Here is a 62,133-nt window from a genome sequence, read left to right on the forward strand (position 1 = left end):
CCTCTGAGCTCATGTCCGGGAAGGATAAATGTCGAGCCACTCGGAATGTGCGCCAGTTATGTCGAAAAACATCAAACCATCGACTGGACCACATTAATCAACATGAACGCGCTCCCAGTGTTGGGCGGCCAAACCCAGGGGTGCAAAGGAATCGCGGGCACGCTGCTGTGGTGCGTCTGGCCCTTTCCGCATTTCTGCGAAATGGTCGTGATGTCATCATCAGCATTTGGCCACCAAGCGTACAAACGAGCGAACGACTTCGTGCGAGTTTCAGCCATAGGCGTAGGAACGTTTCAAAAAATGAGGGGGGGGGCAAGCTCAGGGTGTACTTCAGGAACACTTTCTGGAAAGCGAGCCCGGTGACCAAGGGAGGGGGGGGAGGGCAGGGATGGAGGTTGTTATAACTCTTTATTCAAATGGCATGGCTGATACGCTAGATATGCATCTAGAGCTGTTTATCACTGGTGCACAATCTTGCCTGTTCGACTTATCTGTCACTTAGCGCATAAGGCTATCCAGCTTCCCTAGATTATTTGTCCATTTTAACATTGTCTTTCTTGGGGAGGCGAAACTCCACGAGCGGGTAGGCATCTTGAGTCATTAAGGAAGCATCTGCCTCCACAGTGTAGATGCCAAAATGCGGTCTGGATAGGCTGGTGAAAATTTTGAAAGTGGATCGATGGCTCACAGTGCGACAGATTTTTCATGCGTCTTCATTTCGCTGGCTGCTTTTCAAGGCATAAGACTTGTCGCAGCAATTTAGGCGGAAACAAATTCGGGAGCTTGAAACTGCTAAAACGATATGACAAAGCCATAAAACTGGAGATTCTTTTTAAGAATCAAGCCACATAATAACGCCCATCTGTCATATGTTCCTTATCTAGGCCCTGCTCCTGCCCGCCGTCGGTGGCCAGTGCCCTGGCGCGGATGTCTCCCGCATGACTGACTGCGAACTGATCCCATGGCTGCATTGTTGCATACTTTTGGACCAGCGTTACTGCTACATGGCGTATGAAACACGTGTTGGACACCTGCAACAGTACCTTTTTCCGAACTATCTTCCCTCACACCACACCATCGCAGAAAAATAGCCTCCGGGAAGCTGTCTGCCTTAGGTATGGATTGGCCCAAAGGACACTTCATTGCCCATCATGCAACGTATACTACTTGATCTGCTTTTGTGTGTAGGCGGGGGCGTAGCCAGAGCCTTGCCAAGGGAGAACACAAGGTTGACAAAAGCTTATCTTATGGTGATCGCACCAAAATCCCCGGATATAGCCCAATTGTTAACAAGTGATACAGTTTTTCTTCGCTTTATTGCTACTTTTTACCTTGTAACCAAAACAGAAACCAGGAGCTACCGTGAGCTCAATTCGCTTGTATTTTGGGGTAAAAAAACTGCAGAAATCAGGCGTTGAACGATTGCATGTAATAAATCACCGGCGCTCTTGCCTTGCCACCTCAAAGTCATGTGACTTAATTTTGAGCATGCGCACTCAAAAATTTTAGAAACACAAGCCTCTACCCCAGGCGCTGCAGTCTCCGCGGGCCGCGCGGCGTCGGCTTAGCAGCTGATATTAAGTTGTAGCTAACGGGTGGACGACGATGATTGCGCTTCGGAAAAGTATCCTTCGACGCTTCATGACATCAGATCTTACATTTAGAAGGCAGTCTGAGCGCATATTTCACGTGCGCAATTTTTAGACTGATGAAAAGAATGGATTGGCCCTTAAAGCACCCCGAAGTGGGACTGGAATCTGGTGGTTGAACTGGAAGAGTTAAGGTAAAACCTCTCCTGTTGTGAGACCCCCACTCCACTCAACAATAATCAGACCCCTTATTTCCTTCGGGGCAAGGGGCCTCTTGAGTAGAACACCAGGGGTACATTGCCATTCCCGGTCAAGGGCTGAAGGGCTATTTCGTCCCATCGCGAAGTGTTTTCTGGCTACCATTCTGGTGGCACGGGGCGGGATCTCCTGGTCCATCCGGAGGTCATTAGCAGGGTATATCACATCACATTGTTCCCATCCCTGACACGGGAGGCCTTCTGACCCGCGCAGTGAGCCCCAGATCAGTTCAGGGAACCTCATTGGCGCAACAACATCCCTGATCACCGCTGGTAGTCTGATAGTTGTCACATAGACTCCACTTCCGTGTTTTTCTGTGTTCTTCAGAGATATGAGTTCTCACCGACTGTAGATTGAAGATGAAATGGGGTTCCTTGTGTTAACATGGCTAACCCATGTTCGTCTTAAAATGCTCAAGATCCTGTCAAAGCTGATTACTAACAAGAAAACTATGTAATATGGTACTGAACATCCCTGCTCGCAAGTGGTAGCAATAACAGCCTCGACGCCAGGCGTTGCAGTTTCCAGGCCGTGCGGCGCGGGCCTTGTGGCGGTAACACCAAGCAATGGCCGGTGAGCAAAAGAAAAAGATGACGCATCTTGAGAGAGATGGCTGGTGAACTGTGTAAATCGGCGTGCATATTCAATTCAGTGCAGAAGTAAGCCAAATGCAACCTTAATCTGAAAAGTGGGGTTAATATTGCTGCTCCCTCCACCTTGAAAAGTGGGAGGGCAGGGCCCCCTGCCCCTCCCCGCCCCCCGTTCCTAAGCCCATGATTTCAGCAAAACGTCCGTCATGGAGCACCTTTTGATTTTATCCACTTCCTGATGTGGGACAACCATGCGAGGTCCCCACAGAACGCCGCCATCCTAGACACTCAGTTCATACTACCAATATTTGTACGGCCGGAAAGACGACAGTGCGTTGCTGGTTATCGGCCAGACATATCTGACATACAGCATCACAACCAACAGCACAGGATCGCAACAAGTCCATTGGTGAATCTGATATGCTGACACTGGAGAAGCATCCAGGAACTCCATCAGATGGACCGTCTCAGCAGGCACAGGGTTCAATAAACCGACCACTACTGGCAACGGAAGCTTGCTGGGTGCATCACAGTGCGCCCTGACCCCGGGAACGAACTCCAAGTGATAGTCTTTTGCGTCCAACATCAGGGCCCGCCAGGCCACACCGAAAACGGACGGCTGGCCAGATAGTAACTTAATTTTTTCTAAGGCTTAGTAGTGCTCGCAAGCACTGCTAAACCTTCTCTGTCGGTCTGAGTGTAGCGTTTCACGGTTTCATTCAGTGACTGCGAGCGAAAAGCTGCCGGCCGCCGCCGCCCTCCCCTCCGCCTCGCCTACCGACTGACGACACAGCTCAGCCCGGCTGGACAAGCGTCACAAGCAAAACTCGCTGCCAGCTTCGGGGTCAAAATGCGCTAGGACGAGATAATTTTTGGAAGACGCCGTGTCTCTCCAAAGAAGGCCCCTCCCTCCGTGGCCGTCCGCTTGCCACGGCCTGATTTGTCCGGAGCAAAATATATAACGGTGAGAGCGTGGTCACCAGCCTATGTAAAAATTTGCCATAATAGTTGATAAGCCCCAACCAACGACAAAGTTCGGAGACATCTCGCGGCTTTGGGGCACCCGTAATGGCCACAACCTTATCATACGTGATCTCCACAGTTCCCCACTAAATTTGTGACCCAAGCATGCCGCACTCTCCATTTCAAAGCAACATTTCCTTCTGTTTCCTCGAGACCTTTTCCTTTTTCTCGAGGCCTGCATCTATCAGCTGGCGCAGGACCTGACGCAACGCCACATATTGACTTTTCCACGTTGCTGTAACTGCTAATCTATCTGGAGAACCACCTCAAAGGTGCAAAAAAAATCGCCCAGTGTAGTCTTTGAACTGTACTAATAGATTTTGAGAAAAAAAATATTCAGAAACATAAGTAAACGATGGTCGTTTGCTGCGCGCTCGGCGCCCCGCTCTCCGACGTTACTTGCAATGGCCAACGCACTAGAATGCCCTTTCCACCGACCTGATCAGTTGGTTGTACGCTGTTAAAACGTATCGGGCTTAAGTCCCGATACGTCTTTTGACGCGAAGCCCGAAGTTGTCGTTCACAGTTGGCTGGTAGTCTGGTGGAATGGTGGTAAAAATCGCCCTTATTGCAAAAAGATCGTGCTGCAAGGTAACGGGCTCATCTTGGAATACATGACCAGTTACATCGGTTTTTAACCCAAGATTTGACTAGAGTACGTACTGAAATAATTTGAGATTCACTTGATGGGTATAAACGGCTTATATATACTCAAATTTTATTATTGAAAAACTCCCATCGTGCTGCCTTCAACACTTATATGCCCCGAGCATCCTCATGATGACGTCAGCGTGGGATTGTCAGATATGGTCAGACAACCGGACCGGTCCCTACCAGCTTCCCAGTCCGATCTCCCTTCCCCCCCCCCCCCCTCGCAATGTCGAGGCTCAGTGTGTCGGCGTTATGCAAGTAAAGGAATGGGGGGTAATAGGTTCCACTCTAGGTGTGGCGACTCGATAATATTGTCCAATGGAAGTAGGACCGCAGAAAGAAGTCAAGCTAGTCATGAATTCAATCACGGGCTTGTTTTTAGTCACTCACCCCTTCGCGATGAACAACTGTTCGAAGTCGTGATAGAAAGGAGGTAAGGGTCGCGATTGGCTGAGTGGAAGCATGATTGGGATGTTTTAATATTTTAGTAATGCTTCATATGTTTTGTGCCCGCATTTTGCTTAGTTTAATGACATGCATGTTCGTAGGCCGGACAGTTCAGTTCAGTTCATGGCAATTATACATGTGATGCTGGGCATGTCCAGCTTATCACTAAAATTGCTTCCACAGTTTCGGTCCATGTACACTGTAAATTTGATAACTTACTCATTAATTTGTTGCATAGTTAGAACCAAACTTGTAAGTTCCAGTCCTCTTGATAGAACCTGAGCACTGTAAACAAGCACTTAGAGAACCAATGTTTCAAGGCTTTGTGATATTTGAAAGGTGAGTTGATGGAGAACACCTAAAATTAGATGTGTCATTAAAAATGAGGTGAAATTTCAGTTGCAATTTGGCCAGGTTGAGTTTGGTACAGCAAATAGTGCTTTGCAGGGCTCAGGCCACTGATGCTACATTGGTGTCTTGTTTAACAGATGGTTTTTTGTAGACTGGTCCATAGTACTTTGGGGCCTGACAAAATTTGGTGACAGATCCATGTCTGCCCCCATGAAACCCTCTTGCATTCCATTATGTGTAGAAGGGAACATTTATGGAACAATGATAACATATTTGTCTTGAGGTATAATTTAGCATTTGTATGACCAGGGGCATATGCATGATTTGTGCCAGCAAAACTGATTTTTACATGTAAGGTCCAGTCCCATTGATAGAACCCAAGCACTGTGAACAAACTGATCAACCCCAACCATGATTAATAGGAACTACATGTGGTGGTAATAAGCTATCAATGTTGGTTTGCCCTGGTACCTCAAACAATTGTTTCTGCTATGTTTTGCACAAATTTTCTTGAATATGTGTAGCCCTGTCTAATGTAGCTATATATGGTGCTGCCTCTAGTAGTGTATAATATTTCAACAAGAATAGTGACCTGATAATCCAATCCAATGCCAAAATTATGTTTGTCATATGGTGAAACTTTGCTTGATTCTGACAGGGATGGCTGAAGATCTTAAGCCCCCCCCCCCCCCCAGCTGTGCCTTTCTTAGCAGCAGAGGGAACAAAGAAGATACAAATATACATCAGCCATTATTTTTGGATGCATGGGCTGCATGATGTACACATATCCTAAGATGCTGGCAATCTGCATATTTTTGGCCTAAAGTGGTTATAATGGTCTTGTCACTGTGTCACTGACTTACAAGTGTGTCACTGACTTACAAGATTTTTTGTATGATTTTGTTATACCCATTGTATGAATTGGTGATTAATAGTATGTTCTGCCAATTCATGCAAGCTCAGCCTATTTATGAGCGCAATATCCCACAGGTCAGCTCATGGAGTGGTGGCATACAGATTGGAGTGACTCCCTGCAACCCCTGCACGCTGGAGCTTCCTGCCAGTGCGAATGACCTCCGAAATGGCACTTGGGTTAGTATAGAATGTGATGAACATGTTTGCCCCATGTGGTGACTCAGGTACCAAGAGCAAGCTCACCCATGGCAGAGTCCATCCCAGCCCTGACTGGGATAGTCTGTGGATGGCGTCAGCTGCCTCACAAGAGGTCTGGTGATATGAGAGGACAGGACAACCTATGCCAAGCATTGTGGTATGTGTCAAACTTTCAACACGTAATTATTCAGTTGACCCAGCGGATCAGAGGAGTGAGGTGGAAGTCACAGCATACTCAACTAGTGCTGCTAAATGTGGGCTATATTAGAAGTTGTCTGCCATCAAACAGCTCAAACCAGTGCTTTAAAATGGTGTGATATTTTTAGGGATGGCATATCAAAGACTTCTAAGCAAGTTTTTGCTTTTGTTGTTTGCTTTGAACAGTGCTGTATCATGTAGGGAACAATTGTGGGGATTGTTCTCTGCTGGTGTGTTGCTTGAATACAATTTTCACCAGTTACTTACCCCCTGACCATCATCAGGTGTTGGAAGTTCTGAAGTTCTGATGTTGGAATGATGCTTGTTTATCAGCCATGTATTCATCACAGGTCATGTATAATGTAGAAGTGGCTTGCAAAGAAGCATGTCTTTTTAATACACATCATACGCAAGGTGCAATATGTATGCATTTCTTACACAAATGCTTACATATTTTCATGTGTTTTAGCAAGCACAGAACCACAGTCTCACTTCAGAAATCTACCTTGAAATCACACAGATGAATTGTCCTGGTCCGGAGCTGAAGGGCCCATTCATTGCAGCCCATGGGTAACCGGAAACTGCTATTCTGGCGATATTGGGACCGCGTTGCTGTGGTCGATCTGGAAGCCCTCAGTGGGATGCATCATGCATCGGTCCCATCACTGATGTGGTAGACCCTCTGACCTTGGCATCTGACACAGGATCGACGCAGGACACGTCACCGACGCAAACGAATCCCTTACCAGCACATGGAGTCCAGTGCGTAATTGGCACTGAGACACCAATTCGGCTTATCGGCCTCTGTCTCCTGGTTGAAGCGGCTCGGAGGACGCATCGTTCGGTCCCGCGACCTCTGACTGGCACAAGTCATTTTTTCATCGTGAATGCTAACCATTGCATCATCGTTTCTCATGTCTCCTGTCATTGTCAAGAGGGCCTTGGCCGACGCAAGAGGCCTTTTGACATCCGAGGCCACGCTCCTGGCCCTGTTCAGCAAACGTGCCCATGGCCGACTGTGTGCTTATTGCCGACCCGGGCCCCTTGTTGGGAGTTGTGAGCCCCTGATCAGCATAGTGGCCAGGCCAATGCACGCCCTTTCGGATTGATATTTGCAGTCCCTGACCTGCCCCTACTTGTTAGAGAGGATGGAGGGCCAAGGCTGGCGATGGACGGAGCGTTTGGTATTGCATACTGGATCACATCCCTCATCCCCCTGGCTTGTCCTTCGGGCCCTTCGATCAGACTCTGGATTGCCGTACCCTCGTCGTCCAAAGGGCTTCTCGGGTCCTCGGGACCTGAAGACCTAAGATAAGTTATATACCCCTGTCCCAGCGATAGCGGCGCCCTTGGTTCCTCGTGAAAGCAAAAAAGTGGGACAGTATTTGTGCCCTTTGGAGTGTGGCGCCGCTTAAGATTAGAGGGATTGGAGCTCTTCGATGTGCCTGCATAGATCAAAGCGAGTACCTCTTCAAAATACAGGTGGTGATCTCCGAGATGAGGCCATCGGGTATCTCTTGGGTGAGAGATCTGACCTAGGATTTAGTCCGGGTGGAAGGCACAGAAGTTGTGTAGCCCCTGATTTTGGTGTGCTTTGAAAATGAAGATGTTATGGTCGTTTATGTGACCTGTTTGAATAAAGTGCCTGCCAAAAAAAGGTTATGACGACCCAAGATAAAAGCTTTGGTAACCTATCGCCAAGTGAGCCGATCCAGGGTTCCCCTCATGGGGGAAGTGTGAGCATTGTGGTGCCTCTCAACTTTGATATCTCCTGAAAATACCAGTTTTAGGACCCAAGGCGGTCCCCCGGAAATAGGTGTCTGCTTAAATAATGTGTACGATGCTCCATAATGAAGGTTCTGGGGTGCCTCTGTGCGGAACGGGCCGATTTAGAATTTGGTCCGGACGAAAAGCAGAGTTCGTGGTGTCCCTTAAAATGAATGTTTCGGGACCTTTTCAATGGCTCAATTGGACTCAACTGTTGCAAAAAGCTGTACATCGTACCAGTTTCAACGGAAGTAAAGGGGTCGGTACTTTCCAATGGCTTGTATCGTTTGGTCTGATAGCTTATCATAATTTTATGATCATGCGTAGACCTTGTTGATATGGTGCTATTTATCGGTGTGCTTTTGGTTTTAGTCATTTTTTTTTAAATCAGCGCTTTTGCATAAAGCCTTCAAAATACAGGTGGTGATCTCCGACATGAAGGCATCGGATATCTGCGAGTTGGGGTTTTCAGTAGCCGGTGACTGCCAAAGTGCTGGATGTACGACTTTTTGATTTTACCAGCATGTGGCTGGGCACCAGTTGCACATGTTACCTTAGTTTCAATAAAATGGAAGGATTCTGCACCTATTGTTTACTTCGAATGTACTGATATCCGAATTTGATGCCAACTTTACTGACTTAGTTTTAGTTTTATCTGAGCGTTTTGAATGGCTAGATTTATGTGATCAGAGCTAACGTCAAGCAGTGCTTGTGTAGCTTGACCCCAACCACACGACGACGCAGTGCCAGGTCAACGGCCTAATTTGGTGGCGGATGTGCCGCTTATTTTTTGTTTGTTGGAAGTTCGCTGCAACGCTCGACAACGCAACGCATCCTGCCCCCTGACGTCAACCGACCTCTAGCGTGGCCGCTGCCACCGGCTCCAGGCCATACCTGTCAAGGCTATACCTGTCAAGTTTAGCAGGCGCCTAAAGCGACTCGAACCCACCCTGCCACCGGTTGGCGGATGGAAGGGCAGGCGCTCTAACCAACTGAGCCATCGGAACGGACGTCTGGTGAAGTGGTCCCTTGGCGTCCTGAGATCAGTCCCAAAGTTGTAAACAGTAGAAAGGCACCCGCCTTTCATGACGACAGACATGCCTGGCCACTCGGGCTCGTGGCTCCGTAGTCACTTGTCGGGAAGATGTGTCCGGCCATTTGATCCGTGTATTCAAAGTCGGCCGTTGCTCAAAGTGCTTGCCTTACTAACTAACTGGTACCCAAGAACACATTTAGATTTTCGTAGGGGGAAGGAGGCATGGGCCACGCAATATTTGTCTGAATATATTTGACTCAATGTATGTTACGGCACAATATTTGTCGCTAGAGCCTCAGTCAAGTCCGCTGCAGGCATGCATGATTTGCACGACGTACACACAGCGTTGCCTGGTCTCAGTCTCTGTATTCGGGAGTCCCTATTTGCGATTATCATCATTTACTCACGCAATATGCCTCGTTATGTACAATTTAAGTTCAGCCGCATCCTTCGTGTGTTCGCTGATTCTGCCTCACCAGTCCCATGGCCGTGCCACTGATAACCAGTGCTGACTTAGTGCGCGGCCGCCAGATCATGTCGGGCATCTCCGTGTCGCGGGACGGGCGGTCGGTGATCGACATCTACGGCTCCGACCTGGACCAGCTGGCCGAGGGCGACACCGTGGCCGTGTCGCGCTCGCACGATGTGAGTCAGCAGCGCACGACGAGCAGGCCCTGCCGCTTGGAAGCCTGTGGTTCGGAAGCGAGGTCTCGGGGGTTGCGTTGCCAAGTGGGAACGCTGAGGAATATCCGCATGCTGCGACAGTACGGATGTATCGATATAGGTACGAGTTGTGAATTGCGGAGGGACTCAGGCCAGCTGTTTAAGTGAGGGTACAGTCATCTCGTGGACAATATCGTGCCCCTTGCCAAAATAGGCTGCCGTGGAAAGCATGAGACTACGGACATCAAAATTGGTCGCGTCTCCCGAACTGTTCCATGCTATGGTGCTCCACGAACAAAGTGCATGCCGTAGCTAAGACCACTGCCCTGCACCGCCGGACAGCCCGGTTTCAGTGACGACGCCTCAGTGGTGGCCAACCGTTTGCAGGGCGAGCTGGTGTTCTACGTGAACGGCTCGCCACAGGGCGTTGCCGGCACCGGTCTGCCGTCCCAAGTGTGGGCCGTGGTCGACCTGTATGGCAAGTGCGCGCAGGCGTCCGTCACCAATCCCAACCAGCACAGCGAGCGTGAGTCCAGCCTTAATCTGGCACATTTATAGCAGATTTCTAACAGCTTGCATGAAAGCTATTCTAGTGACGGCTTTGCTCGTGCCAATCCCTCTGGCCAGTCAAGCATAACTGTTGTAAGTCTAGGGGTTATTTGAGATATATAGATTATAGAGATGTATTGTAAGTGAAGAGATTAAATTCTATGTATTGCTAGTGTTGCGATTCAGCTGACCAGTACCCCAACATGACCAACATCCAATCCGCACGACTAAGTTCGCGCGTACAACCAACAACAGCCTTGGGCTTCAGTGAGTTCTTACATCTAACGAGCACGCACAGCAACACACAGGATGCCCTATGCGGTGCCTGTGGACGGAAACGGTTGTAACTATGTGGGACAGAAATTATGTGATATTACGCACGGGCAATATAGAGGGGGATCCCCACTTAACTGAAAACTTTCCGACTTGTGAACAGAAAAAGTGTGTTGAAAAGTACGATAAAGCGTGTTCAGAAAACGAAACTTTGGAAAAGCTTGTTGGAAAGGATACAAACACGAAAACGCGTCAAAAGAAGAGCAAAAATTAACAAAAGACAGGTCATGAAAAAGAGATGAAAAATCGACATTCAGTTTAAATGTTTGGACATAAGTTCGTTTTTCATGATTACTTCGCATTGGCCAATGTCATGCATATTCATTCACCTATTTTTCCATGTTGAAGACTGTGGTGTCCCAGGACGGCCACCATTGTGTCCGTCAAGTCTTCGCGTTTGTTGGTTCAGCTGCAAAAGATTGTAATGGACGTCGGAGTAAAGCAAGGGGAGGCTCCAATCCAAGATAATGAAATTCAGCAGGCGGTGTGTACTAATCTCCTGCATGTGTGCCATTTGCAGGGGAAAGGGGACATGCACTGCTGGGCCTCAGGCCTCTGTTTTCCCACAGGCCGCTTTCCCCCAAATTTTCAGAGCTTTCACAACTGGAGGTAACGTGGGGCAAACGTGAGGTACGTGAGGTAACGTAGTTTGTGAGGAAACTTGCCAGAAAGGCCCGGTGAATCTGCAGAGATGACACTGAAGGTCGGGTACAGATAGCATTTGGGGCATAGTTGTGCTAAGTGGGTTGGCGAGGGAGAGGGGGCTGATAAGTGACGAAAGTGATTACACCTACCCGCAGCTTCGACCAGTAAACTAGTTTGTCCCTGGTCTGGACCACTTCCGTCTTAACCGTCGCCCTGGTCCGCGTACTGACTCACTCCGTGTTTCAGAACACGGAGTGAAAGAGAGGGGGGGGGGGGGGGGGGGGGGCGGGCCATGCAACTTCGCTGTGGTTTCCAAACTAGTAATATATAGCTTGGGAAAAAACACCAGTGGATTGGTGTCAACGAGACCCCGCGACTGTTGCTAGTGTCTGTGTTGCTACAAGTGAAATACATTTTTTTTCCAGAGAATGGTATTCAGAAAATCCATCGGCTGTTTCGATACGAGGTAAACTGCGATGCGGGCACGAGGTAGCTCGAGCCAGAGACTCGACTGGAGGCTTAAGAGGATTCCTGGACCGTGCCTCACACGCTCAAAAACAAACAAACATAAACGGAATCGGAGTGGCAGCAGCCCGCGACCCATAGATAACAACTTTCAAAAAAGATCACTGCAGACAGAACAATCGGAGTAATCTCAATATACACTGGGTGGTGGCCAGGTTGCAAAGGAGAACTCGTTTAGGGGGGGGGGGGGGGAGTGGGCAAACGCGGCGTTGTACAGAAGATGCGCATATTTCAAATCCCGGAAATAGAGCCTTGGATCAAGTCTGATATGTGCAATCTTGAGTCCCTGAGTCTGAGTCTTGGATGCTGTAGGATCCAGGGGCAAGTGTGCAAATTTTGAAATCCAGTTTTTTGGTTTAATTCTTTCTGCGGTACCTTCCAGCACCTGGGATTTGTTATGGAATATTGGCAAAGGTCTTTTGGTAACCAGGACATTTTTCAAGTTAGCTGAGCAGCCCTTTGGTATCCGCGGCCGTTTTCATAACTTGGCTGAAGGATCTTCTATGTTCTGGGACCTTTTCTCGGGGTTCAGGCCAGGCATGGGGGCGAAGCCAGGCTTCTTGCTCCCAAGCTGAATCCGGAACCAAAGCAACAAATCCCTAACCAAAGCAATCCGTAACCAACACAATGGCATGAAGCCGAAGTCGGAAGTCGAAACCTAAGCTGGTGGTTTTGAGGTTGGGAACTTGCCGGCGCTCTCAGTGCGCCTCATGTCCGGTCCTCCGGCGACCCCGCTCTCGCCAGCGCTCTCAGTGCGCCTCAGATCCGGTCCCCCGGCCCCGCTCTCGCCAGCGCTCTCGCCAGGGCTCTCAGTGCGCCTCAGGTCTGGTCCCCCGTCGGCCCCGCTCTCGCCAGCGCTCTCAGTGCGCCTCAGGTCCGGTCCCCCGTCGGCCCCGCTCTCGCCAGCGCTCTCAGTGCGCCTCAGATCCGGTCCCCCGGCCCCGCTCTCGCCAGCGCTCTCAGTGCGCCTCAAGTCCGGTCCTCCGTCGGCAGGCGACAACCGGTGCGATGCGCCGGACGTGGCCGACCGGCTTCACTTCCACGGCCGGCACGGGGCGCTGGTGCTGCTGACGCGCGACGACCGGACGGCGGAGCGGCGCCGCCCGCTCGACGAGTTCAACAACGGCGTGGTGCTTACGCACCGACCGCTCCGCGACGACGAGCTATTCGAGGTGCCAGCCGAGTTCGGCCGTAGCCGCTGAGTCCGGCAGCTGCGGCTCGCTGTTCGCGTGTGACCTCGACAAAGCGTTCGTACTTTTGAAACGTGTTTCGGTAGTAAACGGTCTGGACTACCACCGTAGATCTCGTTTTTAGTCTTTGCGACTTGTGCATGCATACGGATATTGATCACCGTTATGAGTTGTCGGTTCATCTTTGCGTCTTGCACGTCAGGGCAGAAACTTCCATCGTCAGATATGATATCGGCAAGCCTTCCATGATCGGTCGGCTGCAGACCCGCGCAAGACGCACACAAGACCCACACAAGACCCTTGGGCCCACTCTATGGTCCCAGTACTTTGAGCGATGTTATGCTGAGGTGGCTTGACAACCCGAGGTCATTAGTTTGTGCGCTGCCCTGTGCGTTTGTCCGTCCACGCTGTGTCAGTGACGTCGGACCATCAGCGCCGGCGTCTCACCCCGCCCGTCAGACCATCAGCCGGCGTCCCACCCCGTACGTCATACAATCAGCCGGCGTCCCACCCCGTGCGTCAGACCATCAGCCGGCGTCCCATCCCTTACGTCAGACCATCAGCCGGCGTCCCACCCCGTACGTCAGACCATCAGCCGGCGTCCCACCCCGTACGTCGGACCATCAGCCGGCGTCCCACCCCGTACGTCAGGCCATCAGCCGGCGTCCCACCCCGTACGTCAGGCCATCAGCCGGCGTCCCACCCCTTACGTCAGACCATCAGCCGGCGTCTCACCCCGTGCGCAGATCCGGATCGACCGTTTGGTGGACAAGTGGTCGGGCTCGATCGAGGCAGGCATCACAACCCACTGTCCGGACACGCTCAAGATCCCGGCCACCATGACCAACCTGCGCACCGGCACCATCATGATGTCCGGCTCCGGCATCCTCACCAACGGCAAGGGCACCCGCCGCGAGTACGGCACGTTTAACCTGGACGAGCTGAAGGTAGGCATCGGAGGTGATCTTCCCTCCCCTGCTTACCTCGTGCCCTTCTAGGCCCCTCCCGGTCCCTCCCACACCTCTTGGATCATTACATTTGCTAACTTAAATTGGATTTCCGTTTTTTTTTCATTGGTTTTTCGTTTCCATTTTCGTCATAACGGCAGGGTCGGGTCGGGCCCGTGTATGCGTCGGTCCAGTTGGTGGCCACAATTACATGGACGACAGCTCGCGTTTTTTCTCGAGGTGGGACTGTCATTACAGCTATGGCGCTGCTCCTGCGTGTTCTGGTTTATGTGGTTGCTTGATACTTGCTCTGCATGCTGCGATTGGTAGCTGACCGTTATGACAGGCACGATGCTCTGCCCATCAGTGCTGTTTGCTGTGGCTGGCTGGTGTGTGCGCTGTTGGCCGTGATTGGTTGGTGTGTGCGCTGTTGGCCGTGATTAGGTACCAGCTGTTAAAGCTGCTGTGTGCTGTCGGCTGTGGCTGGTTGGTGTGTGTACTGTTGGCCGTGATTAGGTGCCGGCTGTTAAATCTGCTGTGTGTTGTCGGCTGCGGCTGGTTGGTGTGTGCACTGTTGGCCGTGATTAGGTGTCAGCTGTTAAATCTGCTGTGTGCTGTCGGCTGTGATTGGTTGGTATGTGCGCTGTTGGCCGTGATTGGTGCCAGCTGTTGAATCTGCTGTGTGCTGTCGGCTGCTATCGTTCATCCTGTCCTTGTGCTTGGGTTATGCGCGTCTGTCCTTGTGTTTGAGTTATGGCGGAATGTTTGGACCAGCTAGATCTGACGTTCTGAACTGAATCACTGGTCCACGGAAACATCAGTGCGGTTTTGACAAAACAAAATGGAGCCCTGGACCTGCCGCACCCTGTCGCGAGGTTCCTACCAAGACAAGCCCTGACTGAAACGTATGGGATTGAGATTGGATTGGGATTATGGGATTGAGATTGAGATTCGACGACTCCTTGTCTGCTGCGACCTGGTTTACGGCGGGCACCTGATGATTTTAGACACTCCCTGACTTATTTTTGAAATGTGATAACCAAGCAGCAAGGCTTATGACTGACACTGGAGACCTGTGACTGACATAACGGGCAGGTGCCAATGACAGCATACAGCGCAGCTATCGGGCAGCCGCATCGACCGTAAGTTGACAAAGTACACAAGGACTCGGACTGGGAAGTATTATATGCCAGGTAGCTAATCCAAACAATAAAATTCGTTCACCAACCTTTTTGCCTGTCATCACCCGTGCCAGCCTCTATGACAGACCCCACAACTAGAACACGACAGCAAGTTGGCCAACGCGACCTTTGTAACTCAGCATCCTGTTGCGGATCAAACGCTTAATTTGCTCCTGGTGGTATTTTATTCTTAGAACCGGTTCCTGTATTCCTAACGATTTGAAAATCACGCTGCCCGAACGAACGCACCCGTCCGGCTCACCCGAACACACCCGTCCGGCTCACCCAAAGACACCCGTCTGGCTCACTCGAGCGCACCCGTCCGACTCACCCGAACGAACGCACCCGTCCGGCTCACCCGAACACACCCGTCTGGCTCACTCGAGCGCACTCGTCTGGCTCACGCGAACGAACGCACCCGTCCGGCTCATCTCGCGTCCTTTGTTAGAAAATGTTCGCCAACACTTCGTTTCAAATACACCTATTTTCTCTTCTCGGGCTCCGAACTTGGCAATGCTGTGCACCCCAGGCTTTGTGCAATCTTCAATGCTCATTTTCCGTACGCCAGCCAGCACGCTTGGGGCCCTTGTCGCCAGTGCGGACACTTCTTAAAAGACATGTCACCTTATTCTTCGCCGACCACCGTAATTAAACACTGGGGCACGTTAATTCAACGAAGTTTCTCTGTTCATATATAGCTTTGACACTTACAGCGGTGAGGTGGATGGGCCCATCCAAAACTGTATTATTGGCAGAGGACAGTTCAGTTAAATGACGGATTTGCGGCGGCTGATTTGGCAATGGCGTCTTGGCGTCTATTGGTGGCGGCTGAGCTGTGCGAGTTTTGGCGGCTGGGTGGCGGCTGAGCTAGATGAGTTTTGGCGGCTGGGTGGCGGCCGGCTCCGCGGGCGGCTTATCAGCTGGGCGGGTGAAGGGCCGGCGCTCACTGCCCTGACCCATATGTGTGGAGCTAGGAGAGACGCCCGTGGCCCTGACCTATATGTGTGAAACTAGGAGAGGCGCCCGTGGCCCTGAACCATTTTCATGGGAGTAGGAGAGGCGCTCACATGTACGGACGTGGCGCGCGCCCTCCCTCGCTTTTTTGCTTGCGATTGCTAAATCGTTTTAGTGCCATGAAAATGTGTGACTTTTCATGGAATTTGTGGATACGTCTTGCCTAAATTTTCAAAGAAATCGGTCCGCCGAGGCGGTTTCCAGTCTTTGTTTTCGGTAGGGTACTGCTGGGCGAGGATGGTATGAAGTGTATGGGTTGTGTGTGTTCTTGGACTGGGGCTCATACAAAGGTTGTGTGACACATTTATGCTGCTTCATTCAGTAAAAGGTTGCAAATTTGTTCACAGAGTCATATGCGTCACTGTACTGGTTATATATATATATATATATATATATATATATATATATATATAACATTTTCGGGCGGAGACATATCCAGGGCTGTGAAATGGGGAACACATAGCCACAGTGGTACGTGGGTTGCAGATTTTTCGGCTTGCACACGTTTCCAGCGTGCGTTGAAATATTTTCTTTAGTGGGATATTGAATCAGACATTGAAATAAAACAGATCCATTAACGCGTATCCCGGCCCTGTGCTTTCGGAGGTCGTCCGGGTTGCTCGAGACCGAATGAAAATGAGTGTGTCTGGTGGACCTCCGTGGTAAATAGGGGTGCAAGTGAAGATGTGAAACCAGTTATGCAGTCGTGTAATACCTCACGCTCAATACGCATCACAAACATTTGGTAAGACGTTCTGAGACGCTCAAAGATGAGGGAGTAAAGAAGGGAGCTGACGAAGAAAAACGGCGCTAACGCCCAGTCACCAGTGTCGGTCCGATCCCGATCCCTGATATTCGTCTGCTCCCAAAACTTTACCGAAAATAAACCGTTGGGGGAAGATACACTTAACTGAATTTCCGAGTTTTTTTCGCCTTCCTCTCTCATTTTCTTTGTTGGCTTTTGTGGTGGATAGAAATGGAGAGATCATTGAGACAAGTCGAATAGCGAATGGTGGGTTAAGACAAATTTCGTCTAGTGCTAATTGGAAAAGCTATTTCGAGATCTTAAGCTGTGGGGGATCTGTCCCTCCCCCCTCGGATTAAGGCAAATATCAGCCTGTGGGGAGGGGGTTAAGCGATGTCGCATGCATATAGCATTGCATTCTTGTCCCTCAAGTCGCCCTGCTGGCCATTTCAGGAGGGCGACCGGATTGCCATGATGCGGCGGAGTAACAACACCCTGCATTTCTTCATCAACGGTCTTGACCAGGGCGTGGCCGCCACCAATGCACCCAGCACGGTCTGGGGCGTGGTTGACCTCTACGGTATGACTGTTAAGGTATGCTCGGTAGTGACGGGGGATGATGACGTATGCATACATTGGCGTAACATGTGGAGTGTAAACCGGTCAGGTTGTGATGCAGACAGGAAGGGACCACCCCATTCGCAGACCACCCCTCTCACCATGCGTGATGTGCATACGCGATATGTGGCGTCAATATGTGTTGCTCTTGTGCGATGTGCACCACCTATTGACGCCATGGCGTGTCTGCTTTGTCTGCTAACGAATAAGTAGCTAAATCGATGACCGTGCCCTGGCTCTGTTGGACGCCGTTGGTCAGAGGTAGAACGCTGGCTTTGCGGAGGAGAGGCCATGAGCTCGAGCTGCGTGCCATTGCGCTTTGGCTGTTCCGATGTAATTTCACAACTAACATTGCCAGCGGTCAGATGACTCACATGCGTCGTCCAATGACCAGACGGTGGTGAGGGCTCAGTATGCCGACGTGTGCGTTGCCGACACCCCGTGCCGCCGTCCGAGGGTGACCCGACTCTCCCCCACAGGTGAGCATCGTAGCGGGTGAGGAGCGGGTGTTGTCGGGCGCGCCGACGCACCTGGTGCCGGACAACTCGCGCGGCCTGCCGCTGCCAGCGCCGTCCGACCTGCTCACCTTCCACCCGAGCTGCGGCAGCCACTCGGCCGTGCTGGCCGACGGACGCACCGCACACCGGCCGAAGTACGCCGCCCGGTCGGCCGCCGTGCTGGCGCGCTAGGCGTGGCCGAGTGTGCTGCGCTGGCGGCCCCCAGCTGAACACATCCCATTCTCTCTGTGTGTCATTGCCATTCTGACCTGTCCTTTCAGAGGTGGCCTATCTGTAAGGATCCGTTTTCGTAACGTCATTGTCTGTAAGGATCTCGAGAGCTATTTCATTGTCTCATCAGACGCCTTCCTTGCTCACCCCTGGGCGGACCCATCAGATGTCAGTAATCAGTGAGCTGCCATGACCGTATCCGCAACCCGTCCTTATTCTAATAGCAGCGTAAGAACGGTTGTCACCAAGCGTCCTCCCGTCTTCCCTCGTTCTAACAGGTATCCAGCACAAGTGATTTGTTGCCAAGCGTTGGTGGCTTGGCGTGGCGTCACGTGCTGCGTGGTGGCCGGATGACTGGCGTGGCGTGCTGCGAGGTGGCCGGATGACTGGCGTGGCGTGCTGCGTGGTGGCCGGATGACTGGCGTGGCGTGCTGCGTGGTGGCCGGATGACTGGCGTGGCGTGCTGCGAGGTGGCCGGATGACTGGCGTGGCGTGCTGCGTGGTGGCCGGATGACTGGCGTGGCGTGCTGCGTGGTGGCCGGATGACTGGCGTGGCGTGCTGGGAGGTGGTCGAACTGCTGTGCTGTGCTGGACTGTTGTGCTGTGCCCGCGTCGGTGCTGTGTACCTGGCCTCTGTTTTCATTTCCTCGCAGCCTCGTGGTCCGCTGGGGGCCCTGACCGCTTTGTCTGTCCGGCAGCGCCATGGACGACTTCAACAACGGCGTGGTGATGACGAGCCGGCACCTGCGACCGCAGGAGCTGTTCGAGGTGCGGCTCGACAAGGTGGTGACCAAGTGGGCCGGCTCCATCGAGATCGGCGTTACCACGCACGGTCCCACCGAGCTCGAGTACCCGTCCACCATGACCAATGTCAGGTGAGCAGCTGCCACCGTACAGCCAGCTTAAGCCAGTGGCGAAGTATGGCGGGGAGGGGCAGTGGGGCAAAGTGCCCTCGAGCTTTTGCGGTGGGGAGCAATTATTGTTTTGGCCCCCATAACTTCAGTTGGCGGCGCCCTTCGGAAAAGTAGCCCGCAAAGCGTGCTACTCTTCGTCCCTGTCGAAGGGCGGTCCCAATCCCCGCTACGGACCTATACTCGTCCATCCCTACTTTTTGCGTGGAGAATGGCAGAGCACATGGGGCGCGATGGGCACCAGTAAACTGAGAAAGCATTAAGCCGGTTGTGCAGAAATGGCAGCCATCCTATCGAAACTCTAGACGGGCAGAAGTTATCTTGTATCGCCTGCCGATTGGCCGTGCTTATGCCACACATCGATGCCTATTATGTCGCGACGAACTACCACGATGTCGCCACTGCAACGCCACGCTCACAATGGAACATGTGCTCGTATGCTGTGCCATGCTACGCGTCACGCGTCTGAGGTACTTTGGCCCGGTTGCGCCGTCCGTGACGCTCTCCTACTTACTATGTGACAACCCACCATATATCGGACAGAACCTCAAGTCCTTATCGTATGTCAAGCTGTGCACTTCATGTACCCATGCTTAAATAGTTCCTACCGCGTTTACGAAGCTTTTAGGCCGCTGAAAAGTTCGGATTCACATTTTATTGCGGGTGCTGTATAACCAAGCAGTCAGTGCGCTCTAAAGCCCAGATAACCAACCAAGAGTGGTTACGCTATTTCGGACGAGATGCTCCAGTTCGTACCCATTCAGACATCACTGGTGACGACTGTCGCGTTCTTGTCACGACGCAGTAGTTTTCATGTCTGACTAAGGTAGGATTTTGTAGCCATTTACACGCTTAGGTAGTCACTTAGCTGTTATAGGCACAAAATGACCTCAGTGGCCGGCACGCCCTAAATCCCCAACCAACGACAAATGGCCCTCTCAGATATGGAAACTGTTCATCATAAACTCAAAAGAGGCTCTTCTTAAGTCGGTTAGGGACCAGTTTTTCCCTGAGAAAGTGAGCATGCGAGGTTCAAAGAAGGCCTTTCCCATGTCTTGTATCACAGCTCGGACGGAAACGTTGTTCATCAGCCCCTGACTGGGAGACACAATGTGATCCCTAGCGGTGTGCCCGCTGGGCCCCCTGCCCGAAAAAGGTAAGGAGTGTCCTCAGTGTTCGAAAGGAAGGATTGGAACGGGTGAAAAAGTTCGGAAACATCCTTCCATCCATCCATCCTTCGGAACATCTTCCTGGTGCGTCATTAATTCTACCGGGGGTGGGGGACACCGCCGCCAGAGGGTTTTAACGGCCTTTGAATGAACTCAGAAAAGTTCCTCCTCCCCCACCCTCTGCCATACGACAGCTTAATCCGCCGCCACTGACTCGGGTATCAGTCCTTCATGTTGAATGTTAAGTATGTACCGGTCACGGTACACCAAGCTTGGGTCCACCTGGGAGCTCGGGAGGTCGAGTCCACTGGGAAGCTCGGGGTCCGGGCCCACTGGGGAGTTCGGGTCCACTCGGTAGCTCGAGAGTCCAGGTCCACTGGGCAGTTTGGGTCCACTCAGTAGCTTGGGTACCCGTCCACCATTTCAAACATTGTGTTCCTTTCGTGCGTAAGCTATAAACCGTTTAAGTATATAGAAACCATTTTGTTTCCTATGTTTGGTCAGCCGTCCATCCACCTGCCCTCATGTGTCCGTCCGCCTGCCCGTCGAGTGGATATATGAGACTGCTGAATTTTGGGCCGGCCGCGCGTGCGACGAGGCTCATGTCGCGTCGTCGGGCCTGACGTGTTCCGATGTTGCACCGCCAGGTCCGGCACCTGGATGATGACCGGCAACGGCGTGATGCACAACGGCACTGCCGTCATGGACGACTACGGACACAACCTGGACCGGCTCAAGGTCGGTCTGTTGCGCTTGTCTCATTGGCGTCCTGCAGTCGTCTGCTTTTATTAGGTCCGACCACGGGGCTAAATGTTATTTTGCCGGAGTGAAATCGTTATATTTGTAGCATGATGTAAGATGGGCAAGGGAGTGGAAAATAAGTATTTGAGCTTTTTTCTTACCTCGGGGTAGCATGTGGAGAACCTCATCGCGAGTGCCTTCCTCGTGGAAAGCTTGATGCATTTGCGTCTTTGTTATTCCGTTCGTGTAACAGTGTGCCTGTCATGGCTGACGTGGTTAATTTGATACATCCTCACGAAATGTGCTTTTATGTACTGTTAACATAGAACATACATACATAACATAGATAACCCCGTGGTTGCTGTCGCGCGGCTCTTTGCCAGCTCTGATTGTTGTTACCTCAGATCTCTGGTCAGCCCGCGGAAACCCCGCGACTGCTGTCGCGCGGTTCTTTGCCAGCTGCAATTGCTGTTATCTCAGATCTCTCGTCAGTCCGCGGAAGCCATGTGATTGCTGTCACGCGGCTCTTTGCCAGCTCCAATTGCTGTTATCTCAGAGATCTCGCCAGCCGGGTCTCAATCACCCGGCCGGATGTCGCCCTTGCCGTGGCTCGGGTGACTGCCCAGGTCGGCGACACCTCCCCCATTCGGCCTGCCTCAGGTGGGCCACCGCTCTCTGATGGGGCAGGTGGGTGACCTGTCCCTCTCCCTCGGCCTTTCTCCGTGTGGGTGACCTATCGGCCGCCCCACTCGTGCCGTAGGTGGGTGGCCCTCGCCGTGGGGCAAACGGGTGACCAGTTCCTCGTGCCCCAGGTGGGTGACCGAGTGGGCGTGACGGTGCACGAGGACGGTCGGCTGCACTTCTTCGTGAACGGCGTGGACCAGGGCGTGGCGGCGCTGGGCGTGCCTCGCGCCGTCTACGGTGTGGTTGACCTGTACGGCCAGGCGGCGCAGGTCACTATGGTGGACCGCGGCCGCTCGCCGGCCCCCTCGCCCGTCGCTTCCACCGGCTCGTCGTCCACACTCTACAGGTCTGTCGGCCAGAGCGACCCTCGGGCTCGGTCACGGCGCTCACGCAGGGCTCTGTGTATTCGTTGCCGGCACAGAGCCTCTGTGTATTCGTCTCCGTTGCAGGGCTCTGTGTATTCAGCGCTCACACAGGACTCTGCGTATTCGGCGCTCACACAGGTCTCTGTGTATCCGGCGCTCACACAGGGCTCTTTTATTTGGCGCTGACGTGGGGTTCTGTGTATTCAGCGCTGACGAGGGGTTCTGTGTATTCGGCGCGGACGTGGGGCTCTGTGTATTTGGCGCTGACGTGGAGTTCTGTGTATTCGGCGCTGACGTGGGCTCTGTGTATTCGGCGCTGATGTGGAGTTCTGTGTATTCGGCGCTGACGTAGGGCTCTGTGTATTCGGCGCTGACGTGGGGTTCTGTGTATTCGGCGCTGATGTGGAGTTCTGTGTATTCGGCGCCGACATGGGACTCTGTGTATTCGGCGCTGACGTGGGGTTATGTGTATTCGGCGCTGATGTGGAGTTCTGTGTATTCGGCGCCGACGTGGGGCTCTGTGTATTCGGCGCCGACGTGGGGTTCTGTGTATTCGGCGCTGATGTGGAGTTCTGTGTGCTCGGCGCCGACGTGGGGCTCTGTGTATTCGGCGCCGACGTGGGGTTCTGTGTATTCGGCGCTGATGTGGAGTTCTGTGTATTCGGCGCCGACGTGGGGCTCTGTGTATTCGGCGCCGACGTGGGGTTCTGTGTATTCGGCGCTGATGTGGAGTTCTGTGTATTCGGCGCCGACGTGGGACTCTGTGTATCCGCCGCCGACGCAGGGCTTTTTGTATTCGGCGCTGGCACAGGGTTCTGTGCATTGGGCGCCGACGTGGGGCTCTGTGTATCCGTCGCCGACGCAGGGCTTTGTATATTCGGCGCTGGCACAGGGCTCTGTTTATTCGGCGCTGACTTGGGATCTGTGTATTCGACGCTGACGTGGGGCTCTGTGTATTCGACGCTGACACTGATATAGGACATGACACATGCATCAACGCACCATGTCATGCCGGCGGTGTTTTTTTTTAATGAAGCTAATAGAAGCTTGAAAGTAGGAAATATGCGTATGATATCGATCCGAGCACACTTCCGCAGTCATGTTTGAGGTGAGATAAGATAAGTGGGAGTATTTTGATTATGGTCTTTCAGTTGGCTAACAACAGATTGGCCGGCTCTAGCAAGGCTGACGTGTGATGCATTAGAGTTACATGTTCGTCACGTGAGGCTGGCAGACTAGCCCTCGGACGTCCGCCCACTGAGCGCCTGTTCCGTCCGACAGCGACCTCAAGTTCCACCAGCTGCACGGTCGGAACGCCCGGGTGTCCATGAACGGCATGACCGCCAGCCGGCCGAACGCGCACGGCGAGTTCAACGGCTCCATCATCATGTCCAACCGGCCGCTGCGAGACGGCGAGGTGTTCGAGGTCAGGCCGCGCTCCTCACCGGTGTGTGACGAGGGGACGAACGTGCAGCTGCGGATGAGGGGCCGCTGCCGATGTCTTGAGGCGCGTGCGAGCTATTCATTAGGTTATTGGCGCCATATGACCAGCGTAGTCGGTGCGCCCCAAAGCCCAAATCATCATCACCAAGCTATTCATGTCATGCCTTTTCTCCGAATGCGGGTGTTACGTGTTAAAATTGTGGTACAGTTCAGATGCTTTATGAGCAGTGGATGGTAAGAACATCGGATCGGTCGGGTACCCGGGCGAGGCGTTACGGAAGGTCTCATGCTTTTCCCGATTGGTATTTACGTGCATACGGCTCCAAGCGAGCGGTGGTAAATAACTGCAGGCTGCGATTATTTGCATGCTACGTTTTTAGCGTAAAAAAGTGACCCTGTTAAAGCTGAAGGGATTCATGCCACTGGCTGTTTGTGCTGTAGAATATGTAGCAGTTACATGGGAGGGTTTTGGGCGGCGTTTGCAGGTGATCATCGAGCGCATGGTGGACCGGTGGAGCGGCAGTATCGAGGCCGGGGTGACCCTGGTGCCGCCCGAGAGTCTCAGCTTCCCCCGCACCATGACCGACATCGAGTACGACACCTGGATGATCTCCGGCTCGGCCGTCATGAAGGTAAGCGACCGGGGCTCACCAGTGTCGGCTCTGCACCGCACTGGAGCTGAGGGATAATCCCCGGCCCGTGGACCTTGGCCCCAGCCGATGTGGGCTGAGCAGGCACCAGTCAGCCCGCCTGGGGAGGAAATGACGGCCATATATTCAGGATGTAACCATCTCGTAGAGTGTAGACGTCTTAGATTGGTTTGCCACATTTAAACAGACCATGTTTGAGCGCTTTTGTACCCGGTGGCTCCCATGTTGGCCGTAATGCATGCGATCATGGCAACAGTTGTCATTGGGCGTGCATGCATTTTTGCGTAGTATTATTTTTCTGACCTTGCCAATGCCAGCCACACGTAAGCCGCAGGCCTGAGGGGTGACACAGCTCTCGGAGCCTGGACGGATTTTCCCGGTGCCAGCAGAGCTTTTCGGGCATAGACACACTCTTAGTTCCATTCATGTGACCACTTTGTATTCTGTTTTTGCTCCCGCTGCGTTTCTGAAAGAATGCTGATTTGCGTCTGAGACCCAAGACATAATGCTATAATGTACCTTTACATTACGCCACAGTAATGTTTGAAAAGCGTTATCATCTATTACACAGTTGTTTTTTTATCGAGGTACCCATCGCGCATATCTTCTAAGAGGTTTTGTTCGTGCCCAGTGATGTTTGAGGGAGATCAGTATAGCTGGGGTGTATCGAGGAATATGATAGTAATAGCTGTGTGATTTTACGCCACGTTTGCCAAATTATTCCAGATTCCATTCGTAATTATTCCAGACTTGCATATCTTGATGCTAAGGAGTCCCTTTCAGATGTCTGGATGTCTGCTGTCTTTCCTGCCGTAAACACGATTTGAAATGGATTTTGCTCAGGCAAAATTGCATCGAATTGTTACGTAAAAATGTAAGCTCCCATTCTAGCGCGTGGCATCCTTGAATCGATTCCCACGTAGAAGAGTACATGGGAGACAGAGAGAGTATATGAACGACAGAGACAGTTTATGTAAGAGAGTTGCCGCCGCGCCGCCACACCGTCCGCGGTGTGGCGGCCTGCTGTCGTCCTGCTGGCTGCCGTCGCCGCCGCCGCTGCTGTACCGTCGCGCCAACGCTCTGGCCGGCAGGACGGTGTCACCATCAAGAGCCGGTACAAGTGTGACTTGGACGCGCTAGGCGTGGGCTCGCGCATCGGCCTGGCCCGCCTGGCCGACTCGACGCTGCACGTCTACATCAACGGCGAGGATCAGGGCGTGGCGTGTGACGCCGTGCCGCCCAGTAAGTGGCGCCGACACTATCGCACCTTATCAAGGCCAGTTCCGGTGGAGTGCACCTGTTTCAGTAGTATTCAGTGTTAAACTGCTGGCTTCGTTCGTGGCCGAGTGCGAGAGGGATGCGGGGAGTCTGTGGCTGACTGTTGGGTGGCCAAGAATTCAAGATTGCTGGGTCGAACTAACGACGAGTCGTATTTTCGACGCGCTGACCTGGCGCGTTGTGCTGCAGACGTGTACGCCGTGATCGACCTGTACGGCCAGTGCGCCCAGGTCAGCGTGCTCAACCACGTGACCCGGCTGCAGGACAACAGCCTGCTCTGCTCCGACTCGCAGATCCTGGAGAGCTCTCAGGCGCTCAGCATACTGCTCGGCAACGAGATAGCACACAGGTGACGCGACATTGACGCTCGGGCGCCGGTGGCCGAGGCTGCCGGGGGGGGGGGGGGGGGGGGGGGTCACTGTCAGGGCCGCCAGGACAAATTGGGGGCGTTTTATCTTTGGGTCCTCAGAACATTTATAAGTCACGCGTTTGATGTTGGTTTTGAGTGAGCGATCACGGCAAGTGAAATTCAGAACTTGCAGCCTCCACTGATTTGCACATCTAGGGCCAGCGGGAAAATCAAGGGCCAAGGGTCACTGTCTGGGCGGGAAGAACGGAATGGACGCATGATACGCATGCCAGGACCTGCGACTTTCATAGGTGGCCGGAAGAATACAATGTAACGCTATATAACGTGGTGGGGGAAAAGCTTAATGGACGGCTACTGAAATATACGAATCGCTGCTTCAGCAAAGTTTCATGACTCCTGTATGGTGCACGTCTGCCAAATAACTGCTTCGATTTCTCTTAGCTCTATTGTCGTTCACAGATTTAGCCTGTGCTGTGGGAAGAATGTGAACCTGCGCAATAATAATACGACAGCCGTCCGTCTGCGGGGCTTTTCGAACTCCGTGGTAATCACGTCATCGCCCCTGCTTCCGGACGAACTGCTCGAGGTAAGTGTTGGAGGCGTGACTGACAGTAAATTTCCTCACTTAACGGGGGCTTTGGTGGCCGGCAGATAAAGTTCCTCGTATAAGTTGTGTACACCTTGTACAATTAATTGCTTTGAAAATTTGGTCGGAATCGTTGTTCGGATGGATTACTATGATCGGCACTTACGCCGCCCTTATTGCTAGGGTTCCGACACGACCATCCAGTCTTAAGAGTGCGGGTCGCCGGAAGAATTTGGACGAAGGTTAAACGTGCCCCAGTGTTCTCCGGGACAATGTGGCCCAACGCAGCGGACGCAGGCTATCCCAGTTAAGGCTAAATAGCCGGTGCATTAAGGGACTTGAACCCACCCCACTACGGGTGGATGAATCGGAAGGTAGGCGCCCTAACTAACTGAGCTATCGGACGGGCAAAAGCATTTTAGGCGACTTGTCTGACATGTTCTCCCTTTCCTGTTCCGTGTGAATTTGTTTGGAGCCCTAGGGTTATCAAGCATATTTGATACAAATTTCATGCCGAATTGCTCGAGCGTTATGGGTGTAATTTTGATAATGTGATAAGTGTATCCTTATAGGTTTTTGGATGCCGTAGGGGAGAAGCAAGAAGTAGAGCTCAATATTTTAACGGTGCGAAAAATATGTATATGCTGTGCACCTTGAAGGCCATGGGATTCACAGAACCCACGTCAGTTAGTCCATGCACTATTATTTTGAGGTTTATTGGACACCCGCGCGCAGCTTACAAACCGATATAGAAAGTTGTTTTGACAACCTTTTTTAATGAGCCGGAATCGAGGCAGCCACGGATCCTTTAGAACTCAAAAGCATATATAGAGCATAAGACCATTTCAATAGGAGAATCACTGCATCTCGGATGACAAGTCTGCGACCAGACTTAAACGTGCTTAGCTTATCATACTTTATTTTGCGAGTGCCATGAGTGCCTTGATCCCCCACGTGTGGTCACTTAATAATGTTTTCGCGTGGTTGTGTATTTGTGACATTTGTGACATTTGTGACATTTGTGCCATTAGTTCGCTATACTGAATCGTAGGACCACCATTTTAAATGATGGCTGCCAATCTACCCGTATAAATTACGGAATGTTGGTGATGGGGTGGAGCCGTAGGCAGGCTAAATCACTGCTCGTCCATGCATTGTGCTGTTTCGACAAAAGCTTGGGCTGAAATATCAGGATGCCTTTATTTTGTATTTTCACGATTTTTCCATCGACGAGATGTGAGGCTAAAAGGACAACTCTTCTTTCGTCTGGAGCAGCTACAAGTTTCTCGCGCCTTCCGCCGACCTCGCTTGAGATCATTGATGCGACTCGCCGGAGGCAAGTTTGTTTAAGTGTGCTTTAGATGTTGCGTACAAGTTGCAGTGCAACTATGGCCATGTCATCTTTGCAACAATGCCGTCCGGTGACGTTTGTCCGAGTCTGACGCCTGTGAATGTTTTCAGCTGCGGATTGAGCAGCTGTGTGATCAGTTCTCTGGTTCCCTGAGACTGGGTCTTACATGTTTCTCGCCCAACAACGTGGGCTGCATGCCTGCCAGCCTGGATCTGATACCTGACCACACCTGGTGGATAGAAGGTAATGATTGGGATTTGGACGCGATACCTGACCGCCTCTAGTGGATAGAAGGTAATGATTGGGCTAGGGTACGGCTGGTCCCACGGATAACACTAGCAATAGGAACAGGAACCGTCGTAGCTACACTGCAGGAACAGGGTACCAGGTACATTATACAGGACGGGACACACTGGTGACGCTATGTATGACAGGGAGAGATGAGCCGTCACCGGCAACAAACAACGTGGATCGCCGCCCTCTCTGTTAAATAACGAGTTAATGCGGTGCGGGAGCCATGCACACGGTACACGGCACGGCCAGTGGTCGTATAGTACGCCATCTGTCCGGCTGCGAGAAGGTCCTGGCCGTAGGCCATGCACTTAGGACATACTGTCAAAATTTAATGTGGTTGGTGACCATTAAGCGTGGCAGTTATGATTGAAGTCACTGACTGAGCTGGATGCAGGTGCAGATGAAGTAATTCACAGCAAGATGTATCATCCTATTCAGTGGGTCTGAGCACCATCCCTAACTTTGAGAAGAAACTGGGTGGATTTGGGTTTTTAATTCAGGTATTTCGTATTTGTGATGTGGCTTAACGGTATCCAGTTCTATTTAATTATATTTCGTGTGATCTTACACGGCATTTCCTAAAATAGGACTGCTAGCGTTCAGTTGACGTAGTTATAGTTAGTACATAACATCACTGGACTCGGTGGCTGCTGCGTTGTTTTCTGGTTTTGAAGCTGCCAAGTGTGCCTAGTTTGATGGTGGCACGGTATAGCGTGGGCTTCAGTTGACAGCGCATATTTTGTAAGCCGTCGGTGTGTTTGGCGTGTCGCGACCGCGGTAGCCTGTTGGTGAGGCGGCTGGCGCTTGTCGCAGGGAGTGAGGTGCGCAGGGGCGGCGGCAGTGTGGCGTGTTGTGACCGCGGTAGCCTGTTGGTGAGGCGGCCGGTGCTTGTCGCAGGGAGTGAGGTGCGCAGGGACGGCGGCTGTGTGCGGCTCAACTACTGCCCGAGCCTGGACCGGCTGCGGCGCGGGGACCGGGTCGGCATCCGCTGCACCTCGGACAGCTGCCTCCAGCTGGTCATCAACGGCGAGGACATGGGCGTGGCCTCGTCCGGCCTCCCCAAGGTACCGCGGCCGGAGCCCGCACCCCGACACGGCCTGGCCAGTACGGCTGGATTCTGTTTCCAAGCCGCTGCTCCCTGCGCGACTATTGGCAGTTGACCCCCCCCCCTCCCCCCCCCCCCCCCCAGATGGAGGCATCTGGCCTCACACTGGCACCTGACACCAGGTACGGATCGTGCTTTTGGCACGTGACCGGAAACCCTTTCCTCGGTTGGCTTAGGTATGCTATGGCGTTATAGTTCCGGAATAGGGTCGGATGCCGGACGCTTGAAGCAACACAGTTGAGAACCGGACGTGATCTCCCTCAGCGACTTTGACGTGTTGACGTGCTGCTGGGCTACGTCACGCTAGGTCATGCTCCCGGAAATACGGCTCGTGGTGGGCCTTCTGAATTCGAGGTGGAATGTTTCAGGGAATGGTTCAATCGTGCTGTGTTGAGTTGTGTCCAAGCATCAATTACTGTGAAGCGAAGGCGTTGGATATGGACGGAGTGTCATCCCGTCATGAGATATCCGACTGTTTGATCGATCGTTTGCCTGAATGCCCTCGAGAGAGACGCCCGAGCGTTGGGACCGCTCCCTAGCCGGCGAGAGCGTGCTCTCGGGTTGTAAGACGCTCTCTCCCTGCCACAGCGGGTGTGGGGCGTGGCCGAGCTGTACGGCCGGACACAGTCGGTGACGGCGGTCAGCACGTCGCGGGCGCTGGCGTCGCCGGGCGGCGGCGCTCTGCCGGCCGCTGTCGCTGCCGACTCTCCCGGCTCGGTGATGCAGGACTCGCTGGAACTCTGCGGACCGCGGCCCACCGGTACGGCCGGGACGCGGGCCTTCGGCGCGCGCCGCTTCACGGGCGTGATGTATGCACCTGGGTGGTGTTCGTGCTGCTGCACACGTGACACACAGCACGGTCAGCTCACTGGCGTTTGGGCCCAGTCGGAGTCATAGACAAACACCAAGTTAGTAGCCAGAACAACCTACTGGTGAACCCTGGGGTTGAATGACCGGGTATTGGCTAATTCGCGCCATGTCATGTGGATTGCTCGAAATCCTTCTTGTTGATGTCTTACAGTGTTCCTTTTTGTTTGAGTGCTACTCGTTTGGAGCCGGGTCGTTCTGACGTGGCTTTACACCACCGGCCCGTGCAGCAGCTCCGCGGCCGGGCGGGCCGGTCGCCGCCGCCGCGGACCGCTTCCACGATTGCCACGGCCGCAACATCGCGCTCAGCAACAAAGGCTGTGTGGCGCGCCGCGTGGCCAGCTACAACCAGGGCCTGGTGCTGTCGGCCCAGCCGCTGCGGCCCGGACAGCTGTTCGAGGTAAGGGCTGGGTCAGAGCGACGCTCACACTCCGTGGTGGGCCACGCCCGGCATCAACACCCAGTGCTGTGATGGTATGTATGGGATGTACAACATGGGAGGTGATGGTATGTATGTATGTGATGGTATGTACAACATGGGGGGTGCGGTATGCTGCTTACGATGCCGGGAAAATTACTCAGACTGAGTGTAATTTGCCGCTTGTTTCATGCAGTTTTGGTGTGGCGAGCCTCGTCCTTGAATATTTACATTGCTTCCGTGCGGAAAAGGCGCTCCACGGTGAATACTCTTGTGTTGTCAGCTGCTGTGAACTACAACCTGCTTCTGCCTTCAAGTTGTTACTATGTTTTGTTGGACGCCCGGTGTTGCTGAAAGTGTGATGTCGGCTGGCGCAGCGCCCGCCAGTACGTTTGTGTCAGGTGTGCTCTGTGCGCCTGGTGTGACCATCGCCGGATTGTGGGCAGGTGCGGATCGAGCGGCTGCGTCAGGTGTGCTCTGTGCGTCTGATGTGACCATCGCCGCATGGTGGGCAGGTGCAGATCGAGCGGCTGCGTCTGGTGTACTCTGTGCGTCTGGTGTGACCATCACCGGATGGTGGGCAGGTGCGGATCGAGCGGCTGCGTCTGGTGTACTCCGTGCGTCTGGTGTGACCTTCACCGGATGGTGGGCAGGTGCGGATCAAGCGGCTGCGTCAGGTGTGCTCTGTGAGTCTGGTGTGACCATCGCCGGATGGTGGGCAGGTGCGGATCGAGCGGCTGCTGCCGTGCTGGAGCTCGTCGCTGATGGTGGGCGTGTGCCGACTGAGTCCGGAGCGGGCCTCAAGCCTGCCCGTGTCGGCCCTAGGACTACGCCGAGCTGCGTGGTACATCGCATCCGATGCCGTCTTTCACAACGGCGTCAAGGTATCCGCCTAGTGGCCAGAACCTCCGCCATACTCGTCACGGATACTTATGAATGCCGTGAACTTGACGGCTATGTCGTGGTTGTCTTGCGAACACTGGAAGTGGGCCGCCACTGTATCGTGTTGTCCGGACACGACCTGAGCGAGACGACCTCGCCATGTTGTCTCACTTTTCTGAAGTGAGATAACGGGCGAGGCCTGATTGTAATAATTTGGCATCTCACGTTATTGGCAGAGGTCAGGACCGTGGCAGTCCAGCAGTGACAGTTGATTGTCCGTAGTATAACGCACTGGTTGTGGCAAGGCAGTGCTGGGACTAGGCGATGTGCCCCAAAGGCGAAATCAAACAGTGGCCACGTCGCAGTTGCCGTTCGCCGTGTGCTGCCGGCGATCTCTGCCCGATCTGTGATCTGTGATCGCCTGTGACTCTCGCTGTTGTCACGCGTCTCGACTCTCGATCCAACTTGTCTGTGTTGTCTGAGCCAACTTATGTCTCAAACACCCCCGTGCTACAGGCCCCTCTCTCCTACAGCCCCCCCCCCCCCCCGAAATCGAAATTCGTCTGCTGAACCCTGTCAGAGCTCCGCTTACTGTACCGCTCCCTCCCCCCTCGAACCCGCACGGGACGTGGGCTGCTCAGGTCCGCAGCCGGTACGGTGTGGACCTGGACACGCTGTCGTCGGGCCACCTGGTGGGCGTCATGGTAGACGCGCAGGCGCGGCTCCACCTGTACGTCAACGGCGCGGACCAGGGCGTGGCCGCCGCTCCCGTCAGCACGCCCTGCCACGCGCTTCTCGATCTCTACGGCCAGTGTGTGCAGGTGAGGGGTGCCGGGCGGCGGCCGCGTCTGATGCGGCGCCCAACAGGAGCCGGGCCGTGGCCGCCCGGCAGCTGGGCAGATTCGATCGGCGCGGGTAACATTTTGGGCGCAGCCGTAGCTAGTTCCATGTATCGATTTGCTGCCCGTCCATGACGTAGCAAACGCTGTCATTGCCTGCTCGTGTGATCAAGGAGTTTGCCGAGACAATGTGTGAAGCCTGTCCTGGAGTGGTGGAAGGCCGGGCCGACGGTCGTGCTGTGCACCGCGCCGTCGCTGACGCGCGCCTGCCGCCAGGTGTCTGTGTGCCAGTCGGACGGGGCGGTGGAGGAGTGGCCCTCGGCCGATCCTCTCCGCAGACTGCATGGCGCCGAGCGCGCCCCTGCCGACGTGGCGCCCGCCGTCATGAAGAACTGTACCTTCCAGAACGCCTGCCTACGCTTCAAAGCTGCCCTCGGCCTGCCCGGTACTTGGCCGTGTTCTTAGTTGTTTGACTGCCTGTCTGGTATTTGGCCGTACTGTTAGTCATCGGGCTGCCTGCCCGGTACTTGGCCGTACTCTTAGTTATTGACTGCCTGTCTGGTACTTGGCCGTACTCTTAGTTATTTGGCTGCCTGCCTGGTACTTGGCCATACTGTTAGTCGTTTGGCGTGCTGCCTGGTACTTGGCCATACTGTTAGTCGTTCGGCGTGCTGCCTGATGCTTGGCCGTACTCTTAGTCATCGGGCTGTCCGGTACTTGGCCATACTCTTAGTTATTTGACTGCCTGTCTGGTACCTCGCCATACTCTTAGTTGTTTGGTTGTCTGTCTGGTGCCTGGCCATACTCTTAGATATTTGACTGCCTATCTGGCACTTGGCCATTCTCTGAGTTATTTGACTGCCTGTCTGGTACTTGGCCATACTGTCAGTCATCGGGCTGCCCGCCTGGTACTTGGCCGTACTCTTAGTCATTGGGCTATTGTTATCATGCTTATCCCTGTTTTACGGATTTGTTTTTGATACTGGCGTAAGTCTTTTGAAGCTGAATCAAGCTGTTTTCTGCTCAACGGAGCATGGTTTCGCGGCTGGAAGATGGAGATCATCTTTCTCCCGTGATTCTGTCTGGGGACAGAGGTGCATGCATCCGCTGCAGTGCAGTGTGTTCCTCCGCTGGCGGTGGGTTGGTGTGCGCCTGCTGATGCCGTGGTCGTGGCCATGTGTCCACGCAGCCGCCTGACGAGCGGCGCTCATGCCGGCAGACGAGTACTTCTCGTCGGAGCCGGCGCAGTGCCTGTGCGAGCCGTGCTGCCGGCTGCGCGGCGCTGCGGCAGCGGCGGCTGTGACGACGGCTGAGCCGGGCCGCGCCGCCGGCTGGTGCCGCCTGCCGCTGGCGGCCGCCGTCGACCCCGGCTGGCACGCGGCCTTCGCGCCTCTCCGGCTGGGCGACGTGCGACGCACACTGGACCGCGGCCAGCTGCTGGTGCCAGGTGCGACGCCGACGGAGAGGGAGACGGGCGCCACTGCTGGCGCCACTGGCAGCCAGGGCTGCTAGACGCCACCCCAATGGGCGGGCGCCGGTCGGCGCACCGGGGCTCGCTCGCGGTGGCGGTCATCGCTTTTGGATGGAATCTGGCACGAACGTGTTTTGCGGTGGAATGCCGGGTCTCACGCGAGCATACTTGCGTAGACTCCCATCTGGTTACGTTCGATGGCTCGTCCGGTCATACAGATAGTTCATAGCACCGTATGGCTATCCCGCGCTCACACCGGATTTTGTCACCTGACATTCTGTGGCATCCGATTCGATGTTCAGTTTGACGATCTCGTTTGATGTTTGTGGATCGATTCGTTGCAAGACTTGAATGCATTTGCCTGTGCGGCTGCCAGCGTGGCAGATGAGGTCAAACACGTGAGCATGCAGCCTCTGTAATAAGTATCGCAAGTCTCAGCAGACGGTGGTACCGTCGCATCCAAACTGAGCGCCACTTGAAAAAGAAGAAGGGAGGGGATGACCGGGGGACGAGGGTGCGGTGGGGCGGCTGAACTTGCCAAAGAGAGTCGGTTGCTCCAGGCGAAAGAAGGGCTGCTCTGAAAGGAATGTCAGTCGTAACGCCTCTGGAAAATATTTTTAAATCTCCGGCGAAAGCCTTTAACAAAGGGTGCTCAATCCTTCAGGACTGGCTGTGGAGGAATGTCAGAGACGTTATCAGTTCTGTGGCAGGTGCGGCAGTGGAGAGCGCAGCAGCAGTACACAGCATGGGCGGTGTTTTATCGTGCGATGCCTCGATAATGTGGAAACAGTTGGTGGTCGAGTCCGCCGATCAAGCAATCAAAAGATAGAACTTAAGCATGTGTGTCTTGCGTTTACGACCACCAGTGCTTACCAAAACCACTTGAAGTCATGCCCATACGAACTCAGAGAGCATGCTGATATCCAAAGCACCCACAAGCAAAAACATGCTCATCCAAAGATGCTACCAACGTGCGGCGGTGTTAGCATATTTTTTCTTCAGAAAAAAATGTATTTACACGGTGGTTGTCAGTTGTCCACGATCATTGACGCACAACTAATACTTGATGTCACAAATATGGTTCTTTTTCAGTGAACGGTTTCGGCGAACTTGTTCAATATGCGTGCTTTGGTTTTGATTCCCCGTACGTTCAAGTTCGGACGACTTCAACAGGTCTGAACGATGCTGCTAACAATTCTTCGCAAAATGCTCTACCCCATCGTCAACAGCTTTGTCCAAACGAGTGACTCGAAAGAATGAAACATGCGTTCAAAGCATTAAACGGCCTACAAACCCAGCTGCAATCAAACCTGGTCGCAAATGCCTGCGAAGGAAATGAATGGACGGACGATTCATTCAGGGATCTGACAGGATGGCAACCGCGTAGTAATCATGACGAAGGCCTATAACGAGCCCACGTGGCGGCTTTGTCAGACAGCTTGCTGAAATATTTTCAGCGAGCCATGAAACCACAACTGTTTAATTGATAAATGATCGGTGGGCTCTCGTCTCACTCTCTCAGAATTAAAATTGAAGTCGGTTAGTTCCAGTTTGCCACACTTGGACTGATCCGGACGCTGTATTCGGCCGCATCCCCCGCCTTCCGCGAACGTGCGAGTGGACCTCCTCTCGCCGCTGACTTGTAACTATTTAGGGTGGCTGGTGCAGAGGATCTTAACCTGGGCGGATCACCGCGTTCCGCACCTGGCTGCGACTTGTGATACTAATTAGGCAGACTGTACCGGACTTCATCTTGTCATTCCCATCGGCCTGTTCAGCATTGGTTTCACGCTCACCGCCTTGTTGTGATGAGTGCCTTGACTGCAATCTGGTGCTGTCGGCCGGCAGGGGAGCTGGGTATGCAGGGTCTGGTGATGGGCCGCAGCAAGGACGACGATTCGGGCCGGGCTGAGCTCGTCTTCTTCCCGTCCCTCCGCCAGGCGGGTCTCGGCGCCACCTGGCCTGCCCTCAGGTCAGTCTGTCGTGACGTGATCCCAGGTGGGTCTCGGCGCCACCCGGCCTACCCTCATGTCAGTCTCCGTCGTGTTGTGATACCAGTTGGGTCTCGGCGCCACCTGGCCTGCCCTCAGGTCAGTCTCCGTCGTGACATGATCCCAGGTAGGTCTCGGCGCCACCTGGCCTGCCCTCAGGTCAGCCTCCGTCGTGGCATGATCTCATGCGGGTCTCGGCGCCACCTGGCCTGCCCTCAGGTCAGTCTCCGTCGTGACGTGATCCCAGGCGGGTCTTCGACTTTACCTGCGCTCATTAGGACACCGTACACTCTTAACTGCAGTATTACATTGAAATGAAATGCGAAAATAAGTCGCAAAATTCGTTTTATTTCGGCAGACATTTCTTCTTCAGGTGACTTGCAATTTGTGTCTTATGGTGGGCTGTAAAATACAATGCAAAACTGTATGAGAAGTCGGAACGTGGTACGTATGTAAGGGCACTTAATTAAGAGATTACACCGACGCATTTTAATAGCTTGGACCATCTTCACCTCGCAAACATCTCGCACATTGCGAAAAGAAACGGGAGATTCGATGACAGAAATAGGGCGAGCAAATGACAATATAAGTACGACGTAAATCATGACGAACGGGTATGCAAGGACAATTGCGGGCATACAAGAGAAAGGTACTGAGATCGTGAGATCGATGGCGAGCAAGTGTTGTTGGCTACGTTGATATGGGCTAGCTGCTGACGGTTTTGTGTGTGGAAGATTTTATATTACGAATGAAGATCTTTTGTTTTAGTTTTCTTTCTACGTGCCTAGGAGATACGCACAATATTGTCCTCCGTGTTTGCGTGAAAGAAGCGCATCAAATCCGAGATGGATCCGAAAATGAAGCCCAGCCGGGTTGTTGATGTTCTTCCTGAATGCTGCGCATCGATGGTCAAAAAGCCTTTCACGCACCGGGCGAATACACTCCTGTGAAGGTGACCAAACGCAGAGGGCATGCGGCCTGACGCACTGCACGACTGGTGGAGCAAGCGCCGTCAAATCTAGTGACCTGGAACGCACTGGCCCCTTCTCATGGGGCACGCCGGTCTGCGCAGGTCGGCACGCACCAGGTGCTGTTTTGGTGACCCTAGGATGGCACCAATCTTTTCGCAATGTACGATGTGTCGAGGTCACTGAATTCTGCGTCACTGTCTCGCACAGATGTTTCGACCTTACGGTATAGGTCGTCGATGCTGGCTAATGTGATGTGCGCCATATTTGTTTCATTTTTGGGGGATGTTCGGGGCTGAAGCTTACTTGTTTAATTATGATGAAAATTAACCTGGCGGATATCCGTTGTTTTCCAACTTACGGGCGAGGTGGTCTGCTGCAGGGAATGAATGCTACGTGGATGAAAGAGGAACAGATGCCATAACAAATGGCATCCTGCCATTTCATAAGCCGCGCGGCGATCAAGGCCGGGAAGGATATATTTGTCGAGGCGTGCATATCTGGTGTTCGTGAGCGTGATTTCCAGACATAACAGCCGTCAATTGGCTCTCAATGTTGTGCGAGGTACGATGACGTAATCAAATCATGACGCATTGGGGTGCGGATTAACCAAACAAAATTGTGCTGTCCAGAGCAGTCTTCCACTTAAAAAGTGTACCTATAATTATGAGTTTGCTTCATTATATCTGATGTTTACTTTAATATCTTTAAATGTCAAACATTCCCTTAAAAACCGGATGGCACCGTGTTCATCCTAACGTTAGGTTGAAAACTAAATGGATGGGTGGAGAGAGTTCATGTAGTCTTGAAACCTTCGGAAGTCTGCTCACCTTGTGTCCACACTCCAAAAAAAGATTGTATATATATATATATATATATATATATATATCGCATAAAAAGTCGGGTTTGAGAGTGGCATTAGCCTGAAGTTCAGTGTAATGCATGACTTGTATGGCGGCCGGTGAACGCATGTTGTTCGTCATGGCTAGCCCCGGATTTGGTTTATTCTTGATCGGCGTAAGAACGTCTGAAAAGGATCGAAAAAAGACCATCGAGAACGTGGCCGGGAAAAACAGGGGTATTGCTTTTATCAGATGGATAACAAATGTGTTAAGATACTGGTCAGGGCCATTGTTGAAGGTGCTGAGTATCATATGTGTTAAGATACTGGTCAGGGCCATTGTTGAAGGCGCTGAGCATCATATGTGTTAGGATACTGGTCAGGGCCATTGTTGAAGGCGCTGAGTATCATATGTGTCAAGATACTGGTCAGGGCCATTGTTGAAGGTGCTGAGTATCATATGTGTTAAGATACTGGTCAGGGCCATTGTTGAAGGCGCTGAGTATCATATGTGTTAAGACACTGGTCAGGGCCATTGTTCAAGGCGCTGAGTATCATATGTGTCAAGATACTGGTCAGGGCCATTGTTGAAGGTGCTGAGTATCATATGTGTTAAGACACTGGTCAGGGCCATTGTTGAAGGCGCTGAGTATCATATGTGTCAAGATGCTGGTCAGGGCCATTGTTGAAGGTGCTGAGTATCATATGTGTTAAGATACTGGTCAGGGCCATTGTTGAAGGCGCTGAGTATCATATGTGTTAAGATACTGGTCGGGGCCATTGTTGAAGGTGCTAAGTGTCACGTCACAATCAGTCGCGGCGCGCCCTGAGAGGGACCACTGGATGCCAGGCACAGTGAGGTCAAACGAGGCCTTCTGGTCGACAGAAAGATCATCATAGACATCTCGCGTAGTGTCCGAAAGGCATGGGGAGCACGTCTCTTGGTGCGTCCGCGTCTCACCATTGAAGTCGACCAAAGGTCCTGAAATCTTCGAACGTTTTGGAAAATGAGTCACCCCTGAACTTCGGCAACCCCGCAGCAAAGTGTGCGTTAGACTGCAAACCTCACTTGCTCGATCACCATCGATCTCCGTACTCGCCAACGGTCTCCCCTCGATTTGATTACAGCGCCATTCCTATACCTTAGCACATTTGTGTGACCAATTCGTAGCATTCATCGGTAATCCACATAATATCACTCCCATGAATCACAAACACTGCGAGGTACTATCCCAACGACAATACTAAACAGCGGCCTGTCAATCGTCAGACTAATCCCATAGCTCAGTAAATGACTAATCCCATAGCTCAACAAATAACTGATTATACAGTACATCCAACAGCCACTCAGCAACCGACTGGCCACTCACCAAACTCAAATTCATCAGATGCGGCACGCAACAGATGCAAGCGGCTACCAACCGTGCAGTCGACTGATACCAGCCCAAAGCTAGTGAACCCAGCTGTCACAGCTCAGGGAAAAGCTGGCCCGAGTTGCAGTCAGACCGCCGCCTGATTCGCAGCAGTCTGCGAACGCCAGATGGCGGCCCGCAGGCAGCAGGCAGTAGGCAGCAGCCCCCGTAGGCAGCAGGCAGCGGTCAGCAGGGAGCAACCCCGGGGGGTAGCAGACAGCGGTCAGCAGACAGCAGGCAGCAGACAGCAGGCAGCAAGCAGAAGACAGCACGCAGCATCCCCCGTAGGCAGCAGGCGGCAGACAGCAGACAGCAGGCAGCGGGCAGCAGGCAGCAGGCAGCAGGCAGCAGGCAGCAGGCAGCAGGCAGCAGCCCCCGTAAGCAGCAGTCAGCAGACGGCAGCCCCGTAGGCAGCAGACGCCGATCACGCTCTGTCAGATTCTGGCTACCAGCGCGCCATGCAGCAGTTGCAGTGTACGGGGTTTGTCTGACAACCAGCAGCACACAGCAGCTGCAGAACCAGGAGGGATCCCGGCAGCCAGGGGCACGTGGCAGCCTCCGGTCGCGCTAAATCAACCCCAGGGGAAGGAGCCGTCACCATTATACAACGGCCCTGGTGGCGGCTAGATACCTGCCAGCAGACAGCAGCCGCCAGGATGCAGCCGACCGCCAGCAGTCTACATCCGTACAGCAGGCACCAGCAGCAGTCAACATCCGTACAGCAGGCACCAGCAGCAGTCTACATCCGTGCAGCAGCGGCAGCAGCACCCAGTCCACCAGCCAGCTGGGAGATCATCAGCAAGCGTGCAAATCTCCGGCGAGCTGGCACATGACCAGCCTGCACGTAGATCACCAGAAGCAGCCAAACGCCCGTCTCCAACGCGACCTGTTGATCACGTGACCGCTCATAGTACAATGCTACAGACGGTCGGCCAGCCAGCCCCGGCGGCGGGCCAGTCTGTCAGCGTCCCTGCCTACAGACGGTCGGCCGGCCGACCCGGGCGGCGGGCCAGTCTCTCAGCGCCCCTGCCTACAGACGGTCGGCCAGTCGGTCCCGGGGGTGGGCCAGCATGGCAGCGCCCTTGCCTCGAACGAAATACATCAGTTACACATGTCGTACACGTACACCGAATAACTTGCTGTAAATACTTAATATACTTACGATACGAATATATAATAAAATACGATACTGATATACAATAAAATACGAATAACTTGTATGCGTACACCGAATAACTTGTCTGTAGATTTCAACTGACGTGTGACAACTGTGGTCTCTGCGTCGCCGCCGCCACTGACCGCGCCCTGTTGCCGCCAGGTACACGGAGCCGGTGCTGGGCCGGGTGGCGTGCAGCGCCGTGCTGGAGCTGCGCGTGCGGCCCGGTTCTTACACGGTGCTGTCGGGCGCTAGCGACGGGCCACGCTGGGCCACCAAGGAGCGGGCGGCCACGGCACTCGCCGCCCTCCTACTCCGCCTGGAGCCCATCTAGGCCGGAGCACTCTGTGCGGTGCTCGGCTCAGAGGTGGCTCCAGCCCTACCACGCGCTGCGGCTGTGGACCGCGCCGGCCCGTGCGCGGGTTGCAGCCCGCCAGGCTGTGCCACCAGCGGCTGTCGTTCGGACGCCGCCCCGCACTGTGCGCCGACGCTGCAGCCGGCCACCGCCCGCCGCCTGCTGTCGCTGTTGGCTGCCGCCGTCTGCTGAAGGTGGCGCTGCGCGCGCTTTCGCCAATTTTTACTGCATAATAGACACGTGACGATTTCAGCTCCTTTTTTGGGCCATGGACCCCGGTGAGAATAGGCTAGAGTAATAAATTCGCTAGTTGATTGTCAAACTATATCGTTCAGCTATTCATCCACAAAGTTGAATTTTTTCGTCACGAATGCAGTGCGGTATGTTAAATTACTTGTTTCCTATGCAGATTGCGAATTTTTAGTCCGTTGCAGAGCAACTTAACTCAGCTTAGGACGACGTCGCATACTTTATTCTCTACTTCATCTATATGATGCACAGGCAGAGATGGGACGATAGTATTTGCAAATGCAAATGGAATGCCCTGTGTCCGGTTTGCAACAGCATTGAGTCCAGCCGTATTTTGCAGGCATCTCTTCCTTTGAAAACAACTGTTTCCAATGACCCATTGCGCTGATGTCCGGGTAAAGGCACTGTCCTTCTTTAAACACTGCTCCGTGGTTCTCCGGATCAAGTCCAGATATGAAAAGGGAAAATATCAATAGGGTCATCCCAGCCCTATGGGAGTATAAAATTACATTTTTTTGAAAGATCGCGTCGCATTCAAAATTGAACTCTGAACTTTGGCTTAACTTTTGGTTGAACTTTGCCAACGTCTCCGTTATATTTCGAGTTAAGGGAGCTTAAGCGTTCACGCGGCATCCGCAAGGGGTCTTCGTGGATTTTCATGACTCTAGCTGTTAAGTGCGTTTGCGAGGAATGTTATTCGCATAGATAAGACAGCAGTGATAGCCTTATTTCTCGGAGAAGAACCAGGAGAATGAAGATATAGATGGGTCGATGTATCAGCAACATGCCTTTATCGAAACAATGACAAGTGAATTCACTTGTTTTGTTCAGTTCATCGGTTGAATCTTAAGTACTTTGTGGAAAGGGTCTTTCATCATGTTATGAGGCAATGGTTGAAGGCTTTACCTGGCTGTATCCGTGACCCCCCTTTATCGAGAGGGTGCTGGCATTTATAAAAAAGTAACGATTTCGGACAGCTGGGGCGCCAACGTCTCACAGGTTGTTTCATCTGCAGTCAGAAGACGAAAAAATGGCAGATCTACATTTTGGCTCAAAATATCGCTTCAAGTGGCTACATCGCATGACCAAGGTAGTTGGGCATTGGATGCTATCTATGTTTTCAGAAAGATAATCCCTAGACAGGCTTAGGCCATGGGCATTGTCTTCTCGACGCACACCCTTTTAGATCAGGCCCCAGATGGAGCGCGTGTAAAACTTGGCTCATTCGCGACCAGCGTGACAAAGGTGAGCAACGGACGATAGCTGGCGAATGTGACCAAAAGCGCGCCCCTCAGTGGTGACCAGTGGGTGATAGCCGGTGAAGGTGACCATAGGTGCGCCCCTCAGGTAACCAGGCGGTGATAGTGGACGTGGCCAGAGGTGCGCCCCTCAGGGGGTGACCAGTGGGTGATAGCCGGTGAAGGTGACCAAAGGTGCGCCCCTCAGGGGGTGACCAGTGGGTGATAGCTGGTGAATGTGACCATAGGTGCGCCCCTCAGGTAACCGGGCGGTGATAGCCGGTGAATGTGACCATAGGTGCGCCCCTCAGGTAACCAGGCGGTGATAGATGGTGAACGTGGCCAGAGGTGCGCCCCTCAGGGGGTGACCAGTGGGTGATAGCCGGTGAAGGTGACCAAAGGTGCGTCACTCACGGGGTGACCAGTGGGTGATAGCCAGTGAAGGCGACCAAAGATACGCCCCTCAGCAGCGAACAAAACAACCGGAAACCCCGTGTTTTAGGTGGCAAAAGCGATCGACCCCCATTCACTGTCCTGAGCGTTCGCCTCGAGGCACGATGTCTTGGCCTTGCTGATTCGGACATCGTGTCCGGAACGAACGGCGCTTCGAGTAGCTATACAGTTGAGCAAACAACACGACTGTGTTCTCTAGTCAGTCGTTTTGTGAAACAGATGATTCCGTACTCATACGAGTCAGCGATGGAAGCAGACGAGATCCGTTGCGATTGAATGGATCGGTGACAATATGTTCCGATATATTATGTATGACGATCACAATACTTAGTTTGTCAGAACCTACCCCGATTCGTGCGGTCACAGCTTAACAACATTTAAAAAAGGACATGTCAGCGGTCTTGCAGACGCCACTATTAATCTCAGAAACTAGCGAAGGCCATAGCACTGGATTCCAGGTGAAATGCCCCTTGGCATGGTGATCAAGCGATGTTATGGATTTAACCAGTACGCAAAAGCAGGCAAAAGTGCAAACAGTCAAACTTTGCGGCTCTACTACAGCCGCAAAGCCTAATAATGAGCCCACCCAAGCACGGAAGCAATGCTCGCTGGCGCGGTTACTACAATTCGAATGAGCACCCGCGTCCTCCTGAAATGTGCACGATTCGCTGATCCTTCTGCAGTCTTCGTAAGGATCGCATTAGACGTGGATTGCGTTAGATCGCATTAGGTGTCAAGCTTCCACCGTATGAGATACATCGCACACTATTGTCTTACTTCCACCTCGTGTAGCACAGCTGAAAAAATTGCCACACTGAGCTCCTAGTTCATCACAATGTATGCTTTCACACATTTCACTTGAATAGGTAAAAACTCGCCGTTTCTGCAGAAAATTCTGGATTCGGCAGAAGCCCCTCTTTTCATCCCAATTAAGGCCAAGACGGGCCCTTTCTCTTTCGTCCCCTCAGCTCGCTGTGGTGAAATGCACTCGCCCGGCGTGTCCTCCCCACATTTTGACACTCCCCGACCTTGAGCCTGCATCGCGCGTTGTAGCCGTTTTTTTTTTGTATATTGCCTTCCCCGCACGTCGAGCCTTCCGTCACTGCAGCACGATGTTGACGTCCCCAACCTCGTGCGACTCGTAGGTGATGGTGCCGTCAGGCGAGAGCCCATCACCGCCACCCAAGTCGGCGGCCACGCGAGACGTCAGGTCCACCGTCTCGACGCGCAGGCCCAGGAAGCCGCCGTAGCCCGGCCGGCCCTTGTGGTACAAGCCGAGGCCCGTCAGCCAGACGGGCGGCCGCGGTGCCACCGGTTGGCTGTCCAGGAACGGCAGCGTCGTCTGCGCCGCGTCACGCGCCGCCGAGCTGGCGCCGAACTGAACGAACGTGTCGGGAGCGCTGTCGGGCCAGCTGGGTGCGCCCGTCCGCGTCGGCACGTCCGGGTCGCGGCCCAGCGACAGCTCAGCGCGCGGGGTGCGCAGTGCCGACGGCGTGTTGTCGTTGGAGATCCAGTAGGCGCGGGAGACACTCAGCTGGGCCGTGCGAGCCGCAATCGGGGTCACCTGAGCGGGCGACACCGTGAGTCGGACGGCGACCTCATACAGAAAGTCCTACCAGCCGCGACATGGATGGCCGTCGTGTTGCAGCCTGCGGGGTCCGGAAACGCGCAGGACACAACACGGAGAAGCCACTGAGAAGCGTGCCAGCCATGTGCTCACTGCGACACTTCTTTCCGCGTTAAAAGAGACTAAAATGATACATGGTGACAATAACACTTTGATTCTGAGGCTCGTAACCGGAAATGGTGGCATATCATCGTCAGCTTTTTCCGCCCGACGATAAAAGCGCAAAACGCTGACCATCCCGGTCTGTAACCTGTAAGACCTGCCTCAGCTGGGCCAATCATTGACCATCACTCATTCATTCCATCGATGATCAACCAGAACGCTTACTCCTGCCCACAGGCCAAGCAGGCAACCAGACGCGTTTAAGCCACATGCATGACAACTCGTACCTGGACTTCCAGATTGAGGTGTTCGCCCAGCTTCCTGAACGTGACTCCGGTGATCACGTGACCATCAGGGGCGCGGAGGTCGTCCAAGTCAATGCTACGTCTCGCCCAGCTCAGCTTCAGATAGTCGCGATTGGGGATGTCCCTGATGGAAGGCAGCAGCGTGTCAAAACTTACCGAAAGCGATCCGCTTACAACAGCTAGACAAACGCTGGTGACACAGCCAGCCATTACTGTTATGTTTATACGAAACGTGGCGTACCTTGCCACGGTCATGTTTTGGAGCGCCAGGGCTGCACTGGCCAAGTTGGAGCGCAGGGCCTTTATTTCTGGGCTTTGAAAATCTCCATTCACCCAAAAATGTCATCATTATTGTCTTCCTCTTCGATGAATCCCTTGGCTCCGCGTTGTTCCACGAAGTTCTTGTTGACAAATCGCATTCATTTGATCTCGATAATATTGGGTCGGGTTTCATCGAAGCCCTATCTAATGGTGCCTATGTACTAATGGTGACCGCTGTACAATGTCTTGGAACTCATCAGAAGCGAAACGCATTGCAGCAACTGGAACACCATCGCGGCAGGGGTGTAATTTCTCATTTGATTGGGGGAGCTGAAGCCCCCTCACTTTGCGAAGTGGGCAAAGTTCAGTGAGAAACATGTTTGATGGCATACTCTGGGGTAGCTCGGGTCATTTTTCACCGTTTAGCTCCAACTCGTCAAGTGAAATTACACCTTTGCATGGCAACACAGTATTTATTTAAGTGGTTCTAAGTATAGTTGGACATTTGTCAATTTTACTTAATAAAACAAACACGAACAAGCTATAGGTGAACGAACAGCTAGACACCCGGCAGCCAAATTGCGAATAAACACAAACACGAAAAAACACGTTTTTGTTGATTTCAGAGTGCACTGGTAAAGCTTAAATCGCCTTTAAATATCATACAACTTTCACTTGCCAAACACGTGAAGGACATTTTTGACAATTAGGTCACAAAGTCGCGTCATGAGTTTGATTAAGTGAGATTCCGGGATAACAAAATCTTTCTTGGTTTATTCCAAGTTCAATGATATAGGGGTAAACGTGGTTTGACAAATTGTTTATTAATGACACACTGACAAAAAAGGGCGGTCAATATGACCTATGAAAATTGCCAGAGCCTACATCTCGACATGCGTTGCTCTGATTTTTTTTCACTGCCACACCTGGCTTCTGCGTCTATGATAACCAGAGGAGCTGATTCGCATGCGATCAAAAGTACGAGGGTTTCAAACGGGGTTGTTGACTCAAAATTGGCTCCATTGGCTCGAAAATACCGGTTTGATGATTCTTGGTTGTCTAATGACGGACTTTGCCACCCACGTTTGAAGGAGTGACCTTAATCTGTTGGCAAGCAGAAGGCGGACTTCTGCTTGCAGGCACCTGAAGTTTTACCAGCGGCTTCTAAATAGGAAAAGGAAAAGATGGCTTTCGACCGTCAAACATAATTTCCAAGCTTCACAAAGTTGGCTGTAGCTGTATAAGTAGCAAAATTGACTGACTGACGGAACTAACACATAACATGCTGCATGGCTCGAACAATATTACTCGCTCTGTTATAGAGTTTAACGCGGGTGTCGATTTGTATTCTTTTTTGAGGGCCCTGCCCCCCCCCCCCGCAATGTTGAGCTGCCCCCCCCCCCAATGTTGACTGGAATACTACAAAAACGTGGGTAAAAGATGATCATGACACAAGGGCTATCTCCGTGGATCTTTCTGCGTCGTGGCGTGTAGTACCTCTCATAACAAAAAGTCGCGGTTGCTCTTACCACAAGATACAAATCGTAACAGCTGAGCGGATAAACGATGCAATAAACTTCACATACCTAAAGCCACAAGACACGCAATGGTCTGTGAGGCTAAAGTGAAAAGCTCTTGAATATGGGGATGGCCCCGCCCTCGTCCCCCACAACCAAAATGCATGCCGTTTCCCATGACCGTCATGGAAGAGCGCCATCGGCGCCCTAAGGTGACCTCTTAGGGGGTACCTTCACGTGCCGATCAGAAGGGACGCGTGCGATCAGTGCCTGTTCCCTGGATCCAACCCTACATGACTTATACTGCTTAAATTAAAGACTTATCAATTATACAAATATTGAAAACGCATAATGTATGCTTAACAACATATATTGCGTTTAATCAAAACAAAGTGGGCTAAATCCGGTGAGAAAAATGGGGAGGAGGGTAGGTTGTCGGACCTTCGGTTCGCCCCCCCCCCCAATACTTTACAAAAATTGACACTCCCGGAGTTCGATGTGTAGCAAATACTTCAATCATAGCAAACTTTAAGGTCATGGCCACAAGTTATTAATGGGATCACATTTGATGCACGCGCACTCGGCACACTCGGTCGCGTCGATTACTACTAGAAAATCAAGGATCCCAAACAAAATACACAAAGGGCTGACCTCAGTGGGGGCACGCCAACACTGACCTGTCGATGTCAATAAGCTTGGAGATTGGCTTCCATTCCACGGAAGAAGCATTGACGAAGCCAAACTGGTTCGCTGTCCCCTGCTCAATCTGGATGTAGAAGACTCGGTCCTTCTTCACGAACCTACATTGGAGAACATCAAGTAACTTTTGTGTACGAAGGTAGCAGAAAAGCACATGCCCAAGGCAGTATGATCTCAACGTGTCTACGTAGGTCAACTGCGTCGTGTCCCACGTCATGCAACTGGCAGGCAACTGTGTTGTAAGTTTTCCTCTTGTTCTATCCACAGCAGTGCGGCATGTCTGCGGTCAATCTTCTCCACAGTCGCTTACAGGGACTGCTCCACATTTGAAGACATTGAGACAAGCATCAGATGTGAATGAAAAAAATCGTAACTAGTAATACGTTTAAGTGAAAAACACTACTCTAAACAACAAAACTTTACCGATTAGTTCATGCGGTCTTAAATACATCACATAAAGAAATAATTGTATATTATATTCGTTGTGATAAATATCGACGACCAGTGGCAATCATTTTCTGTCCTGTTTTTCGGCAATGGTAATCAAACCTTTTCGGTTTAGCCGTTTGTGTTTCGGAAAGCCCACAACAGCACCGCATATTGGGCACTAAGACCCGAGACCCTGAACTTCAGGATCCGTGTGGGTTTCGAGCAATGTTCGACGTGCCTGATATTCGCGGCAAGTAATTTTCCAACCTAGCATTCGGTGTGGGTTATCGTAACCTTTCGGTCTGGCCGTCGTGTTTTACGCAGCCCAAAGCGTCGTCCGCGCATCCAGTATTTATAAGAGAGAGCTTGGATTATTTATCACTCTGACATTTTTTAGTGACAATGCCTGCACAGGTTATGAAAAGTTTCCGGCTTCACTTGTCTTGGCCCCTAAAATGTAAAACGCTGTTTACCATTCCCTGGTCTTGATCATTCGCAATCCTACGCACAGCTCTTCGAACGCCGAGTATTCCTACCATATCCAATGCTCGCTTGGTAATGTTCAACCAGTACCTGGTAGTATATGGATGGTCGATAGCTGTCTATTGAGAACACTATTGTTATTAAGAACACTTACACCTATATGTCCATGATTGTCAGTCACAGGTCAACGTGCTATTCATCGTACAGCAGCCAGGTACCTAGATAGCATACCCTAGTTAGATATCCTTCCCAGGTACCATGTACATATATGATAGACGTCACAAAACCAGCTTCCATTTGTGTGCTAACGAGGCTCAGATGGCAACACAAATGACGTCACAGAGACCAAACATTTATATAAATAAATAAATATATATATATATATATATATATATATATATATATATATATATACATATATATCCCCAATATCGTCTTTCAAATTCCCAGTGAAAGGCGGGCGTGCGCGGCTGCCCTAGACCACGGCTCACCTGACCCCGGTCAACACTTTGTTCTGGGCGACGTCGGCCACCACCGGCTGCAGACTGAAGTACCGCTCCGAGTTGGTGGGGTCGTCGCACAGGCAGAAGCAGTACGAGCAGTGCCAGAACAGGTTGCGCCACCAGCTGTCCACCTGGTGGCAGGTAGATGAGCTACACGTGACTCAACTACGCTCGTTTCGCGCTGACATGCTCCACACCTGCATATCAGAATAACATCTACGCCGCTAGCATTTCACTGTTCTGCACGCCCTGCCCAATTGGAAATCCTGTCGGCGGTATAACTATCAACGCCACCCAGCACGGTCGGAGCGGAACGCGGAACAGCGGTCACACAGGACACCGTAAGTCACTTTCAGGCCATAGTTGCGTTATCTCTCCTGCCGCACATAACTCCTGAGAGCAACGCCTCGACAAAAGTCTGTCTGTGCGGTGTGCGAGGTTGGCAGCCCTTCTGACCCATGACACATTCACTCTGTTCATACCACGCAGCTGAATAGACAGGCTGACCTCACTTTCGTGCTTGCACGCACACTTTTCGTGTGCGTGCACCGTATAAAGGCGTGGGCAGCCACCATATCACCTTTGTCTACATCATTCGCATCATTTCAGACGCACTCCTGCCGGTCAGTACGCCTTCGTCTTCCCCCGGCTGCCCGAGCGGTCACCTTGCGTGAGTCGGAGCAGCGGCCGACGCGGCCCAGCTTCTGGCCGTTCTCGAACTCGATCCAGTCGTAGCGGCGGTGGGCGCCGCCCTTGCCGTCGGCGAAGCACACGGTCGAGTCGGCGTTGTAGAAGTGACAGTCATGCACGCGCCCCTGGCACTGGCGCTGATGTCCGCAAATCATGAAGTTCCGCTTCTGCGTGAGGCACGAGCAGAGGAGGGGAGCGAGTGAGGCAAGGACGAGGTGACGCGGCGGCTAAGACCTCAACACCTGGACTAGCGCTCGTAGGAGAAGTAGATGGCGAACTTAATAAAACGCCCTTGGGGTAAGCTGAAAATATCATTCTTGCCGTATTGACTGATGACTGAATGTTGGCCTTCACGAAAAAATGGCGCAAGCCAGAAACAAACTTTTCCGGTAAACTCTGTGGAGAGAGGCGAAAGATTCAGGGTGAACTGGGCCCCCAGGCTTCGGAAAATTAACAGGGCCCAATAAACATTGTCAGGGAATAATTGATCAAAATGGATGACGGTCCAGGGGCAACAAGAATCCCCTAAGTTGATGAACAGACAGGTAGGTTGGTTTCTTCTCCCCATTCAACTCGCATACGGCCACTGTAATATTGCCAAAAAGCTGAAGACATTGTCCTCTAACCCATTTAGCCCCGGCACTCCTGATGGAGACTAGGAGTATATCTCCCCATCTAAGGAGACATTGCCTCCCCCAACTTGGGATAGATCGCCTCCCCCAACTTGGGATAGATCGCCTCCCCCAACTTGGGAGAGATTGCCTCCCCCAACTTGGGAGAGATCCCTCCCGTAACTCGGGCTTACATCGCACTCATATATCACTGGCATGAGATGCATAAAACTTGGCATCACTCGATCAGGCCACGCAACGCGCATGACAATAAATGGCAGGCAGTGAAAACAGGGGAAACGATAAACGTCCCAAAAGACAGCGGGCAGCAGGCAAGCTAACGACGCAGGCACTACTGCAATCGGGTTCGGCGGGCACTGAACGTCACTGGCATGTCTGCAGATTTGCACACCTGTGTAATACAGCCAACAGTCGCTGTACTAGCCATATCTGTGTAGCATATCTAATTGATGAAGCATCAGCACTCTCCAGGCGCCATCCGAAGCACGCTGGCGCCGGCGCAAGTGTTTGAGCTCACCTCGATGCAGCATGTGCTTCGATATGACGCACTGAAGTAAATTATTTAAGTTACGTGCTCTCCTCACTGACGCATGCAGTTACAGGCAACCCGATCGCTACAACTAACTCCATTGCGCAGCTCCATATCAGCGCATCAGACGATCCGAGTCCACGAACACAGACAGGCCGTATCACCAACCCCAAAGCACTAGCTCGGTCGGATGCGCACCCACCACCACACTATTGCACAGGGCACAACATATTGACACTAGTTTTGCCGCAAAGTGCTTTGCACTACGGTACGTGTAAATCTTGTCACGTATGCATAGGAGAGCATGCGTGGAATCTGAGATGTGTCTTCGACAATTGATTTGGGGGCGCAGCAGATAAGGCTGACCTAACACGCGCTCGGGTGGGGGGTCAAATTGACCCCTCACCCGAAGGTTTTTCCAGAATGGTTTCCGAACGGCGCGGCGTAGCCGCGCCAAAACTTGCATAGCTGTAGGCGATTGAATAGCAGATCGTTTGACATAAAAAAATTAGGTGTAACTTGTAAGGTCGCTGACCTATGGTAGGTCAACGTCAGGTCATGGTTTCAGCGAAGGCAATTTCTAGGGAGTCGTCCAATCTGATACAAAAACGGAGTGATTGACGAAGCCATACATCTCTGAGATGCCTGCTTAGGCACCCAAAATATTGAATGAGCAAATTACGTTGACCTAGGTCAGGTATGAAGGTCAGACCAAGGTCAAAACCAACCTGATTTATTACTCTAGGGCTTGCTGTATGGGATAGTTCGTGGTGCTCATTTCAAATTTATTTACAGCAGGAACCGCACGACCAAAGATGACCCGGGTTGACATTTTGTTTTAGGAACATTCTGCCTAGTGTAATCTTTGTCTCTTATTAAAATGCAAAACTCAGAGCAGTCTTGTGTAATTTTGGTCACCATGACCTTCAAAAGGTCAAACAAGGTCACTGACCTCAAATCGGCCTGTGACCGTTTGCTTAGAAACAGTTGTCTAGGCTCCGAGGCACTTTGGAGACCAACCTGGAACTTTACCTTGTTTGACCTTATTTGACCTGATGGTCATGACCTAAGAGGCTCAAATTTTGACCTAAGTGCGTTCACGTACAGGTAGACACCCTGTAAATTCGGTATCTCTAGCTTTCTTAGCTCCTGAGATCTCAGGGGGGTAAATTGATCCCCACCCGAGCGAAGGGTATGTAGCCGGCCACCCGGGCGCGTGCTATCCTACCCCCAAAACCTGATTTGTCCCCAAATTTTGGTCACTTAAATATATGTTCCCGATGCCAAGGATGACACCAAACTTGGCCAATAAAGTCTTATTTTACCGAAGAATAATTGTCACAACAAATGATATACACCGTCACAACAACCGGCACAGTAAATAATAATGACGGCCCGGCATCATTACCGGAAATAGGTCCCGACAATCTTCACGGAAGGTGGTCAGAGGCGCAAAAAAGTTTTATGCAGAATGAAGTGGCCTGACGCGTGCTCATTCAAATCCGACAAAAGTATGCACGCGACACGTTTTTCGTGGAGAAGGGACATTTTTCGTGTTGAAACCCCCTAGTGTATAAGAAACTACATTCCTGGAACCCCGTACCAACATTGTGATATGTAATAATATATACGGAACTGACAGCTGCCAGTTGAAAATCCCGGTAGACCCGGTAGAATAGACCTGGTAGAATAAACAAATATCGAGAACATGCCGTGCTATCTTACGACACGTCAACAATTGCGGGCACCTGCAGCGCGCTTACCTAACCACATGCAACGTAAAATATCTTTTCACTCCAGGTGCAAAACATAGAAACAAAAGGTCAAAAATGTTTGAAGATGGGGGCATCATACAAAAACGCGCTTTGTTCTCATACTCTCAAGTTAGCCATTTTATGTCCTTCATGGCGTTATTAGTGTTAGAGCGTATCATGAAAGAAATAAGCGTTCTGTCACCATTTGGTGCATCTGACCGGATGCCTTTCAGACGAAGCCGACAGGTACATGACCTGGTCTCATGCGTAGTGTATAATGTACCTCTGCCCAGCCTCACCACTACGCCAGTATGTCTACTACCAAGACACGTTTGCCAGCCCACACCGCCTGTGCACGCGCCACGTGTCGCGATCGTCTGCTTGCCTGCTGCACCGTGACGTTGGCGGCAGTGGCGTTACCAACCATGTAGCAGCCCTCGTGCCTCGCACGCTTGTAGTAGGCGCAGTTGTTGTTGCAGGTGCCGTCGCGGTTGAGGTCCACCTCGTTCTCCATGTAGCCCTGGAGCAGCTCGGTGACCTGCTCGAAGGTTGTGCCCTCCACGTGGGTAGCGGGGTCGCAGCGCCAATACACGTTCGACAGGTCCTTGATGACCGTCTGCGCCTCGGCCGCCACGTCGAAGGAGATGCGGTCGTAGGTCTCCGACGTGAGGCGCGACTCCACCGTGAACAGGCCTGCACGCGGGGAGAACAGACTGACAAGTTGAAGCCAGGGTGGACGTCGAAGCACCCTCAGCATCACAGGTGGAATAATGCGGAACCATTCTAGGAAGAATGGTCCACATACTGGGTAGGAAGACCAAAGACGTAATGTCCGTAGTCAGTCATTGATGCAAGCACAAAGCGGGGACGAGCTCACCAGGTGGAGGCAAGAATAAAAGGGACGTGGAACTTTTTCTGGGACTTGGGACAGGCAGAACATTCCTGTTTAGAGCAATGATATGAATACACCACTTAATCCTCCTCGACGACCGATATCATTCGTGCCATGGCATTTGGTGAATAGTTTTCGCATGTTGCAGAAAATCGCAGTCGAGCCAAAGATGTTTCGAAAAAACAGAAAACGCAACGCGGCCCTCTTTTCACACCAAGCGAATGGAGCTAAGATGACCCTTCCACAGTAGTCGTTCCACACACACAGCCTTTCGGCCCGAGGCAAACGCCGAGGATAGCGAGCTGATAGGGAGGCAGAAGACGGGCGGACGAACAGCGGTGACGGGGGAGGAAGAAGTTGTTTTTCGCCTGTCTCACAGTCGAAAATCAACACCTTCAAGAGCAGACGCAGTCAATTATTACGGACGAACGTGCTGGCAAGTTCGAGGAGGATGCGCAGATCGTCTTCACATGTTGCTTACCTTTGTCATATAGACGAAGCAGCATATACGAGAACTGGATCATAGAGTACCCCTTGGCCAGGGCCAGTGCCACCGTTCCGTAAAGGCCGTATGCCATTTGTTGGGGCGACTGCTTCAGGCCGCAGATCATTGTCTCAGATCCCTAGAGAGAACATGTATGTGATGGCCAACTCAGCGCACGCCTGATTGAATCAAAGAGTATGTCTGAATGCATTGATGCCTTGACGAACAGCGCAAATTGGGTGAAGAAGACGAAACATGGGTCAGTTCAGTACTCCTCTGCAGATGTATGAGTTCGTAGCATCACACATGTGCACGTACCGACGTGACTCAAAGCAAGACGGCTACAATAGCTGCGGCTACGGCCGCTTCCACACAATGTGACGGAAAGGACGGACGTGGACTTCCGTCTTTTTTGTTGTTTCGACGCGAAGAAGCCTGCGGGGCATGCACAATCGCCTCCTCGTGGCCTTTTTAGTCCACAGATAACACGTCATCAGCGCCTCTTGCTGCTTCTGCTCACCTTGAGCACCTTCTGCAGCTGGCGGAACAGGCCCTGCTTGAAGGCGTACCGCTGATGGCGGGTGTGTGGGGTTGCGTGCATGCCCAGCCCCTTGGCCAGGTGGTACAGGTTCAACATGGTCGACTGAAGCGATTGTGGGTCATGCGAGACCGCATGCGTCGCGAAGTTATCCAGCGTGTGGCGTTCCACAGTGCTGTTGTGGCGTTGGTAGTAGAGGAAGCGGTCGTAGTTGCTGTAGACACAGACGTCAACACTCGTGACGGTCGGCCTAGGGCAGATATACCGGGGCGATAGGCTGGGAGAGAGAGAAGAAGAGGGACGGGCATAGGTGACGGAGGAAGAAATACCTGAAAGCCGACTGCGAGGCTGGTAAAAAAGAACCCTTCCGAGGACAGCCGTAATGCTAAGCAACGCCTTCGCTACAATGATTTTTTCTAGTCGAGCATGACGACAATTGGTCGTTTTTTTCGAACCGGGCGCAACCACAGATACTGTATCTCAGGAAATTTAACAATTCAAACGATTTAAACCGCGATTGGTGACGTGAGACGCATTACACCTTGCAGACCATCTGCGATCACAACTCGCAGAAACGGCTGCATATACATTCGCGAACGATGAGGCAAAATGAAGCCCACAGACACGCAAAGCGCACTTCAAAACAAATAAAAAAGGAACCTGTCAGGGACCTCATTAGCAGCTGACGTCTGCAGACTCGACAGCAGACTCTGTGGTCTTGATGTGTTGTGGACTAGAGAGGAATCACTTTTGAGGTTTTTACGGAGTACGTTCACATTGCCCGCAGTTTATAATATGTACAGGCCATAAAGCTCGCGGTTCTCCACATCCATAACTAATAATGTCCATAGTTCACAACGTCCACAAGTTTGCTTGCGTCCGCCAGATTGAGCAGTTTTGCCCTTGTGCAGAAAGGAAGGCGCTAAGCGTCGTGAGGCCATTTTCCCCAATTTGGTATACAGTCCAGCACTATTGTTGCGAAGTGAATCATCCGCGGCTTCCCGAGGCCCGATTCTGAATAAGCCCGTCTGGGAAGAGACCGGCCCTGCATAACAGGCCTGAAACAAAATCAACCGCAATTAACCCGAGTTTGCATATGACGGATTGCAGCTAACTCTAGAGGAACAAGATAAACCTTGCACGAAGCTGACAGCCGTGTCCACGGCTGTATGGAGGAAGTCGCCTGGCAGGCGTTGCAGGGCGAAACTGACGTGCAAGAAGAGCATGATGGTACGGATCTGGAGCGGCGCAGGAGGGGGGGGGGGGGGGGGAGGGCAGAAACGGCAAGAGTATGTTTTGCTCCCAATATTTTTGGAGGCCCCTTTTGTCCAAGCAAAGGATTTGCATCTTACGCGGATTACCCAAATTCCGATCGAAGAGGCTCCCACCACTGAGCAAGAAGGTACTAGTAGATCCGGCTCCGAAGACTCTTCCCACATCAAGAGAGCCGATTTCTGGATCATGAGACAGCCCTTATGAATTGGGAAGCCCAAGCTCTAGTTCAGGAGGCCCAACTGTGTGTTAAGGATTCTGTGTTACGGGCTCAGAAGACAACCGTTATGAGCCAGGCAGCCCCGTTGTGAACTAGGAGGTCACCGCTGTAAAAAGGGGGTACCCGTTATGAACTAGGAGGCCCCATCACGGACTAAAAGGCCCCGTTATAAACTAGGAGGCGCCTGTTATGAACCAAGAGGCCTCCGTCTTTAAGAAGGAGCCCCATTAGGAACTAAGAGGAACCCGGTGTGCGCTAGGAGGCCCCGTTTGAATTGGGGGGGCTCGGTTTTGAAAAATGAGGCCCTCATTACGGACCTGGAGGTCTTGTTATGAACTGGAAGGCTCCTTTACTAACTTAACTAACTTCAATACACGTGAATATTTGTTGTATGGGTAGTAAGTGCCGCCATCGTATAGATGCTGGCACATACACCTAGTTGTCAAGCCTTCATTTCATTTCAGTTTCACTGATATCACTAGCTAATTGAGTTAGCTCAGTGGTAGTGTCAAATTTCACATATCTTCCAAAATGACGCCCTTATGCGTGTGCAGGTGAAAAGTGATCATACAGACACTGCGTTTACCTTATCTCTGGTCCATTTGACGGCTATGGGACTGTTAATGCGCAGCGTGATCTATATTTTTGCAAGGTAATATTAGGTCAGGTCACGATACTTCACGGGGCGTTTACGTTAAGCCCTTCATTTTCGAAGTTGCCATTGGCAAGTAAGCATTGATCGGAATGGGGTTCTCCCGGCTCTGCAGTTATGCGCACCCGTGCGGTGCCACGTGTCACTTGCATGGTTCTCTCAGGAACCGTATCTACAAAATGACTGCAATATTTGCCATGTTATGGCGCGCATCAGGCCAGAAAATTGCATTGCACGCTTAACGAGACTGAGGAAGTTTTCTCTGCTGATGCACATATGGCGAGTTCAATCATTCGAAATGCACGCTTGAAACTAAAAATTCCATACGGTAAGAAATGCATGTTTATGATCAAAATACCTTGGATTAGTGAGCGGAATTCCGCGTACATTTCGAGGAAAGCGGACGGCGGTTTTGCCCATGCTATTATAGAGTAGAGAACTTCACGGGCAAGATTCCCCTCACTACATCTATCCAGCACCACTGGGGCTGTGCCCACACTAGAGGCCTGCACGGATTACATTTCTGTAACCCTATCCACAGGTTACCCATGGGACTGTGCCCAAACCCGGTCGTTTCCCATCCCTGACAGACATTGCATTTTCACCCGTTACCCACTCGTTCGCATTTTTCACCTGTTAAATCATAAGTCATGGAAAACTTCCAGGAACGTTTACATCCGAACCTATGCTGTTTCGTTTTTTTTGTTTTTGTTTTTGTTTGTTTCTATTTGTACCAGAAGTGCAGATAAAGCTAACTATCTTTACATGAAGCACAAGCAGTAACGTTGTGCAGTACTTCCCGGACAATATAATCGACGTTTCGTAAACGTCTTGCCCATGACAAACCACATGCTTTCCCAAGATGCATGACAAGGGTGCGTTTGGCTGGCAGATAATGTCGCAATTTTTTTAGGATGGCGTTTGGCACTACCAACACAGAAAATTATCCCAGATATTTTTCCGTGCCGAGGGAGAATCCCGGAAAATTTTCAGAGTATGGTCAAGACGGAGAATCCTTTTTCGCTATGCATAGCCATAACCACTAGCTGTGTATGGCGCGTGGGGGACGAGTCTGGGGATAATTTCCAGACCTGCCGAACAAATGGTGCATCTCCGTGCATAATTACCGGTGAGATAATTATTGGTTGAATAAATTGTGAGGCCTGGCGTTGTATAAAACAAGAAAGTTTGGGTGCAAGTCACCCTCACAATAAAATAACAGCCAACTGCAGTGTGTAGCTGTTATACGCTTGCTATAAGCTTGAGTGCAAGTCACCTTCACAATAAAATAACAGCCGAGTGCAGTGTGTAGCCGGTATATCAACGATCCGTCTCACTACTGCTCGACAAAATCAGGCCAAGCTTCCAAAATTTTGGTTCTTGCTCTTGAGTGAATTTCAGTACTATGCTTGCCTAAAGTTATCAAATGTGTGTGGTCTGGTTTGCTAGTGTGTCATGTCTGCCATGTGTTTTCTCCTACTAATGCTGTGGTTGTAAAAGTGAAAATAGGGTTTCCTTATAATTACATTGTGTTTGTTAGTACACTCTGGTTTTGAATAATTTTACAAGCTAAGGGAGTGACGAAGAAATACGTCCGTTGGTGGGTGGCGGGTTGAAAACTTGTGTACCCATACCTACCCACCATGTTACCCATGTCCATGAGCAGCTTACCTCACACCCACCCGTACCCCATTCCCCATTAATCTTCCTATCCGTGACCCACCCGTTTGTTTGTTGTTTTTTGCAATGCGTAAGATCTACATGATGGAAAATATTCAGGAAAGCCTCCATCCGTCCCGATGACTCGGGTGGTTTGAGTGTCCGACGCTCATTCACTTACCCATTATTTTTTATTCCGATCCGATTTATGAGTTGCGTTTGAGTCGCTTTACGCACCTGCCGCTTTCGTCCGACTGTCAATCAGTCAAAGCAGACCCAAAAAGTCTTATCTATTCTAGAGCCCTTGCTCGTAATTCCCCCCAAATCTGTGCAGACTCAAACGGTTACCCATTTCATGTGGGTACCGACGGGTTTATCCCACCCGTGAAGCCTCCTTTTGTCGCGCACCCTTACTGAGAACTGTCTGCCTTTTTTGATAAGGTATGCTCATGAGAAAACGAGCACCGAGGAATCCAATAAAATGCATGTTACTCGAAAAATGTATCACCTTCTGCAGCATTTGTTCATTTTCATCTAGACGTTTCAAGCCCGGAAACGCCTTGCCTTTATGACAATAACATAAAAATGGATGGTGAATGATTTCTTAATCCTTCAAAAAAAAAAAAAAAAAAAAATACAAGGCTGCGCCACCACTAATAACGTCGGCTGCTGAGTGTTATTTGATTGTTCAACCAGCCATCTCAATAGCAGGTACCAAATTACGCACGACACGTCAACTTTTCAGCTTCTTCCACGCCACTCATGAACCCAGCGATTGGCGGGGAGCATACAAATAAACATAACTCCTAAGACGTTCTCGAACATGGCATGCTTAAAGACAGCAACCTGACAGGGTTAGTGTCTTCGCGCAAATTCTTAATCTGTCCGTCAACAGAGACAGAATCAATCGGCCCCTTGATATTTTTTCGGAGCATTTTCTCCCCTCTTTCCTTTCTTTTTGCTTGGCCCAGCTCGATGCACTGATTGGTCTTCGCATGGCGCCCACGCCCGCTGCAAAATAGCCCCCTCGTCCTAGGAGGACTGGCTACAGGTACCGGAGGCATGGCGTGGGCTAGAACAGGCGCGCTGAGCACTCAGGGATGCCGATATTGGATATGATAGCCGATCTTGAAGGCTGTATTCCTGAATGAAGCTCGTAACGCAGATGTCATCAAGTCTGATTTAGTCTGGAGTAGGAGTTTGTCTGAAATGGTTCACTGGCAGGCTCTCGTTCAGCAGCATAGGGAGATCTGTGATCACAGCCGACAGCCGGCTGGTCACTGAGCTAAGATTCCAAGTAGATAGTGTGCAGAGCAGTGTGATCGTGATACCTTCACAGCGTCATTACAAGCAAAAGCGGATTAGATGAGATCCGAAGCTCTGACAACAACAAAAAACATACATCGGTCAGCTGTTTCGTGATTTGGGCCAACTATTCGGGGCCCAAGACAGACTATGACAAGTGGGGATGAGGACTCCGAAACGAGGTGCCAAACTGGACATGTGTTAAACAAACTCGAGCTTCTGTACAAAACCATGACACCCAGTCATAACTGCAAAAGCTGCGCCAAGGGCATGATCTTTTTTAACGTGTTTCCCTTTCTCACACAGCATAGGTAAAACTTGATTAAGGAGGCTGTCGGTAAAACTGCTTTCTAACACGGAGAGAGATTTTCAAAGACGTGCGAATATCGTGACGCGTAAAGATGAGCAAAAATTCAAACTCACCGGCACTCTTTTGCAAGCACTTATTCGGCATTGTCCGAATGAGGGGGTGCTTTTGCAAAGAAGGCACCTGTAATAAGTCCCGTACTACACAGCCACAAAGAGCCCACGCTACACATCATCCTTCTCGGCCCGTACTACACAGCCACAAAGAGCCCACGCTACACATCATCCTTCTCGGCCCGTACTACACAGCCACAAAGAGCCCACGCTACACATCATCCTTCCCGTCCAACCATGCCTGCCCGAAACACGCTAATCATGATCTTCCGAATTTGGACAGCTATCTATGCAATCCATCCACTGTGGTTTAGTCAATATACTGCGTACTATCTCCCGTTCACAAAAGATAGTACATAAAAGCACACCCGATGCACACTTCGAAACCCCAGCCCCACACTCATACAGTCAAGACCTCAGTGACCTCACCATTTCCCGTCATGCGCCGCTCACCTGTTGATGGGGCGCAGCAGGTTCTCCATCGTCTCGATCGTCAGCTCCCAGCTGACCTCGTTGGCGATGTTGTTCTGAATGTGGCGCAGCGAGCGCTGCACCGAACGCACACTTTGCTCCAGCGTGCCAATGCGGTCACTGAGCGCGGCGAACTGGTCGAGCAGCTGCGCATCGGTGTCACCCAGTATGTCGCCCAGCGCGCCCAAGTCCGGCAGGCGCACACCCGTCTCGTTGGCGAACGTCTTGTCCCAGATCTTGGCGACGAATTCGGTCACACCCAGCGCTGACAGGACGGAGGGGAGGGCGTCAGATGACGGACAGCGGGCTGCGGGGCATGATATGACGGACAACGGGCTGGGAGGCGTGAGATGACGGACAGCGGGGCTGGTGGGACACCAGATGACTTACAGTGGGGTTGCCGGGACGTCAGATGACGGAAAGCGGGGCTGGTGGGACACCAGATGACGTACAGCGGGGCTGCCGGGACGTCAGATGACGGACAGCGAGGCTGGTGGGACACCAGATGACGGACAGAGGGGCAGGCTGGGTGTCAGATGGTGAACAGCGGAGCTCGCAAAGCGTCAGACGGCGGACAGCGGGGCTGGCCGGACGTCAGATGACGGACAGCGAGGCTGGCGGGAAACCAGATGACTCAGATGGCGAACCGTGGGCTGGCGGGACGTCAGATGACGGACAGCGGGGGTGGAGGGGACGTCGGATGGCGAACAGCGGGCTGGCGGGACGCCAGATGACGAACAGTGGGGCTCGCAGAGCGTCAGATGACGGACAGGGGCTGGCCGGACGTCAGATGACGGAACAGCGAGGATGGTTGGACATCAGAGTATGGTGGAGGGATGTGGCGCACCGCCGCGAGAATAGGGGGGAGGGGTATGCTGGCAGTCGGACTCAAACGGGGGGAGAGGGGGCGAGAGCTAGTGCACCGTGGTTGAGGCACGGTAACGGCAATCGAATGAAATAGAGGAACACGGTAAAGGCACGTGAGGAACTTAACGTAGGCATGACGACTACCACGAATTTTTTGAGCTGGCGACGTCGTCGTCAGCGATGTGGCGTTCAAAAGTATTCTAGGCAATTCACATTCACACAAACTCACACATTTTTAGCCATTCACTTGCACTGCCGACGCAATGCCTGACCACATCCCCAGTCAGCGGCAAGCGACGCGAACCGGCTGAATGACCGACCACTTCCCCATTCACACGCACAACGCATTTCCACTGACGAACACCATCGCAGACGCCGCACGAGCGCCGACACGACGCTTGCCCGCCGTGCTCGCGGCCCGTTCATGAATACTGCGACGGCCTGCTTCCGGTCCGGATCAGACTGCCGACCTCCAGCACCTCCAGATGGCCAGACACCGTAGGGCCTGCCACAGCGAGCGCCAGCACCAGCAGCCCAGCCGCACGCATCGTGACGTCTGAAGAGGCCGCCCCCGCCTGCCGACACCGACCATCACCATTCTCAGTGCATACGCGCCGAGCTGAGCACCGTGGGGAGGGGCGGTCAACAAGTATGGTAGGGCCCGCGGCCGAGCCGCCATACTTGCGGCAACATGGCTGGTGGCGGTGGCCGGTGCAAGGAGTGACACAAGATAAACGCGGCCAACTGGTCCACTCGCTGATGCGAAGTGAAATATTGAGGTGAACGGCATGAAACGAAAGAAAACGGGACGATGCTGAATCACTGGTTTCCATATGTACAGCGACACTAGAGTTAGACAGTGAGATGGGGTGGAAAGGATGGTGGAAAACAAAGGTGATCCTAGGCTGCATGTGTTTGGGATAAAAGGTTGCCAGGACGTTGATATACATTTACATTAACCACGCTGGAAAACCGCAAGGCAAGGGGCCCGTGCAAATATAACAACAATACCAGTGTTACTAACATTCGTCGTCAATATTATTAACGGTGTACAACGTATCAGCTGTCGCGTGTACGCAACAACACGGATGAAGAAGCGTCAAAAGCTGCATTAAGTTGTTTTTCATGGAGCAGGCGCAAGCTAACGCGCACTTTGTGTATACAGGTCTTCTATAAACAGACGGCGGCCAGAGCCAAGATACAGACTGCGCATTTGTGCATACGCGGGTCCTGTGGGCGACAGAGTCGTGGGGAGCTCGCAAGGACGACGCGTTGTAAAAGGAGCTTCGCACGAATGGGCCTTCTCCGTTATGGGCCCCGCGGTCCGTCGCACGCACGAGCCTCCATAGGGCCCCTCCCTCTGGGTCCCTATGGACCTCGCAAGCATGGGCGGTCTCTCTCATGGGTCCCGGGGTCCCTCGAATGATTGCTGTTCGTGACAAAGAACATCAGCGGGAGCGCGATGCAACGCAACTCAGACATCCACTTAAAGAAATAAACGGGATCATCGTCGAGTCTTCTCAGACTATGACGCCCCTACGCACGAAAACAGCCCGTCGGGAGCGGCCAGAGAG

At 52.2% G+C, this 62,133-nt stretch overlaps 2 protein-coding genes across 2 annotated transcripts; one reads left to right on the forward strand and one right to left on the reverse strand.

The window, feature by feature from the left end:
- Positions 1-5,983: 5,983 nt before the first annotated feature.
- On the forward strand, positions 5,984-33,392 carry LOC119109943 (neuralized-like protein 4; the record flags this gene model as incomplete). Its single annotated transcript, XM_037233688.1, has 23 exons — positions 5,984-6,001; positions 9,555-9,668; positions 10,074-10,212; positions 12,732-12,910; positions 13,675-13,875; positions 17,269-17,409; positions 17,913-18,085; positions 18,860-19,036; positions 20,889-20,979; positions 21,795-22,012; positions 23,313-23,457; positions 23,960-24,106; positions 25,216-25,366; positions 25,592-25,751; positions 26,232-26,358; positions 27,820-27,952; positions 28,901-29,067; positions 29,697-29,868; positions 30,206-30,375; positions 31,116-31,277; positions 31,917-32,096; positions 32,391-32,559; positions 33,334-33,392. Coding segments are annotated over exons 2-23 (3,372 nt in total), but the record flags the coding sequence as incomplete, so codon positions are not given.
- Positions 33,393-42,533: 9,141 nt separating this feature from the next.
- LOC119109944 (uncharacterized) lies at positions 42,534-61,107 on the reverse strand. The gene is made up of 10 exons (XM_037233689.1): positions 61,008-61,107; positions 59,675-59,957; positions 53,676-53,907; positions 53,153-53,294; positions 52,165-52,472; positions 48,840-49,031; positions 48,163-48,305; positions 46,738-46,860; positions 44,265-44,406; positions 42,534-43,812 (listed from the first exon to the last, which is right to left on the reverse strand). The coding sequence occupies exons 1-10, from the start codon at positions 61,105-61,107 to the stop codon at positions 43,348-43,350; spliced, it is 2,130 nt and encodes a 709-aa protein (XP_037089584.1). The 3' UTR covers positions 42,534-43,347.
- Between the last annotated feature and the right edge of the window lie 1,026 nt (positions 61,108-62,133).

The sequence above is a fragment of the Pollicipes pollicipes genome, unplaced genomic scaffold (genome assembly GCF_011947565.3).
Source record: "Pollicipes pollicipes isolate AB1234 unplaced genomic scaffold, Ppol_2.1 Scaffold_7231;HRSCAF=8579_pilon_pilon_pilon, whole genome shotgun sequence".
Classification (NCBI taxonomy): Eukaryota; Metazoa; Arthropoda; class Thecostraca; order Pollicipedomorpha; family Pollicipedidae; genus Pollicipes; species Pollicipes pollicipes.

Excerpts from the sequence above, each read along its gene's own strand:
- LOC119109944 (XM_037233689.1), bottom strand. The coding sequence starts at position 61,107 with ATGCGTGCGGCTGGGCTGCTGGTGCTGGCGCTCGCTGTGGCAGGCCCT. Across the intron at positions 53,295-53,675 it reads AGCTGCAGAAGGTGCTCAAG|GGATCTGAGACAATGATCTG; the intron begins GTGAGCAGAAGC and ends TGTTCTCTCTAG. Across the intron at positions 49,032-52,164 it reads CCAACGTCACGGTGCAGCAG|AAGCGGAACTTCATGATTTG; the intron begins GCAAGCAGACGA and ends TGCCTCACGCAG.